Here is a 71,446-nt window from a genome sequence, read left to right on the forward strand (position 1 = left end):
CAAGAACGGGAGCCCTTTTCAACCGGTAGCGGAAGAATCCTTCTTTGGAGATGAGATATTTTTCTGGGGTGGCAAGTGCAGGGCCTCTGTCAGTCCTGGGTTTGTTGGACTAGCGCCAGACATGAGAAGTGCGCCTTTGTGGGACAGGTGAATAGTGCGGATCCTGTTTCAGTCTAAAGACTGAAACAGGATCCGCACTTTTCACCGTTCCTTTCAGAATCATTTGATTCATCAGCTAGGAATGGCGATTGCTTCTCCAGACCAATCAAAGGCTAGGCCAAAGTAACTCGATCTTTCCAAGAGGTGTGTGGCCCAACTTTTGAAAGAACCGCTAAGTGCAGTACTATTTGGTATTTTTCCTAAGCACTTTTCACCGTAATTGTCCTAAGGTTGGTCGATGCATCCTTAAGCATACCAGAGTTTTCACAGACGAAACAGGCTGAGGCCCATTAATCTTGGCATTTCCAATAGTTGGTCCTAGAGACTACCAAGAAAGTGTTTTTTTAAGTATTATTCTGTTGTGGTTTCAGCATTATTTTCAGAACCCGAGCAGGGTTCTCGCATTACCATAAGAATCCTGCCTGGTAGTTGAGATTTCTGGGTGGGGTGTAGGTGCGGGGCTTCTGTCAGCCCTGCCTTTGATTTGTTTACCTCCAGAGTTGGAAAGTGCATATTTGCGTGAGATGGGAAAAGTGTGGATCGTGCTTCAGATTTCATCCAGACACTTTGAAATGACCAGTGTGTTGGTAATTATTTGCCATTTCCATGGCGTTTGGCCCCTTAATAGTCATGAGGTCGGTCTCTGCATCCTGAAGCCTATGATGCTTTTTGCAGAGAAACCTCTGCTGAGGCCCAGGTAACTTGCTATTTCCCATAGCTGGCACAGGAGCCTTGGAAGATAGGATTGTTTTCAGTATTATTTCACCATTTTTTCACCACTGTTTGAAGAACGGGAGCCCTTTTCAACCGGTAGCGGAAGAATCCTTCTTTGGAGATGAGATATTTTTCTGGGGTGGCAAGTGCAGGGCCTCTGTCAGTCCTGGGTTTGTTGGACTAGCGCCAGACATGAGAAGTGCGCCTTTGTGGGACAGGTGAATAGTGCGGATCCTGTTTCAGTCTAAAGACTGAAACAGGATCCGCACTTTTCACCGTTCCTTTCAGAATCATTTGATTCATCAGCTAGGAATGGCGATTGCTTCTCCAGACCAATCAAAGGCTAGGCCAAAGTAACTCGATCTTTCCAAGAGGTGTGTGGCCCAACTTTTGAAAGAACCGCTAAGTGGAGAACTATTTGGTATTTTTCCTAAGCACTTTTCACCGTAATTGTCCTAAGGTTGGTCTCTGCATCCTTAAGCACACCAGAGTTTCCACAGACGAAACAGGCTGAGGCCCATTAATCTTGGCATTTCCAATAGTTGGTCCTAGAGACTACCAAGAAAGTGTTCTTTTAAGTATTATTCTGTTGTGGTTTCAGCATTATTTTCAGAACCGGAGCAGGGTTCTCGCATTAGCATAAGAATCCTGCCTGGTAGTTGAGATTTCTGGGTGGGGTGTAAGTGCAGGGCTTCTGTCAGCCCTGCCTTTGATTTGTTTACCTCCAGAGTTGGAAAGTGCATAGTTGCGTGAGATGGGAAAAGTGTGGATCGTGCTTCAGATTTCATCCTGACACTTTGAAATGACCAGTGTGTTGGTAATTATTTGCCATTTCCATGGCATTTGGCACCGTAATAGTCATGAGGTCGGTCTCTGCATCCTGAAGCCTATGATGCTTTTTGCAGAGAAACCTCTGCTGAGGCCCAGGTAACTTGCTATTTCCCATAGCTGGCACAGGAGCCTTGGAAGATAGGATAGTTTTCAGTATTATTTCACCATTTTTTCACCACTGTTTCAAGAACGGGAGCCCTTTTCAACCGGTAGCGGAAGAATCCTTCTTTGGAGATGAGATATTTTTCTGGGGTGGCAAGTGCAGGGCCTCTGTCAGTCCTGGGTTTGTTGGACTAGCGCCAGACATGAGAAGTGCGCCTTTGTGGGACAGGTGAATAGTGCGGATCCTGTTTCAGTCTAAAGACTGAAACAGGATCCGCACTTTTCACCGTTCCTTTCAGAATCATTTGATTCATCAGCTAGGAATGCCGATTGCTTCTCCAGACCAATCGAAGGCTAGGCCAAAGTAACTCGATCTTTCCAAGAGGTGTGTGGCCCAACTTTTGAAAGAACCGCTAAGTGGAGAACTATTTGGTTTTTTTCCGAAGCACTTTTCACCGTAATTGTCATAAGGTTGGTCTCTGCATCCTTAAGCATACGAGAGTTTTCACAGACAAAACAGGCTGAGGCCCAGTAATCTTGGCATTTCCAATAGTTGGTCCTAGAGACTACCAAGAAAGTGGTCTTTTAAGTATTATTCTGTTGTGGTTTCAGCATTATTTTCAGAACCCGAGCAGGGTTCTCGCATTAGCATAAGAATACTGCCTGGTAGTTGAGATTTCTGGGTGGGGTGTAGGTGCCCGGCTTCTGTCAGCCCTCCCTTTGATTTGTTTACCTCCAGAGTTGGAAAGTGCATATTTGCGTGAGATGGGAAAAGTGTGGATCGTGCTTCAGATTTCATCCAGACACTTTGAAATGACCAGTGTGTTGGTAATTATTTGCCATTTCCATGGCGTTTGGCCCCGTAATAGTCATGAGGTCGGTCTCTGCATCCTGAAGCCTATGATGCTTTTTGCAGAGAAACCTCTGCTGAGGCCCAGGTAACTTGCTATTTCCCATAGCTGGCACAGGAGCCTTGGAAGATAGGATTGTTTTCAGTATTATTTCACCATTTTTTCACCACTGTTTCAAGAACGGGAGCCCTTTTCAACCGGTAGCGGAAGAATCCTTCTTTGGAGATGAGATATTTTTCTGGGGTGGCAAGTGCAGGGCCTCTGTCAGTCCTGGGTTTGTTGGACTAGCGCCAGACATGAGAAGTGCGCCTTTGTGGGACAGGTGAATAGTGCGGATCCTGTTTCAGTCTTTAGACTGAAACAGGATCCGCACTTTTCACCGTTCCTTTCAGAATCATTTGATTCATCAGCTAGGAATGGCGATTGCTTCTCCAGACCAATCGAAGGCTAGGCCAAAGTAACTCGATCTTTCCAAGAGGTGTGTGGCCCAACTTTTGAAAGAACCGCTAAGTGGAGAACTATTTGGTATTTTTCCTAAGCACTTTTCACCGTAATTGTCCTAAGGTTGGTCTCTGCATCCTTAAGCATACCAGAGTTTTCACAGACGAAACAGGCTGAGGCCCATTAATCTTGGCATTTCCAATAGTTGGTCCTAGAGACTACCAAGAAAGTGTTTTTTTAAGTATTATTCTGTTGTGGTTTCAGCATTATTTTCAGAACCCGAGCAGGGTTCTCGCATTAGCATAAGAATCCTGCCTGGTAGTTGAGATTTCTGGGTGGGGTGTAGGTGCGGGGCTTCTGTCAGCCCTGCCTTTGATTTGTTTACCTCCAGAGTTGGAAAGTGCATATTTGCGTGAGATGGGAAAAGTGTGGATCGTGCTTCAGATTTCATCCAGACACTTTGAAATGACCAGTGTGTTGGTAATTATTTGCCATTTCCATGGCGTTTGGCCCCGTAATAGTCATGAGGTCGGTCTCTGCATCCTGAAGCCTATGATGCTTTTTGCAGAGAAACCTCTGCTGAGGCCCAGGTAACTTGCTATTTCCCATAGCTGGCACAGGAGCCTTGGAAGATAGGATTGTTTTCAGTATTATTTCACCATTTTTTCACCACTGTTTCAAGAACGGGAGCCCTTTTCAACCGGTAGCGGAAGAATCCTTCTTTGGAGATGAGATATTTTTCTGGGGTGGCAAGTGCAGGGCCTCTGTCAGTCCTGGGTTTGTTGGACTAGCGCCAGACATGAGAAGTGCGCCTTTGTGGGACAGGTGAATAGTGCGGATCCTGTTTCAGTCTAAAGACTGAAACAGGATCCGCACTTTTCACTGTTCCTTTCAGAATCATTTGATTCATCAGCTAGGAATGCCGATTGCTTCTCCAGACCAATCGAAGGCTAGGCCAAAGTAACTCGATCTTTCCAAGAGGTGTGTGGCCCAACTTTTGAAAGAACCGCTAAGTGGAGAACTATTTGGTATTTTTCCTAAGCACTTTTCACCGTAATTGTCCTAAGGTTGGTCTCTGCATCCTTAAGCATACCAGAGTTTTCACAGACGAAACAGGCTGAGGCCCATTAATCTTGGCATTTCCAATAGTTGGTCCTAGAGACTACCAAGAAAGTGTTCTTTTAAGTATTATTCTGTTGTGGTTTCAGCATTATTTTCAGAACCGGAGCAGGGTTCTCGCATTAGCATAAGAATCCTGCCTGGTAGTTGAGATTTCTGGGTGGGGTGTAGGTGCGGGGCTTCTGTCAGCCCTGCCTTTGATTTGTTTACCTCCAGAGTTGGAAAGTGCATAGTTGCGTGAGATGAGAAAAGTGTGGATCGTGCTTCAGATTTCATCCAGACACTTTGAAATGACCAGTGTGTTGGTAATTATTTGCCATTTCCATGGCGTTTGGCCCCGTAATAGTCATGAGGTCGGTCTCTGCATCCTGAAGCCTATGATGCTTTTTGCAGAGAAACCTCTGCTGAGGCCCAGGTAACTTGCTATTTCCCATAGCTGGCACAGGAGCCTTGGAAGATAGGATTGTTTTCAGTATTATTTCACCATTTTTTCACCACTGTTTCAAGAACGGGAGCCCTTTTCAACCGTTAGCGGAAGAATCCTTCTTTGGAGATGAGATATTTTTCTGGGGTGGCAAGTGCAGGGCCTCTGTCAGTCCTGGGTTTGTTGGACTAGCGCCAGACATGAGAAGTGCGCCTTTGTGGGACAGGTGAATAGTGCGGATCCTGTTTCAGTCTAAAGACTGAAACAGGATCCGCACTTTTCACCGTTCCTTTCAGAATCATTTGATTCATCAGCTAGGAATGCCGATTGCTTCTCCAGACCAATCGAAGGCTAGGCCAAAGTAACTCGATCTTTCCAAGAGGTGTGTGGCCCAACTTTTGAAAGAACCGCTAAGTGGAGAACTATTTGGTATTTTTCCTAAGCACTTTTCACCGTAATTGTCCTAAGGTTGGTCTCTGCATCCTTAAGCATACCAGAGTTTTCACAGACGAAACAGGCTGAGGCCCATTAATCTTGGCATTTCCAATAGTTGGTCCTAGAGACTACCAAGAAAGTGTTCTTTTAAGTATTATTCTGTTGTGGTTTCAGCATTATTTTCAGAACCCGAGCAGGGTTCTCGCATTAGCATAAGAATCCTGCCTGGTAGTTGAGATTTCTGGGTGGGGTGTAAGTGCAGGGCTTCTGTCAGCCCTGCCTTTGATTTGTTTACCTCCAGAGTTGGAAAGTGCATAGTTGCGTGAGATGGGAAAAGTGTGGATCGTGCTTCAGATTTCATCCTGACACTTTGAAATGACCAGTGTGTTGGTAATTATTTGCCATTTCCATGGCATTTGGCACCGTAATAGTGATGAGGTCGGTCTCTGCATCCTGAAGCCTATGATGCTTTTTGCAGAGAAACCTCTGCTGAGGCCCAGGTAACTTGCTATTTCCCATAGCTGGCACAGGAGCCTTGGAAGATAGGATTGTTTTCAGTATTATTTCACCATTTTTTCACGACTGTTTCAAGAACGGGAGCCCTTTTCAACCGGTAGCGGAAGAATCCTTCTTTGGAGATGAGATATTTTTCTGGTGTGGCAAGTGCAGGGCCTCTGTCAGTCCTGGGTTTGTTGGACTAGCGCCAGACATGAGAAGTGCGCCTTTGTGGGACAGGTGAATAGTGCGGATCCTGTTTCAGTCTAAAGACTGAAACAGGATCCGCACTTTTCACTGTTCCTTTCAGAATCATTTGATTCATCAGCTAGGAATGGCGATTGCTTCTCCAGACCAATCAAAGGCTAGGCCAAAGTAACTCGATCTTTCCAAGAGGTGTGTGGCCCAACTTTTGAAAGAACCGCTAAGTGCAGTACTATTTGGTATTTTTCCTAAGCACTTTTCACCGTAATTGTCCTAAGGTTGGTCGATGCATCCTTAAGCATACCAGAGTTTTCACAGACGAAACAGGCTGAGGCCCATTAATCTTGGCATTTCCAATCGTTGGTCCTAGAGACTACCAAGAAAGTGTTTTTTTAAGTATTATTCTGTTGTGGTTTCAGCATTATTTTCAGAACCCGAGCAGGGTTCTCGCATTAGCATAAGAATCCTGCCTGGTAGTTGAGATTTCTGGGTGGGGTGTAGGTGCGGGGCTTCTGTCAGCCCTGCCTTTGATTTGTTTACCTCCAGAGTTGGAAAGTGCATAGTTGCGTGAGATGGGAAAAGTGTGGATCGTGCTTCAGATTTCATCCAGACACTTTGAAATGACCAGTGTGTTGGTAATTATTTGCCATTTCCATGGCGTTTGGCCCCGTAATAGTCATGAGGTCGGTCTCTGCATCCTGAAGCCTATGATGCTTTTTGCAGAGAAACCTCTGCTGAGGCCCAGGTAACTTGCTATTTCCCATAGCTGGCACAGGAGCCTTGGAAGATAGGATTGTTTTCAGTATTATTTCACCATTTTTTCACCACTGTTTCAAGAACGGGAGCCCTTTTCAACCGGTAGCGGAAGAATCCTTCTTTGGAGATGAGATATTTTTCTGGGGTGGCAAGTGCAGGGCCTCTGTCAGTCCTGGGTTTGTTGGACTAGCGCCAGACATGAGAAGTGCGCCTTTGTGGGACAGGTGAATAGTGCGGATCCTGTTTCAGTCTAAAGACTGAAACAGGATCCGCACTTTTCACTGTTCCTTTCAGAATCATTTGATTCATCAGCTAGGAATGCCGATTGCTTCTCCAGACCAATCGAAGGCTAGGCCAAAGTAACTCGATCTTTCCAAGAGGTGTGTGGCCCAACTTTTGAAAGAACCGCTAAGTGGAGAACTATTTGGTATTTTTCCTAAGCACTTTTCACCGTAATTGTCCTAAGGTTGGTCTCTGCATCCTTAAGCATACCAGAGTTTTCACAGACGAAACAGGCTGAGGCCCATTAATCTTGGCATTTCCAATAGTTGGTCCTAGAGACTACCAAGAAAGTGTTCTTTTAAGTATTATTCTGTTGTGGTTTCAGCATTATTTTCAGAACCGGAGCAGGGTTCTCGCATTAGCATAAGAATCCTGCCTGGTAGTTGAGATTTCTGGGTGGGGTGTTGGTGCGGGGCTTCTGTCAGCCCTGCCTTTGATTTGTTTACCTCCAGAGTTGGAAAGTGCATAGTTGCGTGAGATGAGAAAAGTGTGGATCGTGCTTCAGATTTCATCCAGACACTTTGAAATGACCAGTGTGTTGGTAATTATTTGCCATTTCCATGGCGTTTGGCCCCGTAATAGTCATGAGGTCGGTCTCTGCATCCTGAAGCCTATGATGCTTTTTGCAGAGAAACCTCTGCTGAGGCCCAGGTAACTTGCTATTTCCCATAGCTGGCACAGGAGCCTTGGAAGATAGGATTGTTTTCAGTATTATTTCACCATTTTTTCACCACTGTTTCAAGAACGGGAGCCCTTTTCAACCGTTAGCGGAAGAATCCTTCTTTGGAGATGAGATATTTTTCTGGGGTGGCAAGTGCAGGGCCTCTGTCAGTCCTGGGTTTGTTGGACTAGCGCCAGACATGAGAAGTGCGCCTTTGTGGGACAGGTGAATAGTGCGGATCCTGTTTCAGTCTAAAGACTGAAACAGGATCCGCACTTTTCACCGTTCCTTTCAGAATCATTTGATTCATCAGCTAGGAATGCCGATTGCTTCTCCAGACCAATCGAAGGCTAGGCCAAAGTAACTCGATCTTTCCAAGAGGTGTGTGGCCCAACTTTTGAAAGAACCGCTAAGTGGAGAACTATTTGGTATTTTTCCTAAGCACTTTTCACCGTAATTGTCCTAAGGTTGGTCTCTGCATCCTTAAGCATACCAGAGTTTTCACAGACGAAACAGGCTGAGGCCCATTAATCTTGGCATTTCCAATAGTTGGTCCTAGAGACTACCAAGAAAGTGTTCTTTTAAGTATTATTCTGTTGTGGTTTCAGCATTATTTTCAGAACCCGAGCAGGGTTCTCGCATTAGCATAAGAATCCTGCCTGGTAGTTGAGATTTCTGGGTGGGGTGTAAGTGCAGGGCTTCTGTCAGCCCTGCCTTTGATTTGTTTACCTCCAGAGTTGGAAAGTGCATAGTTGCGTGAGATGGGAAAAGTGTGGATCGTGCTTCAGATTTCATCCTGACACTTTGAAATGACCAGTGTGTTGGTAATTATTTGCCATTTCCATGGCATTTGGCACCGTAATAGTGATGAGGTCGGTCTCTGCATCCTGAAGCCTATGATGCTTTTTGCAGAGAAACCTCTGCTGAGGCCCAGGTAACTTGCTATTTCCCATAGCTGGCACAGGAGCCTTGGAAGATAGGATTGTTTTCAGTATTATTTCACCATTTTTTCACGACTGTTTCAAGAACGGGAGCCCTTTTCAACCGGTAGCGGAAGAATCCTTCTTTGGAGATGAGATATTTTTCTGGTGTGGCAAGTGCAGGGCCTCTGTCAGTCCTGGGTTTGTTGGACTAGCGCCAGACATGAGAAGTGCGCCTTTGTGGGACAGGTGAATAGTGCGGATCCTGTTTCAGTCTAAAGACTGAAACAGGATCCGCACTTTTCACTGTTCCTTTCAGAATCATTTGATTCATCAGCTAGGAATGGCGATTGCTTCTCCAGACCAATCAAAGGCTAGGCCAAAGTAACTCGATCTTTCCAAGAGGTGTGTGGCCCAACTTTTGAAAGAACCGCTAAGTGCAGTACTATTTGGTATTTTTCCTAAGCACTTTTCACCGTAATTGTCCTAAGGTTGGTCGATGCATCCTTAAGCATACCAGAGTTTTCACAGACGAAACAGGCTGAGGCCCATTAATCTTGGCATTTCCAATCGTTGGTCCTAGAGACTACCAAGAAAGTGTTTTTTTAAGTATTATTCTGTTGTGGTTTCAGCATTATTTTCAGAACCCGAGCAGGGTTCTCGCATTAGCATAAGAATCCTGCCTGGTAGTTGAGATTTCTGGGTGGGGTGTAGGTGCGGGGCTTCTGTCAGCCCTGCCTTTGATTTGTTTACCTCCAGAGTTGGAAAGTGCATATTTGCGTGAGATGGGAAAAGTGTGGATCGTGCTTCAGATTTCATCCAGACACTTTGAAATGACCAGTGTGTTGGTAATTATTTGCCATTTCCATGGCGTTTGGCCCCTTAATAGTCATGAGGTCGGTCTCTGCATCCTGAAGCCTATGATGCTTTTTGCAGAGAAACCTCTGCTGAGGCCCAGGTAACTTGCTATTTCCCATAGCTGGCACAGGAGCCTTGGAAGATAGGATTGTTTTCAGTATTATTTCACCATTTTTTCACCACTGTTTCAAGAACGGGAGCCCTTTTCAACCGGTAGCGGAAGAATCCTTCTTTGGAGATGAGATATTTTTCTGGGGTGGCAAGTGCAGGGCCTCTGTCAGTCCTGGGTTTGTTGGACTAGCGCCAGACATGAGAAGTGCGCCTTTGTGGGACAGGTGAATAGTGCGGATCCTGTTTCAGTCTAAAGACTGAAACAGGATCCGCACTTTTCACCGTTCCTTTCAGAATCATTTGATTCATCAGCTAGGAATGGCGATTGCTTCTCCAGACCAATCGAAGGCTAGGCCAAAGTAACTCGATCTTTCCAAGAGGTGTGTGGCCCAACTTTTGAAAGAACCGCTAAGTGGAGAACTATTTGGTATTTTTCCTAAGCACTTTTCACCGTAATTGTCCTAAGGTTGGTCTCTGCATCCTTAAGCATACCAGAGTTTTCACAGACGAAACAGGCTGAGGCCCATTAATCTTGGCATTTCCAATAGTTGGTCCTAGAGACTACCAAGAAAGTGTTCTTTTAAGTATTATTCTGTTGTGGTTTCAGCATTATTTTCAGAACCGGAGCAGGGTTCTCGCATTAGCATAAGAATCCTGCCTGGTAGTTGAGATTTCTGGGTGGGGTGTAAGTGCGGGGCTTCTGTCAGCCCTGCCTTTGATTTGTTTACCTCCAGAGTTGGAAAGTGCATAGTTGCGTGAGATGGGAAAAGTGTGGATCGTGCATCAGATTTCATCCTGACACTTTGAAATGACCAGTGTGTTGGTAATTATTTGCCATTTCCATGGCATTTGGCACCGTAATAGTGATGAGGTCGGACTCTGCATCCTGAAGCCTATGATGCTTTTTGCAGAGAAACCTCTGCTGAGGCCCAGGTAACTTGCTATTTCCCATGGCTGGCACAGGAGCCTTGGAAGATAGGATTGTTTTCAGTATTATTTCACCATTTTTTCACCACTGTTTCAAGAACGGGAGCCCTTTTCAACCGTTAGCGGAAGAATCCTTCTTTGGAGATGAGATATTTTTCTGGGGTGGCAAGTGCAGGGCCTCTGTCAGTCCTGGGTTTGTAGGACTAGCGCCAGACATGAGAAGTGCGCCTTTGTGGGACAGGTGAATAGTGCGGATCCTGTTTCAGTCTAAAGACTGAAACAGGATCCGCACTTTTCACCGTTCCTTTCAGAATCATTTGATTCATCAGCTAGGAATGGCGATTGCTTCTCCAGACCAATCGAAGGCTAGGCCAAAGTAACTCGATCTTTCCAAGAGGTGTGTGGCCCAACTTTTGAAAGAACCGCTAAGTGGAGAACTATTTGGTATTTTTCCTAAGCACTTTTCACCGTAATTGTCCTAAGGTTGGTCTCTGCATCCTTAAGCATACCAGAGTTTTCACAGACGAAACAGGCTGAGGCCCATTAATCTTGGCATTTCCAATAGTTGGTCCTAGAGACTACCAAGAAAGTGTTCTTTTAAGTTTTATTCTGTTGGGTTTCAGCATTATTTTCAGAACCCGAGCAGGGTTCTCGCATTAGCATAAGAATCCTGCCTGGTAGTTGAGATTTCTGGGTGGGTATAAGTTGGGGGATTCTGTCAGCCCTGCCTTTGATTTGTTTACCTCCAGAGTTGGAAAGTGCATAATTGCGTGAGATTGGAAAAGTTTTTATCGTGCTTCAGATTTCATACTGACATTTGAAATGATCAGTGTGTTGGTAATTATTTGCCATTTCCATGGCGTTTGGCACAGTAATAGTCATGAGGTCGGTCTCTGCATCCTGAAGCCCATGAAGCATTTTGCAGAGAAACCTCTGCTGAGGCCCAGGTAACTTGCTATTTCCCATAGCTGGCACAGGAGCCTTGGAAGATAGGATTGTTTTCAGTATTATTTCACCATTTTTTCACCACTGTTTCAAGAACGGGAGCGCTTATCAACCGTTAGCGGAAGAATCCTTCTTTGGAGATGAGATATTTTTCTGGGGTGGCAAGTGCAGGGCCTCTGTCAGTCCTGGGTTTGTTGGACTAGCGCCATACATGAGAAGTGCGCCTTTGTGGGACAGGTGAATAGTGCGGATCCTGTTTCAGTCTAAAGACTGAAACAGGATCCGCACTTTTCACCGTTCCTTTCAGAATCATTTGATTCATCAGCTAGGAATGGCGATTGCTTCACCAGACCAATCGAAGGCTAGGCCAAAGTAACTCGATCTTTCCAAGAGGTGTGTGGCCCAACTTTTGAAAGAACCGCTAAGTGGAAAACTATTTGGTATTTTTCCGAAGCACTTTTCACCGTAATTGTCATAAGGTTGGTCTCTGCATCCTTAAGCATAGGAGAGTTTTCACAGACGAAACACGCTGAGGCCAACTAATCTTGGTATTTCCAATAGTTGGTCCTGGAGACTAATAAGAAAGTGTTTTTTTAAGTATTATTCCATTGTGGTTTCAGCATTATTTTCAGAACCCGAGCAGGGTTCTCGCATTAGCATAAGAATCCTGCCTGGTAGTTGAGATTTCATTGTGGGGTGTAAGTGCGGGGCTTCTGTCAGCCCTGCCTTTGATTTCTTTACCTCCAGAGTTGGAAAGTGCATATTTGCGTGAGATAGAAAAAGTGTGGATTGTGCTTCAGATTTCAACCTGACACTTTGAAATGACCAGTGTGTTGGTAATTATTTGCCATTTCCATGGCGTTTGGCCCCGTAATAGTCATGAGGTCGGTCTCTGCATCCTGAAGCCTATGATGCTTTTTGCAGAGAAACCTCTGCTGAGGCCCAGGTAACTTGCTATTTCCCATAGCTGGCACAGGAGCCTTGGAAGCTAGGATTGTTTTCAGTATTATTTCACCATTTTTTCACCACTGTTTCAAGAACGGGAGCCCTTTTCAACCGTTAGCGGAAGAATCCTTCTTTGGAGATGAGATATTTTTCTGGGGTGGCAAGTGCAGGGCCTCTGTCAGTCCTGGGTTTGTTGGACTAGCGCCAGACATGAGAAGTGCGCCTTTGTGGGACAGGTGAATAGTGCGGATCCTGTTTCAGTCTAAAGACTGAAACAGGATCCGCACTTTTCACCGTTCCTTTCAGAATCATTTGATTCATCAGCTAGGAATGCCGATTGCTTCTCCAGACCAATCGAAGGCTAGGCCAAAGTAACTCGATCTTTCCAAGAGGTGTGTGGCCCAACTTTTGAAAGAACCGCTAAGTGGAGAACTATTTGGTATTTTTCCTAAGCACTTTTCACCGTAATTGTCCTAAGGTTGGTCTCTGCATCCTTAAGCATACCAGAGTTTTCACAGACGAAACAGGCTGAGGCCCATTAATCTTGGCATTTCCAATAGTTGGTCCTAGAGACTACCAAGAAAGTGTTCTTTTAAGTATTATTCTGTTGTGGTTTCAGCATTATTTTCAGAACCGGAGCAGGGTTCTCGCATTAGCATAAGAATCCTGCCTGGTAGTTGAGATTTCTGGGTGGGGTGTAAGTGCGGGGCTTCTGTCAGCCCTGCCTTTGATTTGTTTACCTCCAGAGTTGGAAAGTGCATAGTTGCGTGAGATGGGAAAAGTGTGGATCGTGCTTCAGATTTCATCCTGACACTTTGAAATGACCAGTGTGTTGGTAATTATTTGCCATTTCCATGGCATTTGGCACCGTAATAGTGATGAGGTCGGACTCTGCATCCTGAAGCCTATGATGCTTTTTGCAGAGAAACCTCTGCTGAGGCCCAGGTAACTTGCTATTTCCCATAGCTGGCACAGGAGCCTTGGAAGATAGGATTGTTTTCAGTATTATTTCACCATTTTTTCACCACTGTTTCAAGAACGGGAGCCCTTTTCAACCGTTAGCGGAAGAATCCTTCTTTGGAGATGAGATATTTTTCTGGGGTGGCAAGTGCAGGGCCTCTGTCAGTCCTGGGTTTGTAGGACTAGCGCCAGACATGAGAAGTGCGCCTTTGTGGGACAGGTGAATAGTGCGGATCCTGTTTCAGTCTAAAGACTGAAACAGGATCCGCACTTTTCACCGTTCCTTTCAGAATCATTTGATTCATCAGCTAGGAATGGCGATTGCTTCTCCAGACCAATCGAAGGCTAGGCCAAAGTAACTCGATCTTTCCAAGAGGTGTGTGGCCCAACTTTTGAAAGAACCGCTAAGTGGAGAACTATTTGGTATTTTTCCTAAGCACTTTTCACCGTAATTGTCCTAAGGTTGGTCTCTGCATCCTTAAGCATACCAGAGTTTTCACAGACGAAACAGGCTGAGGCCCATTAATCTTGGCATTTCCAATAGTTGGTCCTAGAGACTACCAAGAAAGTGTTCTTTTAAGTATTATTCTGTTGTGGTTTCAGCATTATTTTCAGAACCGGAGCAGGGTTCTCGCATTAGCATAAGAATCCTGCCTGGTAGTTGAGATTTCTGGGTGGGGTGTAAGTGCGGGGCTTCTGTCAGCCCTGCCTTTGATTTGTTTACCTCCAGAGTTGGAAAGTGCATAGTTGCGTGAGATGGGAAAAGTGTGGATCGTGCTTCAGATTTCATCCTGACACTTTGAAATGACCAGTGTGTTGGTAATTATTTGCCATTTCCATGGCGTTTGGCACCGTAATAGTGATGAGGTCGGACTCTGCATCCTGAAGCCTATGATGCTTTTTGCAGAGAAACCTCTGCTGAGGCCCAGGTAACTTGCTATTTCCCATGGCTGGCACAGGAGCCTTGGAAGATAGGATTGTTTTCAGTATTATTTCACCATTTTTTCACCACTGTTTCAAGAACGGGAGCCCTTTTCAACCGTTAGCGGAAGAATCCTTCTTTGGAGATGAGATATTTTTCTGGGGTGGCAAGTGCAGGGCCTCTGTCAGTCCTGGGTTTGTAGGACTAGCGCCAGACATGAGAAGTGCGCCTTTGTGGGACAGGTGAATAGTGCGGATCCTGTTTCAGTCTAAAGACTGAAACAGGATCCGCACTTTTCACCGTTCCTTTCAGAATATTTGATTCATCAGCTAGGAATGGCGATTGCTTCTCCAGACCAATCGAAGGCTAGGCCAAAGTAACTCGATCTTTCCAAGAGGTGTGTGGCCCAACTTTTGAAAGAACCGTTAAGTGGAGAACTATTTGGTATTTTTCCGAAGCACTTTTCACCGTAATTGTCCTAAGGTTGGTCTCTGCATCCTTAAGCATACCAGAGTTTTCACAGACGAAACAGGCTGAGGCCCATTAATCTTGGCATTTCCAATAGTTGGTCCTAGAGACTACCAAGAAAGTGTTCTTTTAAGTTTTATTCTGTTGGGTTTCAGCATTATTTTCAGAACCGGAGCAGGGTTCTCGCATTAGCATAAGAATCCTGCCTGGTAGTTGAGATTTCTGGGTGGGGTGTAAGTGCAGGGCTTCTGTCAGCCCTGCCTTTGATTTGTTTACCTCCAGAGTTGGAAAGTGCATAGTTGCGTGAGATGGGAAAAGTGTGGATCGTGCTTCAGATTTCATCCTGACACTTTGAAATGACCAGTGTGTTGGTAATTATTTGCCATTTCCATGGCATTTTGCACCGTAATAGTGATGAGGTCGGTCTCTGCATCCTGAAGCCTATGATGCTTTTTGCAGAGAAACCTCTGCTGAGGCCCAGGTAACTTGCTATTTCCCATAGCTGGCACAGGAGCCTTGGAAGATAGGATTGTTTTCAGTATTATTTCACCATTTTTTCACCACTGTTTCAAGAACGGGAGCCCTTTTCAACCGGTAGCGGAAGAATCCTTCTTTGGAGATGAGATATTTTTCTGGGGTGGCAAGTGCAGGGCCTCTGTCAGTCCTGGGTTTGTTGGACTAGCGCCAGACATGAGAAGTGCGCCTTTGTGGGACAGGTGAATAGTGCGGATCCTGTTTCAGTCTAAAGACTGAAACAGGATCCGCACTTTTCACCGTTCCTTTCAGAATCATTTGATTCATCAGCTAGGAATGGCGATTGCTTCTCCAGACCAATCAAAGGCTAGGCCAAAGTAACTCGATCTTTCCAAGAGGTGTGTGGCCCAACTTTTGAAAGAACCGCTAAGTGCAGTACTATTTGGTATTTTTCCTAAGCACTTTTCACCGTAATTGTCCTAAGGTTGGTCTCTGCATCCTTAAGCATACCAGAGTTTTCACAGACGAAACAGGCTGAGGCCCATTAATCTTGGCATTTCCAATAGTTGGTCCTAGAGACTACCAAGAAAGTGTTTTTTTAAGTATTATTCTGTTGTGGTTTCAGCATTATTTTCAGAACCCGAGCAGGGTTCTCGCATTAGCATAAGAATCCTGCCTGGTAGTTGAGATTTCTGGGTGGGGTGTAGGTGCGGGGCTTCTGTCAGCCCTGCCTTTGATTTGTTTACCTCCAGAGTTGGAAAGTGCATATTTGCGTGAGATGGGAAAAGTGTGGATCGTGCTTCAGATTTCATCCAGACACTTTGAAATGACCAGTGTGTTGGTAATTATTTGCCATTTCCATGGCGTTTGGCCCCGTAATAGTCATGAGGTCGGTCTCTGCATCCTGAAGCCTATGATGCTTTTTGCAGAGAAACCTCTGCTGAGGCCCAGGTAACTTGCTATTTCCCATAGCTGGCACAGGAGCCTTGGAAGATAGGATTGTTTTCAGTATTATTTCACCGTTTTTTCACCACTGTTTCAAGAACGGGAGCCCTTTTCAACCGGTAGCGGAAGAATCCTTCTTTGGAGATGAGATATTTTTCTGGGGTGGCAAGTGCAGGGCCTCTGTCAGTCCTGGGTTTGTTGGACTAGCGCCAGACATGAGAAGTGCGCCTTTGTGGGACAGGTGAATAGTGCGGATCCTGTTTCAGTCTAAAGACTGAAACAGGATCCGCACTTTTCACCGTTCCTTTCAGAATCATTTGATTCATCAGCTAGGAATGCCGATTGCTTCTCCAGACCAATCGAAGGCTAGGCCAAAGTAACTCGATCTTTCCAAGAGGTGTGTGGCCCAACTTTTGAAAGAACCGCTAAGTGGAGAACTATTTGGTATTTTTCCTAAGCACTTTTCACCGTAATTGTCCTAAGGTTGGTCTCTGCATCCTTAAGCATACCAGAGTTTTCACAGACGAAACAGGCTGAGGCCCATTAATCTTGGCATTTCCAATAGTTGGTCCTAGAGACTACCAAGAAAGTGTTCTTTTAAGTATTATTCTGTTGTGGTTTCAGCATTATTTTCAGAACCGGAGCAGGGTTCTCGCATTAGCATAAGAATCCTGCCTGGTAGTTGAGATTTCTGGGTGGGGTGTACGTGCAGGGCTTCTGTCAGCCCTGCCTTTGATTTGTTTACCTCCAGAGTTGGAAAGTGCATAGTTGCGTGAGATGGGAAAAGTGTGGATCGTGCTTCAGATTTCATCCTGACACTTTGAAATGACCAGTGTGTTGGTAATTATTTGCCATTTCCATGGCGTTTGGCACCGTAATAGTGATGAGGTCGGTCTCTGCATCCTGAAGCCTATGATGCTTTTTGCAGAGAAACCTCTGCTGAGGCCCAGGTAACTTGCTATTTCCCATAGCTGGCACAGGAGCCTTGGAAGATAGGATTGTTTTCAGTATTATTTCACCATTTTTTCACCACTGTTTCAAGAACGGGAGCCCTTTTCAACCGGTAGCGGAAGAATCCTTCTTTGGAGATGAGATATTTTTCTGGGGTGGCAAGTGCAGGGCCTCTGTCAGTCCTGGGTTTGTTGGACTAGGGCCAGACATGAGAAGTGCGCCTTTGTGGGACAGGTGAATAGTGCGGATCCTGTTTCAGTCTAAAGACTGAAACAGGATCCGCACTTTTCACCGTTCCTTTCAGAATCATTTGATTCATCAGCTAGGAATGGCGATTGCTTCTCCAGACCAATCGAAGGCTAGGCCAAAGTAACTCGATCTTTCCAAGAGGTGTGTGGCCCAACTTTTGAAAGAACCGCTAAGTGGAGAACTATTTGGTATTTTTCCTAAGCACTTTTCACCGTAATTGTCCTAAGGTTGGTCTCTGCATCCTTAAGCATACCAGAGTTTTCACAGACGAAACAGGCTGAGGCCCATTAATCTTGGCATTTCCAATAGTTGGTCCTAGAGACTACCAAGAAAGTGTTCTTTTAAGTATTATTCTGTTGTGGTTTCAGCATTATTTTCAGAACCGGAGCAGGGTTCTCGCATTAGCATAAGAATCCTGCCTGGTAGTTGAGATTTCTGGGTGGGGTGTAAGTGCAGGGCTTCTGTCAGCCCTGCCTTTGATTTGTTTACCTCCAGAGTTGGAAAGTGCATAGTTGCGTGAGATGGGAAAAGTGTGGATCGTGCTTCAGATTTCATATAGACACTTTGAAATGACCAGTGTGTTGGTAATTATTTGCCATTTCCATGGCATTTGGCACCGTAATAGTGATGAGGTCGGTCTCTGCATCCTGAAGCCTATGATGCTTTTTGCAGAGAAACCTCTGCTGAGGCCCAGGTAACTTGCTATTTCCCATAGCTGGCACAGGAGCCTTGGAAGATAGGATTGTTTTCAGTATTATTTCACCGTTTTTTCACCACTGTTTCAAGAACGGGAGCCCTTTTCAACCGGTAGCGGAAGAATCCTTCTTTGGAGATGAGATATTTTTCTGGGGTGGCAAGTGCAGGGCCTCTGTCAGTCCTGGGTTTGTTGGACTAGCGCCAGACATGAGAAGTGCGCCTTTGTGGGACAGGTGAATAGTGCGGATCCTGTTTCAGTCTAAAGACTGAAACAGGATCCGCACTTTTCAGCGTTCCTTTCAGAATCATTTGATTCATTAGCTAGGAATGCCGATTGCTTCTCCAGACCAATCGAAGGCTAGGCCAAAGTAACTCGATCTTTCCAAGAGGTGTGTGGCCCAACTTTTGAAAGAACCGCTAAGTGGAGAACTATTTGGTATTTTTCCTAAGCACTTTTCACCGTAATTGTCCTAAGGTTGGTCTCTGCATCCTTAAGCATACCAGAGTTTTCACAGACGAAACAGGCTGAGGCCCATTAAACTTGGCATTTCCAATAGTTGGTCCTAGAGACTACCAAGAAAGTGTTCTTTTAAGTATTATTCTGTTGTGGTTTCAGCATTATTTTCAGAACCGGAGCAGGGTTCTCGCATTAGCATAAGAATCCTGCCTGGTAGTTGAGATTTCTGGGTGGGGTGTACGTGCAGGGCTTCTGTCAGCCCTGCCTTTGATTTGTTTACCTCCAGAGTTGGAAAGTGCATAGTTGCGTGAGATGGGAAAAGTGTGGATCGTGCTTCAGATTTCATCCTGACACTTTGAAATGACCAGTGTGTTGGTAATTATTTGCCATTTCCATGGCGTTTGGCACCGTAATAGTGATGAGGTCGGTCTCTGCATCCTGAAGCCTATGATGCTTTTTGCAGAGAAACCTCTGCTGAGGCCCAGGTAACTTGCTATTTCCCATAGCTGGCACAGGAGCCTTGGAAGATAGGATTGTTTTCAGTATTATTTCACCATTTTTTCACCACTGTTTCAAGAACGGGAGCCCTTTTCAACCGTTAGCGGAAGAATCCTTCTTTGGAGATGAGATATTTTTCTGGGGTGGCAAGTGCAGGGCCTCTGTCAGTCCTGGGTTTGTTGGACTAGCGCCAGACATGAGAAGTGCGCCTTTGTGGGACAGGTGAATAGTGCGGATCCTGTTTCAGTCTAAAGACTGAAACAGGATCCGCACTTTTCACCGTTCCTTTCAGAATCATTTGATTCATCAGCTAGGAATGCCGATTGCTTCTCCAGACCAATCGAAGGCTAGGCCAAAGTAACTCGATCTTTCCAAGAGGTGTGTGGCCCAACTTTTGAAAGAACCGCTAAGTGGAGAACTATTTGGTATTTTTCCTAAGCACTTTTCACCGTAATTGTCCTAAGGTTGGTCTCTGCATCCTTAAGCATACCAGAGTTTTCACAGACGAAACAGGCTGAGGCCCATTAATCTTGGCATTTCCAATAGTTGGTCCTAGAGACTACCAAGAAAGTGTTCTTTTAAGTATTATTCTGTTGTGGTTTCAGCATTATTTTCAGAACCGGAGCAGGGTTCTCGCATTAGCATAAGAATCCTGCCTGGTAGTTGAGATTTCTGGGTGGGGTGTAAGTGCAGGGCTTCTGTCAGCCCTGCCTTTGATTTGTTTACCTCCAGAGTTGGAAAGTGCATAGTTGCGTGAGATGGGAAAAGTGTGGATCGTGCTTCAGATTTCATCCTGACACTTTGAAATGACCAGTGTGTTGGTAATTATTTGCCATTTCCATGGCATTTGGCACCGTAATAGTGATGAGGTCGGTCTCTGCATCCTGAAGCCTATGATGCTTTTTGCAGAGAAACCTCTGCTGAGGCCCAGGTAACTTGCTATTTCCCATAGCTGGCACAGGAGCCTTGGAAGATAGGATTGTTTTCAGTATTATTTCACCATTTTTTCACGACTGTTTCAAGAACGGGAGCCCTTTTCAACCGGTAGCGGAAGAATCCTTCTTTGGAGATGAGATATTTTTCTGGGGTGGCAAGTGCAGGGCCTCTGTCAGTCCTGGGTTTGTTGGACTAGCGCCAGACATGAGAAGTGCGCCTTTGTGGGACAGGTGAATAGTGCGGATCCTGTTTCAGTCTAAAGACTGAAACAGGATCCGCACTTTTCACCGTTCCTTTCAGAATCATTTGATTCATCAGCTAGGAATGGCGATTGCTTCTCCAGACCAATCAAAGGCTAGGCCAAAGTAACTCGATCTTTCCAAGAGGTGTGTGGCCCAACTTTTGAAAGAACCGCTAAGTGCAGTACTATTTGGTATTTTTCCTAAGCACTTTTCACCGTAATTGTCCTAAGGTTGGTCGATGCATCCTTAAGCATACCAGAGTTTTCACAGACGAAACAGGCTGAGGCCCATTAATCTTGGCATTTCCAATAGTTGGTCCTAGAGACTACCAAGAAAGTGTTTTTTTAAGTATTATTCTGTTGTGGTTTCAGCATTATTTTCAGAACCGCAGCAGGGTTCTCGCATTAGCATAAGAATCCTGCCTGGTAGTTGAGATTTCTGGGTGGGGTGTAGGTTCGGGGCTTCTGTCAGCCCTGCCTTTGATTTGTTTACCTCCAGAGTTGGAAAGTGCATATTTGCGTGAGATGGGAAAAGTGTGGATCGTGCTTCAGATTTCATCCAGACACTTTGAAATGACCAGTGTGTTGGTAATTATTTGCCATTTCCATGGCATTTGGCACCGTAATAGTGATGAGGTCGGTCTCTGCATCCTGAAGCCTATGATGCTTTTTGCAGAGAAACCTCTGCTGAGGCCCAGGTAACTTGCTATTTCCCATAGCTGGCACAGGAGCCTTGGAAGATAGGATTGTTTTCAGTATTATTTCACCATTTTTTCACCACTGTTTCAAGAACGGGAGCCCTTTTCAACCGGTAGCGGAAGAATCCTTCTTTGGAGATGAGATATTTTTCTGGGGTGGCAAGTGCAGGGCCTCTGTCAGTCCTGGGTTTGTTGGACTAGCGCCAGACATGAGAAGTGCGCCTTTGTGGGACAGGTGAATAGTGCGGATCCTGTTTCAGTCTAAAGACTGAAACAGGATCCGCACTTTTCACCGTTCCTTTCAGAATCATTTGATTCATCAGCTAGGAATGGCGATTGCTTCTCCAGACCAATCAAAGGCTAGGCCAAAGTAACTCGATCTTTCCAAGAGGTGTGTGGCCCAACTTTTGAAAGAACCGCTAAGTGCAGTACTATTTGGTATTTTTCCTAAGCACTTTTCACCGTAATTGTCCTAAGGTTGGTCGATGCATCCTTAAGCATACCAGAGTTTTCACAGACGAAACAGGCTGAGGCCCATTAATCTTGGCATTTCCAATAGTTGGTCCTAGAGACTACCAAGAAAGTGTTTTTTTAAGTATTATTCTGTTGTGGTTTCAGCATTATTTTCAGAACCCGAGCAGGGTTCTCGCATTACCATAAGAATCCTGCCTGGTAGTTGAGATTTCTGGGTGGGGTGTAGGTGCGGGGCTTCTGTCAGCCCTGCCTTTGATTTGTTTACCTCCAGAGTTGGAAAGTGCATATTTGCGTGAGATGGGAAAAGTGTGGATCGTGCTTCAGATTTCATCCAGACACTTTGAAATGACCAGTGTGTTGGTAATTATTTGCCATTTCCATGGCGTTTGGCCCCTTAATAGTCATGAGGTCGGTCTCTGCATCCTGAAGCCTATGATGCTTTTTGCAGAGAAACCTCTGCTGAGGCCCAGGTAACTTGCTATTTCCCATAGCTGGCACAGGAGCCTTGGAAGATAGGATTGTTTTCAGTATTATTTCACCATTTTTTCACCACTGTTTGAAGAACGGGAGCCCTTTTCAACCGGTAGCGGAAGAATCCTTCTTTGGAGATGAGATATTTTTCTGGGGTGGCAAGTGCAGGGCCTCTGTCAGTCCTGGGTTTGTTGGACTAGCGCCAGACATGAGAAGTGCGCCTTTGTGGGACAGGTGAATAGTGCGGATCCTGTTTCAGTCTAAAGACTGAAACAGGATCCGCACTTTTCACCGTTCCTTTCAGAATCATTTGATTCATCAGCTAGGAATGGCGATTGCTTCTCCAGACCAATCAAAGGCTAGGCCAAAGTAACTCGATCTTTCCAAGAGGTGTGTGGCCCAACTTTTGAAAGAACCGCTAAGTGCAGTACTATTTGGTATTTTTCCTAAGCACTTTTCACCGTAATTGTCCTAAGGTTGGTCTCTGCATCCTTAAGCATACCAGAGTTTTCACAGACGAAACAGGCTGAGGCCCATTAATCTTGGCATTTCCAATAGTTGGTCCTAGAGACTACCAAGAAAGTGTTCTTTTAAGTATTATTCTGTTGTGGTTTCAGCATTATTTTCAGAACCGGAGCAGGGTTCTCGCATTAGCATAAGAATCCTGCCTGGTAGTTGAGATTTCTGGGTGGGGTGTAAGTGCAGGGCTTCTGTCAGCCCTGCCTTTGATTTGTTTACCTCCAGAGTTGGAAAGTGCATAGTTGCGTGAGATGGGAAAAGTGTGGATCGTGCTTCAGATTTCATCCTGACACTTTGAAATGACCAGTGTGTTGGTAATTATTTGCCATTTCCATGGCATTTGGCACCGTAATAGTCATGAGGTCGGTCTCTGCATCCTGAAGCCTATGATGCTTTTTGCAGAGAAACCTCTGCTGAGGCCCAGGTAACTTGCTATTTCCCATAGCTGGCACAGGAGCCTTGGAAGATAGGATTGTTTTCAGTATTATTTCACCATTTTTTCACCACTGTTTCAAGAACGGGAGCCCTTTTCAACCGGTAGCGGAAGAATCCTTCTTTGGAGATGAGATATTTTTCTGGGGTGGCAAGTGCAGGGCCTCTGTCAGTCCTGGGTTTGTTGGACTAGCGCCAGACATGAGAAGTGCGCCTTTGTGGGACAGGTGAATAGTGCGGATCCTGTTTCAGTCTAAAGACTGAAACAGGATCCGCACTTTTCACCGTTCCTTTCAGAATCATTTGATTCATCAGCTAGGAATGCCGATTGCTTCTCCAGACCAATCGAAGGCTAGGCCAAAGTAACTCGATCTTTCCAAGAGGTGTGTGGCCCAACTTTTGAAAGAACCGCTAAGTGGAGAACTATTTGGTTTTTTTCCGAAGCACTTTTCACCGTAATTGTCATAAGGTTGGTCTCTGCATCCTTAAGCATACGAGAGTTTTCACAGACAAAACAGGCTGAGGCCCAGTAATCTTGGCATTTCCAATAGTTGGTCCTAGAGACTACCAAGAAAGTGGTCTTTTAAGTATTATTCTGTTGTGGTTTCAGCATTATTTTCAGAACCCGAGCAGGGTTCTCGCATTAGCATAAGAATACTGCCTGGTAGTTGAGATTTCTGGGTGGGGTGTAGGTGCCGGGCTTCTGTCAGCCCTCCCTTTGATTTGTTTACCTCCAGAGTTGGAAAGTGCATATTTGCGTGAGATGGGAAAAGTGTGGATCGTGCTTCAGATTTCATCCAGACACTTTGAAATGACCAGTGTGTTGGTAATTATTTGCCATTTCCATGGCGTTTGGCCCCGTAATAGTCATGAGGTCGGTCTCTGCATCCTGAAGCCTATGATGCTTTTTGCAGAGAAACCTCTGCTGAGGCCCAGGTAACTTGCTATTTCCCATAGCTGGCACAGGAGCCTTAGAAGATAGGATTGTTTTCAGTATTATTTCACCATTTTTTCACCACTGTTTCAAGAACGGGAGCCCTTTTCAACCGGTAGCGGAAGAATCCTTCTTTGGAGATGAGATATTTTTCTGGGGTGGCAAGTGCAGGGCCTCTGTCAGTCCTGGGTTTGTTGGACTAGCGCCAGACATGAGAAGTGCGCCTTTGTGGGACAGGTGAATAGTGCGGATCCTGTTTCAGTCTTTAGACTGAAACAGGATCCGCACTTTTCACCGTTCCTTTCAGAATCATTTGATTCATCAGCTAGGAATGGCGATTGCTTCTCCAGACCAATCGAAGGCTAGGCCAAAGTAACTCGATCTTTCCAAGAGGTGTGTGGCCCAACTTTTGAAAGAACCGCTAAGTGGAGAACTATTTGGTATTTTTCCTAAGCACTTTTCACCGTAATTGTCCTAAGGTTGGTCTCTGCATCCTTAAGCATACCAGAGTTTTCACAGACGAAACAGGCTGAGGCCCATTAATCTTGGCATTTCCAATAGTTGGTCCTAGAGACTACCAAGAAAGTGTTCTTTTAAGTTTTATTCTGTTGGGTTTCAGCATTATTTTCAGAACCCGAGCAGGGTTCTCGCATTAGCATAAGAATCCTGCCTGGTAGTTGAGATTTCTGGGTGGGTATAAGTTGGGGGATTCTGTCAGCCCTGCCTTTGATTTGTTTACCTCCAGAGTTGGAAAGTGCATAATTGCGTGAGATTGGAAAAGTTTTTATCGTGCTTCAGATTTCATACTGACATTTGAAATGATCAGTGTGTTGGTAATTATTTGCCATTTCCATGGCGTTTGGCACAGTAATAGTCATGAGGTCGGTCTCTGCATCCTGAAGCCCATGAAGCATTTTGCAGAGAAACCTCTGCTGAGGCCCAGGTAACTTGCTATTTCCCATAGCTGGCACAGGAGCCTTGGAAGATAGGATTGTTTTCAGTATTATTTCACCATTTTTTCACCACTGTTTCAAGAACGGGAGCGCTTATCAACCGTTAGCGGAAGAATCCTTCTTTGGAGATGAGATATTTTTCTGGGGTGGCAAGTGCAGGGCCTCTGTCAGTCCTGGGTTTGTTGGACTAGCGCCATACATGAGAAGTGCGCCTTTGTGGGACAGGTGAATAGTGCGGATCCTGTTTCAGTCTAAAGACTGAAACAGGATCCGCACTTTTCACCGTTCCTTTCAGAATCATTTGATTCATCAGCTAGGAATGGCGATTGCTTCACCAGACCAATCGAAGGCTAGGCCAAAGTAACTCGATCTTTCCAAGAGGTGTGTGGCCCAACTTTTGAAAGAACCGCTAAGTGGAAAACTATTTGGTATTTTTCCGAAGCACTTTTCACCGTAATTGTCATAAGGTTGGTCTCTGCATCCTTAAGCATACCAGTGTCTTCACAGACGAAACAGGCTGAGGCCCAGTAATCTTGGCATTTCCAATAGTTGGTCTTAGAGACCACCAAGAAAGTGTTCTTTTAAGTATTATTCCTTTGTGGTTTCAGCATTATTTTCAGTACCCGAGCAGGTTCTCGCATTAGCATAAGAATCCTGCCTGGTAGTTGAGATTTCATGGTGGGGTGTAAGTGCGGGGCTTCTGTCAGCCCTGCCTTTGATTTGTTTACCTCCAGAGTTGTAAGTGCATAGTTGCGTGAGATGGGAAAAGTGTGGATCGTGCTTCCGATTTCATCCTGACACTTTGAAATGACCAGTGTGTTGGTAAATATTTGCCATTTCCATGGCCTTTGGCCCCGTAAGAGTCATGAGGTCGGTCTCTGCATCCTGAAGCCTATGATGCTTTGTGCAGAGAAACCTCTGCTGAGGCCCAGGTAACTTGCTATTTCCCATAGCTGGCACAGGAGCCTTGGAAGATAGGATTGTTTTCAGTATTATTTCACCATTTTTTCACCACTGTTTCAAGAACGGGAGTCCTTTTCAACCGTTAGCGGAAGAATCCTTCTTTGGAGATGAGATATTTTTCTGGGGTGGCAAGTGCAGGGCCTCTGTCAGTCCTGGGTTTGTTGGACTAGCGCCAGACATGAGAAGTGCGCCTTTGTGGGACAGGTGAATAGTGTGGATCCTGTTTCAGTCTAAAGACTGAAACAGGATCCGCACTATTCACCGTTCCTTTCTGAATCATTTGATTCATCAGCTAGGAATGGCGATTGCTTCTCCAGACCAATCGAAGGCTAGGCCAAAGTAACTCGATCTTTCCAAGAGGTGTGCGGCCCAACTTTTGAAAGAACCGCTAAGTGGAGAACTATTTGGTATTTTTCCTAAGCACTTTTCACCGTAATTGTCCTAAGGTTGGTCTCTGCATCCTTAAGCATACCAGAGTTTTCACAGACGAAACAGGCTGAGGCCCATTAATCTTGGCATTTCCAAAAGTTGGTCCTAGAGACTACCAAGAAAGTGTTCTTTTAAGTATTATTCCGTTGTGGTTTCAGCATTATTTTCAGAACTCGAGCAGGGTTCTCGCATTAGCATAAGAATGCTGCCTGGTAGTTGAGATTTCATGGTGGGGTGTAAGTGCGGGGCTTCTGTCAGCCCTGCCTTTGATTTGTTTACCTCCAGAGTTGGAAAGTGCATAGTTGCGTGATATGGGAAAAGTGTGGATCGTGCTTCAGATTTCATCCTGACACTTTGAAATGACCAGTGTGTTGGTAATTATTTGCCATTTCCATGGCGTTTGGCCCCGTAATAGTCATGAGGTCGGTCTCTGCATCCTGAAGCCTATGATGCTTTTTGCAGAGAAACCTCTGCTGAGGCCCAGGTCACTTGCTATTTCCCATAGCTGGCACAGGAGCCTTGGAAGCCAGGATTGTTTTCAGTATTATTTCACCATTTTTTCACCACTGTTTCAAGAACGGGAGCCCTTTTCAACCGTTAGCGGAAGAATCCTTCTTTGGAGACGAGATATTTTTCTGGGGTGGCAAGTGCAGGGCCTCTGTCAGTCCTGGGTTTGTTGGACTAGCGCCAGACATGAGAAGTGCGCCTTTGTGGGACAGGTTAATAGTGCGGATCCTGTTTCAGTCTAAAGACTGAAACAGGATCCGCACTTTTCACCGTTCCTTTCAGAATCATTTGATTCATCAGCTAGGAATGGCGATTGCTTCACCAGACCAATCGAAGGCTAGGCCAAAGTAACTCGATCTTTCCAAGAGGTGTGTGGCCCAACTTTTGAAAGAACCGCTAAGAGGAGAACTATTTGGTATATTTCCGAAGCACTTTTCACCGTAATTGTCATAAGGTTGGTCTCTGCATCCTTAAGCATACGAGAGTTTTCACAGACGAAACAGGCTGAGGGCCAGTAATCTTGGCATTTCCAATAGTTGGTCCTAGAGACTACCAAGAAAGTGTTTTTTGAAGTATTATTCCGTTGTGGTTTCAGCATTATTTTCAGAACCCGAGCAGGGTTCTCGCATTAGCATAAGAATCCTGCCTGGTAGTTGAGATTTCATGGTGGGGTGTAAGTGCGGGGCTTCTGTCAGCCCTGCCTTTGATTTGTTTACCTCCAGAGTTGGAAAGTGCATATTTGAGTGAGATGGGAAAAGTGTGGATCGTGCTTCAGATTTCATCCAGACACTTTGAAATGACCAGTGTGTTGGTAATTATTTGCCATTTCCATGGCGTTTGGCACCGTAATAGTCATGAGGTCGGTCTCTGCATCCTGAAGCCTATGGTGCTTTTTGTAGAGAAACCTCTGCTGAGGCCCAGGTAACTTGCTATTTCCCATAGCTGGCACAGGAGCCTTGGAAGCTAGGATTGTTTTCAGTATTATTTCACCATTTTTTCACCACTGTTTCAAGAACGGGAGCCCTTTTCAACCGTTAGCGGAAGAATCCTTCTTTGGAGATGAGATGTTTTTCTGGGGTGGCAAGTGCAGGGCCTCTGTCAGTCCTGGGTTTGTTGGACTAGCGCCAGACATTAGAAGTGCGCCTTTGTGGGACAGGTGAATAGTGCGGATCCTGTTTCAGTCTAAAGACTGAAACAGGATCCGCACTTTTCACCGTTCCTTTCAGAATCATTTGATTCATCAGCTAGGAATGGCGATTGCTTCACCAGACCAATCGAAGGCTAGGCCAAAGTAACTCGATCTTTCCAAGAGGTGTGTGGCCCAACTTTTGAAAGAACCGCTAAGTGGAGAACTATTTGGTATTTTTCCGAAGCACTTTTCTCCGTAATTGTCATAACGTTGGTCTCTCCATCCTTAAGCATACCAGAGTTTTCACAAACGAGACAGGCTGAGGCCCATTAATTTTGGCATTTCCAATAGTTGGTGTTAGAGAGTACCAAGAAAGTGTTCTTTTAAGTATTATTCTGTTGTGGTTTCAGCATTATTTTCAGAACACGAGCAGGGTTCTCGCATTAGCATAAGAATCCTGCCTGGTAGTTGAGATTTCATGGTAGGGTGTAAGTGCGGGGCTTCTGTCAGCCCTGCCTTTGATTTGTTTACCTCCAGAGTTGGAAAGTGCATATTTGCGTGAGATGGGAAAAGTGTGGTCGTGCTTCAGACTTCATCCTGACACTTTGAAATGACCAGTGTGTTGGTAATTATTTGCCATTTCCATGGCGTTTGGCCCCGTAATAGTCATGAGGTCGGTCTCTGCATCCTGAAGCCTATGATGCTTTTTGCAGAGAATCCTCTGCTGAGGCCCAGGTAACTTGCTATTTCCCATAGCTGGCACAGGAGCCTTGGAAGCTAGGATTGTTTTCAGTATTATTTCACCATTTTTTCACCACTGTTTCAAGAACGGGAGCCCTTTTCAACCGTTAGCGGAAGAATCCTTCTTTGGAGATGAGATATTTTTCTGGGGTGGCAAGTGCAGGGCCTCTGTCAGTCCTGGGTTTGTTGGACTAGCGCCAGACATGAGAAGTGCGCCTTTGTGGGACAGGTGAATAGTGCGGATCCTGTTTCAGTCTAAAGACTGAAACAGGATCCGCACTTTTCACCGTTCCTTTCAGAATCATTTGATTCTTCAGCTAGGAATGGCGATTGCTTCTCCAGACCAATCGAAGGCTAGGCCAAAGTACCTCAATCTTTCCAAGACGTGTGTGGCCCAACTTTTGAAAGAATCGCTAAGTGGAGAACTATTTGGTATTTTTCCTGAGCACTTTTCACCGTTATTGTCCTAAGGTTGGTCTCTGCATCCTTAAGCATACCAGTGTCTTCACAGACGAAAGAGGCTGAGGCCCAGTAATCTTGGCATTTCCAATAGTTGGTCCTAGAGACTACCAAGAAAGTGTTTTTTGAAGTATTATTCCGTTGTGGTTTCAGCATTATTTTCAGAACCCGAGCAGGGTTCTCGCATTAGCATAAGAATCCTGCCTGGTAGTTGAGATTTCTGGGTGGGGTGTAGGTGTGGGGCTCCTGTCAGCCCTGCCTTTGATTTGTTTACCTCCAGAGTTGGAAAGTGCATATTTGCGTGAGATGGGAAAAGTTAGGATCGTGCTTCAGATTTCATCCTGACACTTTGAAATGACCAGTGTGTTGGTAATTATTTGCCATTTCCATGGCGTTTGGCACCGTAATAGTCATGAGGTCGGTCTCTGCATCCTGAAGCCTATGATGCTTTTTGCAGAGAAACCTCTGCTGAGGCCCAGGTAACTTGCTATTTCCCATAGCTGGCACAGGAGCCTTGGAAGATAGGATTGTTTGCAGTATTATTTCATCATTTTTTCACCACTGTTTCAAGAACGGGAGCCCTTTTCAACCGGTAGAGGAAGAATCCTTCTTTGGAGATGAGATATTTTTCTGGGGTGGCAAGTGCAGGGCCTCTGTCAGTCCTGGGTTTGTTGGACTAGCTCCAGACATGAGAAGTGCGTCTTTGTGGGACCGGTGAATAGTGCGGATCCTGTTTCAGTCTAAAGACTGAGACAGGATCCGCACTTTTCACCGTTCCTTTCAGAATCATTTGATTCATCAGCTAGGAATGGCGATTGCTTCTCCAGACCAATCGAAGGCTAGGCCAAAGTAACTCGATCTTTCCAAGAGGTGTGTGGCCCAACTTTTGAAAGAACCGCTAAGTGGAGAACTATTTGGTATTTTTCCGAAGCACTTTTCACCGTAATTGTCATAAGGTTGGTCTCTGCATCCTTAAGCCTACCAGAGTTTTCACAGACGAAACAGGCTGAGGCCCAGTAATCTTGGCATTTCCAATAGTTGGTCCTAGAGACTACCAAGAAAGTGTTTTTTTAAGTATTATTCCGTTGTGGCTTCAGCATTATTTTCAGAACCCGAGCAGGGTTCTCGCATTAGCATAAGAATCCTGCCTGGTAGTTGAGATTTCATGGTGGGGTGTAGGTGCGGGGCTTCTGTCAGCCCTGCCTTTGATTTGTTTACCTCCAGAGTTGGAAAGTGCATATTTGCGTGAGATGGGAAAAGTGTGGATCGTGCTTCAGATTTCATCCAGACACTTTGAAATGACCAGTGTGTTGGTAATTCTTTGCCATTTCCATGGCGTTTGGCACCGTAATAGTCATGAGGTCGGTCTCTGCATCCTGAAGCCTATGATGCTTTTTGCAGAGAAACCTCTGCTGAGGCCCAGGTAACTTGCTATTTCCCATAGCTGGCACAGGAGCCTTGGAAGATAGGATTGTTTGCAGTATTATTTCACCATTTTTTCACCACTGTTTCAAGAACGGGAGCCCTTTTCTACTGGTAACGGAAGAATCCTTCTTTGGAGATGAGATATTTTTCTGGGGTGGCAAGTGCAGGGCCTCTGTCAGTCCTGGGTTTGTTGGAGTAGCGCCAGACATGAGAAGTGCGCCTTTGTTTGACAGGGGAATAGTGCGGATGCTGTTTCAGTCTAAAGACTGAAACAGGATCCGCACTTTTCACCGTTCCTTTCAGAATCATTTGATTCATCAGCTAGGAATGCCGATTGCTTCTCCAGACCAATCGAAGGCTAGGCCAAAGTACCTCGATCTTTCCAAGACGTGTGTGGCCCAACTTTTGAAAGAACCGCTAAGTGGAGAACTATTTGGTATTTTTCCTGAGCACTTTTCACCGTAATTGTCCTAAGGTTGGTCTCTGCATCCTTAAGCATACCAGTGTCTTCACAGACGAAAGAGGCTGAGGCCCAGTAATCTTGGCATTTCCAATAGTTGGTCCTAGAGACTACCAAGAACGTGTTTTTTTAAGTATTATTCCGTTGTGGTTTCAGCATTATTTTCAGAACCCGAGCAGATTTCTCGCACTAGCATAAGAATTCTGCCTGGTAGTTGAGATTTCTGGGTGGGGTGTAGGTGTGGGGCTTCTGTCAGCCCTGCCTTTGATTTGTTTACCTCCAGAGTTGGAAAGTGCATATTTGCGTGAGATGGGAAAAGTGAGGATCGTGCTTCAGATTTCATCCTGACACTTTGAAATGACCAGTGTGTTGGTAATTATTTGCCATTTCCATGGCGTTTGGGACCGTAATAGTCATGAGGTCGGTCTCTGCATCCTGAAGCCTATGATGCTTTTTGCAGAGAAACCTCTGCTGAGGCCCAGGTAACTTGCTATTTCCCATAGCTGGCACAGGAGCCTTGGAAGATAGGATTGTTTTCAGTATTATTTCACCATTTTTTCACCACTGTTTCAAGACCGGGGGCCCTTTTCAACCGTTAGGGGAAGAATCCTGCTTTGGAGATGAGATATTTTTCTGGGGTGGCAAGTGCAGGGCCTCTGTCTGTCCTGGGTTTGTTGGACTAGCGCCAGACATGAGAAGTGCGCCTTTGTGGGACAGGTGAATAGTGCGGATCCTGTTTCAGTCTAAAGACTGAAACGGGATCCGCACTTTTCACCGTTCCTTTCAGAATCATTTGATTCATCAGCTAGGAATGGCGATTGCTTGTCCAGACCAATCGAAGGCTAGGCCAAAGTACCTCGTTCTTTCCAAGAGGTGTGTGGCCCAACTTTTGAACGAACCGCTAAGTGGAGAACTATTTGGTATTTTTCCTAAGCACTTTTCACCGTAATTGTCCTAAGGTTGGTCTCTGCATCCTTAAGCATACCAGTGTCTTCACAGACGAAACAGGCTGAGGCCCAGTAATCTTGGCATTTCCAATAGTTGGTCTTAGAGACTAGCAAGAAAGTGTTCTTTTAAGTATTATACCTTTGTGGTTTCAGCATTATTTTCAGAACCGGAGCAGGGTTCTCGCATTAGCATAAGAATCCTGCCTGGTAGTTGAGATTTCTGGGTGGGGTATAAGTTGGGGGATTCTGTCAGCCCTGCCTTTGATTTGTTTACCTCCAGAGTTGGAAAGTGCATATTTGCGTGAGATGGGAAAAGTGTGGATCGTGCTTCAGATTTCATCCAGACACTTTGAAATGACCAGTGTGTTGGTAATTATTTGCCATTTCCATGGCGTTTGGCCCCGTAATAGTCATGAGGTCGGTCTCTGCATCCTGAAGCCTATGATGCTTTTTGCAGAGAAACCTCTGCTGAGGCCCAGGTAACTTCCTATTTCCCATAGCTGGCACAGGAGCCTTGGAAGATAGGATTGTTTTCAGTATTATTTCACCATTTTTTCACCACTGTTTGAAGAACGGGAGCCCTTTTCAACCGTTAGCGGAAGAATCCTTCTTTGGAGATGAGATATTTTTCTGGGTTGGCAAGTGCAGGGCCTCTGTCAGTCCTGGGTTTGTTGGACTAGCGCCAGACATGAGAAGTGCGCCTTTGTGGGACAGGTGAATAGTGCGGATCCTGTTTCAGTCTAAAGACTGAAACAGGATCCGCACTTTTCACCGTTCCTTTCAGAATCATTTGATTCATCAGCTAGGAATGGCGATTGCTTCACCAGACCAATCGAAGGCTAGGCCAAAGTACCTCGATCTTTCCAAGAGGTGTGTGGCCCAACTTTTGTAAGAACCGCTAAGTGGAGAACTATTTGTTATTTTTCCGAAGCACTTTTCACCGTAATTGTCATAAGGTTGGTCTCTGCATCCTTAAGCATACCAGTGTCTTCACAGACGAAACAGGCTGAGGCCCATTAATCTTGGCATTTCCAATAGTTGGTCTTAGAGACTACAAGAAAGTGTTCCTTTAAGTATTATTCCTTTGTGGTTTCAGCATTATTTTCAGTACCGGAGCAGGGTTCTCGCATTAGCATAAAAATCCTGCCTGGTAGTTGAGATTTCATGGTGGGGTGTAAGTGCGGGGCTTCTGTCAGCCCTGCCTTTGATTTGTTTACCTCCAGAGTTGGAAAGTGCATAGTTGCGTGAGATGGGAAAAGTGTGGATCGTGCTTCAGATTTCATCCACACACTTTGAAATGACCAGTGTGTTGGTAATTATTTGCCATTTCCATGGCGATTGGCCCCGTAATAGTCATGAGGTCGGTCTCTGCATCCGGAAGCCTATGATGCCTTTTGCAGAGAAACCTCTGCTGAGGCCCAGGTAACTTGCTATTTCCCATAGCTGGCACAGGAGCCTTGGAAGATAGGATAGTTTTCAGTATTATTTCACCATTTTTTCACCACTGTTTCAAGAACGGGAGCCCTTTTCAATCGTTAGCGGAAGAATCCTTCTTTGGAGATGAGATATTTTTCTGGGGTGGCAAGTGCAGGGCCTCTGTCAGTCCTGGGTTTGTTGGACTAGCGCCAGACATGAGAAGTGTGCCTTTGTGGGACAGGTGAATAGTGCGGACCCTGTTTCAGTCTAAAGAGTTAAACAGGATCCGGACTTTTCACCGTTCCTTTCAGAATCATTTGATTCATCAGCTAGGAATGGTGATTGCTTCTGCAGACCAATCGAAGGATAGGCCAAAGTAACTCGATCTTTCCAAGAGGTGTGTGTCCCAACTTTTGAAAGAACTGCTAAGTGGAGAACTATTTGTTATTTTTCCGAAGCACTTTTCACCGTAATTGTCATAAGGTTAGTCTCTGCATCCTTAAGCATACGAGAGTTTTCACAGACGAAACAGGCTGAGGCCCAGTAATCTTGGCATTTCCAATAGTTGGTGTTAGAGACTACCAAGAAAGTGTTCTTTTAAGTATTATTCGTTTGTGGTTTCACCATAATTTTCAGAACCCGAGCAGGGTTCTCGCATTAGCATAAGAATCCTGCCTGGTAGTTGAGATTTCATGGTGGGGTGTAAGTGCGGGGCTTCTGTCAGCCCTGCCTTTGATTTGTTTACCTCCAGAGTTGGAAAGTGCACATTTGCGTGAGATGGGAAAAGTGTGGATCGTGCTTCAGATTTCATCCTGACACTTTGAAATGACCAGTGTGTTGGTAGATATTTGCCATTTCCATGGCGTTTGGCACCGTAATAGTCATGAGGTCGGTCTCTGCATCTTGAAGCCTATGATGCTTTTTGCAGAGAAACCTCTGCTGAGGCCCAGGTAACTTGCTATTTCCCATAGCTGGCACAGGAGCCTTGGAAGATAGGATTGTTTTCAGTATTATTTCACCATTTTTTCACCACTGTTTCAAGAACGGGAGCCCTTTTCAACCGTTATCGGAAAAATCCTTCTTTGGAAATGAGATATTTTTCTGGGGTGGCAAGTGCAGAGCCTCTGTCAGTCCTGGGTTTGTTGCACTAGCGCCAGACATGAGAAGTGCGCCTTTGTGGGACACGTGAATAGTGCGGATCCTGTTTCAGTCTAAAGACTATAACAGGATCCGCACTTTTCACCGTTTCTTTCAGAATCATTTGATTCATCAGCTAGGAATGGCGATTGCTTCCCCAGACCAATCGAAGGCTAGACCAAAGTAACTCGATCTTTCCAAGAGGTGTGTGGCCGAACTTTTGAAAGAACCACTAAGTGGAGTACTATTTGGTATTTTTCCGAAGCACTTTTCACCGTAATTGTCCTAAGGTTGGTCTCTGCATCCTTAAGCCTACCAGAGTTTTCACAGACGAAACAGGCTGAGGCCCATTAATCTTGTCATTTCCAATAGTTGGTCCTAGAGACTACCAAGAAAGTGTTCTTTTAAGTATTATTCTGTTGTGGTTTCAGCATTATTTTCAGAACCCGAGCAGGGTTGTCGCATTAGCATAAGAATCCTGCCTGGTAGTTGAGATTTCAGGGTGGGGTGTAAGTGCGGGGCTTCTGTCAGCCCTGCCTTTGATTTGTTTACCTCCAGAGTTGGAAAGTGCATATTTGCGTGAGATGGGAAAAGTGTGGATCGTGCTTCAGATTTCATCCTGACACTTTGAAATGACCAGTGTGTTGGTAATTATTTGCCATTTCCATGGCGTTTGGCACCGTAATATTCATGAGGCCGGTCTCTGCATCCCGAAGCCTATGATGCTTTTTGCAGAGAAACCTCTGCTGAGGCCCAGGTAACTTGCTATTTCCCATAGCTGGCACAGGAGCCTTGGAAGATAGGATTGTTTTCAGTATTATTTCACCATTTTTTCACCACTGTTTCAAGAACGGGAGACCTTTTCAACCATTAGCGGAAGAATCCTTCTTTGGAGATGAGATATTTTTCTGGGGTGGCAAGTGCAGGGCCTCTGTCAGTCCTGGGTTTGTTGAACTAGCGCCAGACATGAGAAGTGCGCCTTTGTGTGACAGGTGAATAGTGCGCATCCTGTTTCAGTAAGACTGAAACAGGATCCGCACTTTTCACCGTTCCTTTCAGAATCATGTGATTCATCAGCTAGGAATGGCGATTGCTTCACCAGACCAATCGAAGGCTACACCAAAGTAACTCGATCTTTCCAAGAGGTGTGTGGCCCAACTTTTGAAAGAACCGCTAGGTGGAGAACTATTTGGTTTTTTTCCTAAGCACTTTTCACCGAAATTGTCCTAAGGTTGGTCTCTGCATCCTTAAGCATACCAGAGTTTTCACAGACGAAACAGGCTGAGGCCCATTAATCTTGGCATTTCCAATAGTTGGTCCTAGAGACTACCAAGAAAGTGTTCTTTTAAGTATTATTCTGTTGTGGTTTCAGCATTATTTTCAGAACCCGAGCAGGGTTCTCGCATTAGCATAAGAATCCTGCCTGGTAGTTGAGATTTCTGGGTGGGGTGTAAGTGTGGGGCTTCTGTCAGCCCTGCCTTTGATTTGTTTACCGCCAGAGTTGGAAAGTGCATATTGGCGTGAGATGGGAAAAGTGTGGATCGTGCTTCAGATTTCATCCTGACACTTTGAAATCACAAGTGTGTTGGTAATTATTTGCCATTTCCATGGCGTTTGGCCCCGTAATAGTCATGAGGTCGGTCTCTGCATCCTGAAGCCTATGATGCTTTTTGCAGAGAAACCTCTGCTGAGGCCCAGGTAACTTGCTATTTCCCATAGCTGGCACAGGAGCCTTGGAAGATAGGATTGTTTTCACTATTATTTCATCATTTTTTCACCACTGTTTCAAGAACGGGAGCCCTTTTCAACCGTTATCGGAAGAATCCTTCTTTGGAGATGAGATATTTTTCTGGGGTGGCAAGTGCAGGGCCTCTGTCAGTCCTGGGTTTGTTGGACTAGCGCCAGACATGAGAAGTGCGCCTTTGTGGGACAGGTGAATAGTGCGGATCCTGTTTCAGTCTAAAGACTGAAACAGGATCCGCACTTTGCACCGTTCCTTTCAGAATCATTTGATTCATCAGCTAGGAATGCCGATTGCTTCACCAGACCAATCGAAGGCTAGGCCAAAGTAACTCGATCTTTCCAAGAGGTGTGTGGCCCAACTTTTGAAAGAACCGCTAAGTGGAGAACTATTTGGTATTTTTCCAAAGCACTTTTCACCGTAATTGTCATAAGGTTGGTCTCTACATCCTTAAGCATACGAGAGTTTTCACAGATGAAACAAGCTGAGGCCCAGTAATCTTGGCATTTCCAATAGTTGGTCCTAGAGACTACCAAGAAAGTGTTCTTTTAGGTATTATTCCATTGTGGTTTCAGCATTATTTTCAGAACCCGAGCAGGGTTCTCGCATTAGCATAAGAATCCTGCCTGGTAGTTGAGATTTGTGGGTGGGGTGTAAGTGCGGGGCTTCTGTCAGCCCTGCCTTTGATTTGTTTACCTCCAGAGTTGGAAAGTGCATACTTGCGTGAGATGGGAAAAGTGTGGATCGTGCTTCAGATTTCATCCTGACACTTTGAAATGACCAGTGTGTTGGTAATTATTTGCCATTTCCATGGCGTTTGGCACCGTAATAGTCATGAGGTCGGTCTCTGCATCCTGAAGCCCATGATGCTTTTTCAGAGAAACCTCTGCTGAGGCCCAGGTAACTTGCAATTTCCCATAGCTGGCACAGGAGCCTTGGAAGATAGGATTGTTTTCAGTATTATTTCACCATTTTTTCACCACTCTTTCAAGAACGGGAGCCCTTTTCAACCGTTAGCGGAAGAATCCTTCTTTGGAGATGAGATATTATTCTGGGGTGGCAAGTGCAGGGCCTCTGTCAGTCCTGGGTGTGTTGGACTAGCGCCAGACATGAGTAGTGGGCCTTTTTGGGACAGGTGAATAGTGCGGATCCTGTTTCAGTCTAAAGACTGAAACAGGATCCGCACTTTTCACCGTTCCTTTCAGAATCATTTGATTCATCAGCTAGGAATGCCGATTGCTTCTCCAGACCAATCGAAGGCTAGGCCAAAGTAACTCGATCTTTCCAAGAGGTGTGTGGCCCAACTTTTGAAAGAACCGCTAAGTGGAGAACTATTTGGTATTTTTCCTAAGCACTTTTCACCGTAATTGTCCTAAGGTTGGTCTCTGCATCCTTAAGTATACCAGAGTTTTCACAGACGAAACAGGCTGAGGCCCAGTAATCTTGGCATTTCCAATAGTTGGTCTTAGAGACTACCAAGAAAGTGTTCCTTTAAGTATTATTCCTTTGTGGTTTCAGCATTATTTTCAGTATCGAGCAGGGTTCTCGCATTAGCATAAGAATCCTGCCTGGTAGTTGAGATTTCATGGTGGGGTGTAAGTGCGGAGCTTCTGTCAGCCCTGCCTTTGATTTGTTTACCTCCAGAGTTGGAAAGTGCATATTTGCGTGAGATGGGAAAAGTGTGGATCTTGCTTCAGATTTCATCGTGACACTTTGAAATGACCAGTGTGTTGGTAATTTTTTTCCATTTCCATGATGTTTGGCACCATAATACTCATGAGGTCGGTCTCTGCATCCTGAATCCTATGATGCTTTTTGCAGAGAAACCTCTGCTGAGGCCCAGGTAACTTGCTATTTCCCATAGCTGGCACAGGAGCCTTGGAAGATAGGATTGTTTTCAGTATTATTTCACCATTTTTTCACCACTGTTTCAAGAACCGGAGACCTTTTCAACCGTTAGCGGAAGAATCCTTCTTTGGAGATGAGATATTTTTCTGGGGTGGCAAGTGCAGGGCCTCTGTCAGTCCTGGGTTTGTTGGACTAGCGCCAGACATGAGAAGTGCACCTTTGTGGGACAGGTGAATAGTGTGGATCCTGTTTCAGTCTAAAGACTGAAACAGGATCCGCACTTTTCACCGTTCCTTTCAGAATCATTTGATTCATCAGCTAGGAATGGCGATTGCTTCTCCAGACCAATCGAAGGCTAGGCCTAAGTAACTCGATCTTTCCAAGAGGTGTGTGGCCCAACTTTTGAAAGAACCGCTAAGTGGAGAACTATTTGTTATTTTTCCGAAGCACTTTTCACCGTAATTGTCATAAGGTTGGTCTCTGCATCCTTAAGCATACGATAGTTTTCACAGATGAAACAGGCTGAGGCCCAGTAATCTTGGCATTTCCAATAGTTGGTCCTAGAGACTACCAAGAAAGTGTTTTTTCAAGTATTATTCCATTGTGGTTTCAGCATTATTTTCAGAACCCCAGCAGGGTCCTCGCATTAGCATAAGAATCCTGCCTGGTAGTTGAGATTTCTGGGTGGGGTGTAAGTGCGGGGCTTCTGTCAGCCCTGCCTTTGATTTGTTTACCTCTAGAGTTGGAAAGTGCATAGTTGCGTGAGATGGGAAAAGTGTGGATCGTGCTTCAGATTTCATCCTGACACTTTGAAATGACCAGTGTGTTGGTAATTATTTGCCATTTCCATGGCGTTTGGCACCGTAATAGTCATGAGGTCGGTCTCTGCATCCTGAAGCCTATGATGCTTTTTGCAGGGAAACCTCTGCTGAGGCCCAGGTAACTTGCTATTTCCCATAGCTGGCACAGGAGCCTTGGAAGATAGGATTGTTTTCAGTATTATTTCACCATTTTTTCACCACTGTTTCAAGAACGGGAGCCCTTTCTACCGTTAGCGGAAGAATCCTTCTTTGGAGATGAGATATTTTTCTGGGGTGGCAAGTGCAGGGCCTCTGTCAGTCCTGGGTTTGTTGGACTAGCGCCAGACATGAGAAGTGCGCCTTTGTGGGACAGGTGAATAGTGCGGATCCTGTTTCAGTCTAAAGACTGAAACAGGATCCGCACTTTTCACCGTTTCTTTCAGAATCATTTGATTCATCAGCTAGGAATGGCGATTGCTTCACCAGACCAAACGAAGGCTAGGCCAAAGTAACTCGATCTTTCCAAGAGGTGTGCGGCCCAACTTTTGAAAGAACCGCTAAGTGGAGAACTATTTGGTATTTTTCCTAAGCACTTTTCACCGTAATTGTCCTAAGGTTGGTCTCTGCATCCTTAAGCATACCAGAGTTTTCACAGACGAAACAGGCTGAGGCCCATCAATCTTGGCATTTCCAATAGTTGGTCCTAGAGACTACCAAGAAAGTGTTCTTTTAAGTATTATTCTGTTGTGGTTTCAGCATTATTTTCAGAACCCGAGCAGGGTTCTCGCATTAGCATAAGAATCCTGCCTGGTAGTTGAGATTTCATGGTGGGGTGTAAGTGCGGGGCTTCTGTCAGCCCTGCCTTTGATTTGTTTACCTCCAGAGTTGGAAAGTGCATATTTGCGTGAGATGGGAAAAGTGTGGATCGTGCTTCAGATTTCATCCTGACACTTTGAAATGACCAGTGTGTTGGTAATTATTTGCCATTTCCATGGCGTTTGGCACCGTAATAGTCATGAGGTCGGTCTCTGCATCCTGAAGCCTATGATGCTTTTTGCAGAGAAACCTCTGCTGAGGCCCAGGTAACTTGCTATTTCCCATAGCTGGCACAGGAGCCTTGGAAGATAGGATTGTTTTCAGTATTATTTCACCATTTTTTCACCACTGTTTCAAGAACCGGAGCCCTTTTCAACCGTTAGCGGAAGAATCCTTCTTTGGAGATGAGATATTTTTCTGGGGTGGCAAGGGCAGGGCCTCTGTCAGTCCTGGGTTTGTTGGACTAGCGCCAGACATGAGAAGTGCGCCTTTGTGGGACAGGTGAATAGTGCGGATCCTGTTTCAGTCTAAAGACTGAAACAGGATCCGCACTTTTCACCGTTCCTTTCAGAATCATTTGATTCATCAGCTAGGAATGGCGATTGCTTCTCCAGACCAATCGAAGGCTAGGCCAAAGTAACTCGATCTTTCCAAGAGGTGTGTGGCCCAACTTTTGAAAGAACCGCTAAGTGGAGAACTATTTGTTATTTTTCCGAAGCACTTTTCACCGTAATTGTCCTAAGGTTGGTCTCTGCATCCTTAAGCATACCAGAGTTTTCACAGACGAAACAGGCTGAGGCCCAGTAATCTTGGCATTTCCAATAGTTGGTCCTAGAGACTACCAAGAAAGTGTTTTTTTAAGTATTATTCTGTTGTGGTTTCAGCATTATTTTCAGAACCCGAGCAGGGTTCTCGCATTAGCATAAGAATCCTGCCTGGTAGTTGAGATTTCTGGGTGGGGTGTAGGTGTGGGGCTTCTGTCAGCCCTGCCTTTGATTTGTTTACCTCCAGAGTTGGAAAGTGCATATTTGCGTGAGATGGGAAAAGTGTGGATCGTGCTTCAGATTTCATCCAGACACTTTGAAATGACCAGTGTGTTGGTAATTATTTGCCATTTCCATGGCGTTTGGCCCCGTAATAGTCATGAGGTCGGTCTCTCCATCCTGAAACCTATGATGCTTTTTGCAGAGAAACCTCTGCTGAGGCCCAGGTAACTTGCTATTTCCCATAGCTGGCACAGGAGCCTTGGAAGATAGGATCGTTTTCAGTATTATTTCACCATTTTTTCACCACTGTTTCAAGAACGGGAGCCCTTTTCAACCGTTAGCGGAAGAATCCTTCTTTGGAGATGAGATATTTTTCTGGGGTGGCAAGTGCAGGGCCTCTGTCAGTCCTGGGTTTGTTGGACTAGCGCCAGACATGAGAAGTGCGCCTTTGTGGGACAGGTGAATAGTGCAGATCCTGTTTCAGTCTAAAGACTGAAACAGGATCCGCACTTTTCACCGTTCCTTTCAGAATCATTTGATTCATCAGCTAGGAATGCCGATTGCTTCTCCAGACTAATCCAAGGCTAGGCCAAAGTAACTCGATCTTTCCAAGAGGTGTGTGGCCCAACTTTTGAAAGAACCGCTAAGTGGAGAACTATTTGGTTTTTTTCCGAAGCCCTTTTCACCGTAATTGTGATAAGGTTGGTCTCTGCATCCTTAAGCATACGAGAGTTTTCACAGACGAAACAGGCTGAGGCCCAGTAATCTTGGCATTGCCAATAGTTGGTCCTAGAGACTACCAAGAAAGTGTTTTTTTAAGTATTATTCTGTTGTGGTTTCAGCATTATTTTCAGAACCCGAGCAGGGTTCTCGCATTAGCATAAGAATCCTGCCTGGTAGGTGAGATTTCTGGGTGGGGTGTAGGTGCGGGGCTTCTGTCAGCCCTGCCTTTGATTTGTTTACCTCCAGAGTTGGAAAGTGCATATTTGCGTGAGATGGGAAAAGTGTGGATCGTGCTTCAGATTTCATCCAGACACTTTGAAATGACCAGTGTGTTGGTAATTATTTGCCATTTCCATGGCGTTTGGCCCCGTAATAGTCATGAGGTCGGTCTCTGCATCCTGAAGCCTATGATGCTTTTTGCAGAGAAACCTCTTCTGAGGCCCAGGTAACTTGCTATTTCCCATAGCTGGCACAGGAGCCTTGGAAGATAGGATTGTTTTCAGTATTATTTCACCATTTTTTCACCGCTGTTTCAAGAACGGGAGCCCTTTTCAACCGGTAGCGGAAGAATCCTTCTTTGGAGATGAGATATTTTTCTGGGGTGGCAAGTGCAGGGCCTCTGTCAGTCCTGGGTTTGTTGGACTAGCGCCAGACATGAGAAGTGCGCCTTTGTGGGACAGGTGAATAGTGCGGATCCTGTTTCAGTCTAAAGACTGAAACAGGATCCGCACTTTTCACCGTTCCTTTCAGAATCATTTGGTTCATCAGCTAGGAATGCCGATTGCTTCTCCAGACCAATCGAAGGCTAGGCCAAAGTAACTCGATCTTTCCAAGAGGTGTGTGGCCCAACTTTTGAAAGAACCGCTAAGTGCAGTACTATTTGGTATTTTTCCTAAGCACTTTTCACCGTAATTGTCCTAAGGTTGGTCGATGCATCCTTAAGCATACCAGAGTTTTCACAGACGAAACAGGCTGAGGCCCATTAATCTTGGCATTTCCAATAGTTGGTCCTAGAGACTACCAAGAAAGTGTTCTTTTAAGTATTATTCTGTTGTGGTTTCAGCACTATTTTCATAACCGGAGCAGGGTTCTCGGATTAGCATAAGAATCCTGCCTGGTAGTTGAGATTTCTGGGTGGGGTGTAAGTGCGGGGCTTCTGTCAGCCCTGCCTTTGATTTGTTTACCTCCAGAGTTGGAAAGTGCATATTTGCCTGAGATGGGAAAAGTGTGGATCGTGCTTCAGATTTCATCCAGACACTTTGAAATGACCAGTGTGTTGGTAATTATTTGCCATTTCCATGGCGTTTGGCCCCGTAATAGTCATGAGGTCGGTCTGTGCATCCTGAAGCCTATGATGCTTTTTGCAGAGAAACCTCTGCTGAGGCCCAGGTAACTTGCTATTTCCCATAGCTGGCACAGGAGCCTTGGAAGATAGGATTGTTTTCAGTATTATTTCACCATTTTTTCACCACTGTTTCAAGAACGGGAGCCCTTTTCAACCGGTAGCGGAAGAATCCTTCTTTGGAGATGAGATATTTTTCTGGGGTGGCAAGTGCAGGGCCTCTGTCAGTCCTGGGTTTGTTGGACTAGCGCCATACATGAGAAGTGCGCCTTTGTGGGACAGGTGAATAGTGCGGATCCTGTTTCAGTCTAAAGACTGAAACAGGATCCGCACTTTTCACCGTTCCTTTCAGAATCATTTGATTCATCAGCTAGGAATGCCGATTGCTTCTCCAGACCAATCAAAGGCTAGGCCAAAGTAACTCGATCTTTCCAAGAGGTGTGTGGCCCAACTTTTGAAAGAACTGCTAAGTGGAGAACTATTTGGTATTTTTCCTAAGCACTTTTCACCGTAATTGTCCTAAGGTTGGTCTCTGCATCCTTAAGCATACCAGAGTTTTCACAGACGAAACAGGCTGAGGCCCATTAATCTTGGCATTTCCAATAGTTGGTCCTAGAGACTACCAAGAAAGTGTTCTTTTAAGTATTATTCTGTTGTGGTTTCAGCATTATTTTCAGAACCCGAGCAGGGTTCTCGCATTAGCATAAGAATCCTGCCTGGTAGTTGAGATTTCTGGGTGGGTTGTAAGTGCAGGGCTTCTGTCAGCCCTGCCTTTGATTTGTTTACCTCCAGAGTTGGAAAGTGCATAGTTGCGTGAGATGGGAAAAGTGTGGATCGTGCTTCAGATTTCATCCTGACACTTTGAAATGACCAGTGTGTTGGTAATTATTTGCCATTTCCATGGCATTTGGCACCGTAATAGTGATGAGGTCGGTCTCTGCATCCTGAAGCCTATGATGCTTTTTGCAGAGAAACCTCTGCTGAGGCCCAGGTAACTTGCTATTTCCCATAGCTGGCACAGGAGCCTTGGAAGATAGGATTGTTTTCAGTATTATTTCACCAATTTTTCACCACTGTTTCAAGAACGGGAGCCCTTTTCAACCGTTAGCGGAAGAATCCTTCTTTGGAGATGAGATATTTTTCTGGGGTGGCAAGTGCAGGGCCTCTGTCAGTCCTGGGTTTGTTGGACTAGCGCCAGACATGAGAAGTGCGCCTTTGTGGGACAGGTGAATAGTGCTGATCCTGTTTCAGTCTAAAGACTGAAACAGGATCCGCACTTTTCACCGTTCCTTTCAGAATAATTTGATTCATCAGCTAGGAATGCCAATTCCTTCTCCAGACCAATCGAAGGCTAGGCCAAAGTAACTCGATCTTTCCAAGAGGTGTGTGGCCCAACTTTTGAAAGAACCGCTAAGTGGAGAACTATTTGGTTTTTTTCCGAAGCACTTTTCACCGTAATTGTCATCAGGTTGGTCTCTGCATCCTTAAGCATACGAGAGTTTTCACAGACGAAACAGGCTGAGGCCCAGTAATCTTGGCATTTCCAATAGTTGGTCCTAGAGACTGCCAAGAAAGTGTTTTTTTAAGTATTATTCTGTTGTGGTTTCAGCATTATTTTCAGAACCCGAGCAGGGTTCTCGCATTAGCATAAGAATCCTGCCTGGTAGGTGAGATTTCTGGGTGGGGTGTAGGTGCGGGGCTTCTGTCAGCCCTGCCTTTGATTTGTTTACCTCCAGAGTTGGAAAGTGCATATTTGCGTGAGATGGGAAAAGTGTGGATCGTGCTTCAGATTTCATCCAGACACTTTGAAATGACCAGTGTGTTGGTAATTATTTGCCATTTCCATGGCGTTTGGCCCCGTAATAGTCATGAGGTCGGTCTCTGCATCCTGAAGCCTATGATGCTTTTTGCAGAGAAACCTCTGCTGAGGCCCAGGTAACTTGCTATTTCCCATAGCTGGCACAGGAGCCTTGGAAGATAGGATTGTTTTCAGTATTATTTCACCATTTTTTCACCACTGTTTCAAGAACGGGAGCCCTTTTCAACCGGTAGCGGAAGAATCCTTCTTTGGAGATGAGATATTTTTCTGGGGTGGCAAGTGCAGGGCCTCTGTCAGTCCTGGGTTTGTTGGACTAGCGCCAGACATGAGAAGTGCGCCTTTGTGGGACAGGTGAATAGTGCGGATCCTGTTTCAGTCTAAAGACTGAAACAGGATCCGCACTTTTCACCGTTCCTTTCAGAATCATTTGATTCATCAGCTAGGAATGCCGATTGCTTCTCCAGACCAATCGAAGGCTAGGCCAAAGTAAGTCGATCTTTCCAAGAGGTGTGTGGCCCAACTTTTGAAAGAACCGCTAAGTGGAGAACTATTTGGTATTTTTCCTAAGCACTTTTCACCGTAATTGTCCTAAGGTTGGTCTCTGCATCCTTAAGCATACCAGAGTTTTCACAGACGAAACAGGCTGAGGCCCATTAATCTTGGCATTTCCAATAGTTGGTCCTAGAGACTACCAAGAAAGTGGTCTTTTAAGTATTATTCTGTTGTGGTTTCAGCATTATTTTCAGAACCGGAGCAGGGTTCTCGCATTAGCATAAGAATCCTGCCTGGTAGTTGAGATTTCTGGGTGGGGTGTAAGTGCGGGGCTTCTGTCAGCCCTGCCTTTGATTTGTTTACCTCCAGAGTTGGAAAGTGCATAGTTGCGTGAGATGGGAAAAGTGTGGATCGTGCTTCAGATTTCATCCTGACACTTTGAAATGACCAGTGTGTTGGTAATTATTTGCCATTTCCATGGCATTTGGCACCGTAATAGTGATGAGGTCGGTCTCTGCATCCTGAAGCCTATGATGCTTTTTGCAGAGAAACCTCTGCTGAGGCCCAGGTAACTTGCTATTTCCCATAGCTGGCACAGGAGCCTTGGAAGATAGGATTGTTTTCAGTATTATTTCACCATTTTTTCACCACTGTTTCAAGAACGGGAGCCCTTTTCAACCGTTAGCGGAAGAATCCTTCTTTGGAGATGAGATATTTTTCTGGGGTGGCAAGTGCAGGGCCTCTGTCAGTCCTGGGTTTGTTGGACTAGCGCCAGACATGAGAAGTGCGGCTTTGTGGGACAGGTGAATAGTGCGGATCCTGTTTCAGTCTAAAGACTGAAACAGGATCCGCACTTTTCACCGTTCCTTTCAGAATCATTTGATTCATCAGCTAGGAATGGCGATTGCTTCTCCAGACCAATCGAAGGCTAGGCCAAAGTAACTCGATCTTTCCAAGAGGTGTGTGGCCCAACTTTTGAAAGAACCGCTAAGTGGAGAACTATTTGGTTTTTTTCCGAAGCACTTTTCACCGTAATTGTCATCAGGTTGGTCTCTGCATCCTTAAGCATACGAGAGTTTTCACAGACGAAACAGGCTGAGGCCCAGTAATCTTGGCATTTCCAATAGTTGGTCCTAGAGACTACCAAGAAAGTGTTTTTTTAAGTATTATTCTGTTGTGGTTTCAGCATTATTTTCAGAACCCAAGCAGGGTTCTCGCATTAGCATAAGAATCCTGCCTGGTAGGTGAGATTTCTGGGTGGGGTGTAGGTGCAGGGCTTCTGTCAGCCCTGCCTTTGATTTGTTTACCTCCAGAGTTGGAAAGTGCATATTTGCCTGAGATGGGAAAAGTGTGGATCGTGCTTCAGATTTCATCCAGACACTTTGAAATGACCAGTGTGTTGGTAATTATTTGCCATTTCCATGGCGTTTGGCCCCGTAATAGTCATGAGGTCGGTCTCTGCATCCTGAAGCCTATGATGCTTTTTGCAGAGAAACCTCTGCTGAGGCCCAGGTAACTTGCTATTTCCCATAGCTGGCACAGGAGCCTTGGAAGATAGGATTGTTTTCAGTATTATTTCACCATTTTTTCACCACTGTTTCAAGAAAGGGAGCCCTTTTCAACGGTTAGCGGAAGAATCCTTCTTTGGAGATGAGATATTTTTCTGGGGTGGCAAGTGCAGGGCCTCTGTCAGTCCTGGGTTTGCAGGACTAGCGCCAGACATGAGAAGTGCGCCTTTGTGGGACAGGTGAATAGTGCGGATCCTGTTTCAGTCTAAAGACTGAAACAGGATCCGCACTTTTCACCGTTCCTTTCAGAATCATTTGATTCATCAGCTAGGAATGGCGATTGCTTCTCCAGACCAATCAAAGGCTAGGCCAAAGTAACTCGATCTTTCCAAGAGGTGTGTGGCCCAACTTTTGAAAGAACCGCTAAGTGGAGAACTATTTGGTATTTTTCCTAAGCACTTTTCACCGTAATTGTCCTAAGGTTGGTCTCTGCATCCTTAAGCATACCAGAGTTTTCACAGACGAAACAGGCTGAGGCCCATTAATCTTGGCATTTCCAATAGTTGGTCCTAGAGACTACCAAGAAAGTGTTCTTTTAAGTATTATTCTGTTGTGGTTTCAGCATTATTTTCAGAACCGGAGCAGGGTTCTCGCATTAGCATAAGAATCCTGCCTTGTAGTTGAGATTTCTGGGTGGGGTGTAAGTGCGGGGCTTCTGTCAGCCCTTCCTTTGATTTGTTTACCTCCAGAGTTGGAAAGTGCATAGTTGCGTGAGATGGGAAAAGTGTGGATCGTGCTTCAGATTTCATCCTGACACTTTGAAATGACCAGTGTGTTGGTAATTATTTGCCATTTCCATGGCATTTGGCACCGTAATAGTGATGAGGTCGGTCTCTGCATCCTGAAGCCTATGATGCTTTTTGCAGAGAAACCTCTGCTGAGGCCCAGGTAACTTGCTATTTCCCATAGCTGGCACAGGAGCCTTGGAAGATAGGATTGTTTTCAGTATTATTTCACCATTTTTTCACCACTGTTTCAAGAACGGGAGCCCTTTTCAACCGGTAGCGGAAGAATCCTTCTTTGGAGATGAGATATTTTTCTGGGGTGGCAAGTGCAGGGCCTCTGTCAGTCCTGGGTTTGTTGGACTAGCGCCAGACATGAGAAGTGCGCCTTTGTGGGACAGGTGAATAGTGCGGATCCTGTTTCAGTCTAAAGACTGAAACAGGATCCGCACTTTTCACCGTTCCTTTCAGAATCATTTGATTCATCAGCTAGGAATGCCGATTGCTTCTCCAGACCAATCGAAGGCTAGGCCAAAGTACCTCGATCTTTCCAAGAGGTGTGTGGCCCAACTTTTGAAAGAACCGCTAAGTGGAGAACTATTTGGTATTTTTCCTAAGCACTTTTCACCGTAATTGTCCTAAGGTTGGTCTCTGCATCCTTAAGCATACGAGAGTTTTCACAGACGAAACAGGCTGAGGCCCGGTAATCTTGTCATTTCCAATAGTTGGTCCTAGAGACTACCAAGAAAGTGTTTTTTTAAGTATTTTTCTGTTGTGGTTTCAGCATTATTTTCAGAACCCGAGCAGGGTTCTCGCATTAGCATAAGAATCCTGCCTGGTAGTTGAGATTTCTGGGTGGGGTGTAGGTGCGGGGCTTCTGTCAGCCCTGCCTTTGATTTGTTTACCTCCAGAGTTGGAAAGTGCATATTTGCGTGAGATGGGAAAAGTGTGGATCGTGCTTCAGATTTCATCCAGACACTTTGAAATGACCAGTGTGTTGGTAATTATTTGCCATTTCCATGGCGTTTGGCCCCGTAATAGTCATGAGGTCGGTCTCTGCATCCTGAAGCCTATGATGCTTTTTGCAGAGAAACCTCTGCTGAGGCCCAGGTAACTTGCTATTTCCCATAGCTGGCACAGGAGCCTTGGAAGATAGGATTGTTTTCAGTATTATTTCACCATTTTTTCACCACTGTTTCAAGAACGGGAGCCCTTTTCAACCGGTAGCGGAAGAATCCTTCATTGGAGATGAGATATTTTTCTGGGGTGGCAAGTGCAGGGCCTCTGTCAGTCCTGGGTTTGTTGGACTAGCGCCAGACATGAGAAGTGCGCCTTTGTGGGACAGGTGAATAGTGCGGATCCTGTTTCAGTCTAAAGACTGAAACAGGATCCGCACTTTTCACCGTTCCTTTCAGAATCATTTGATTCATCAGCTAGGAATGGCGATTGCTTCTCCAGACCAATCGAAGGCTAGGCCAAAGTAACTCGATCTTTCCAAGAGGTGTGTGGCCCAACTTTTGAAAGAACTGCTAAGTGGAGAACTATTTGGTATTTTTCCTAAGCACTTTTCACCGTAATTGTCCTAAGGTTGGTCTCTGCATCCTTAAGCATACCAGAGTTTTCACAGACGAAACAGGCTGAGGCCCATTAACCTTGGCATTTCCAATAGTTGGTCCTAGAGACTACAAAGAAAGTGTTCTTTTAAGTATTATTCTGTTGTGGTTTCAGCATTATTTTCAGAACCGGAGCAGGGTTCTCGCATTAGCATAAGAATACTGCCTGGTAGTTGAGATTTCTGGGTGGGGTGTAGGTGCGGGGCTTCTGTCAGCCCTGCCTTTGATTTGTTTACCTCCAGAGTTGGAAAGTGCATATTTGCGTGAGATGGGAAAAGTGTGGATCGTGCTTCAGATTTCATCCAGACACTTTGAAATGACCAGTGTGTTGGTAATTATTTGCCATTTCCATGGCGTTTGGCCCCGTAATAGTCATGAGGTCGGTCTCTGCATCCTGAAGCCTATGATGCTTTTTGCAGAGAAACCTCTGCTGAGGCCCAGGTAACTTGCTATTTCCCATAGCTGGCACAGGAGCCTTGGAAGATAGGATTGTTTTCAGTATTATTTCACCATTTTTTCACCACTGTTTCAAGAAAGGGAGCCCTCTTCAACGGTTAGCGGAAGAATCCTTCTTTGGAGATGAGATATTTTTCTGGGGTGGCAAGTGCAGGGACTCTGTCAGTCCTGGGTTTGCAGGACTAGCGCCAGACATGAGAAGTGCGCCTTTGTGGGACAGGTGAATAGTGCGGATCCTGTTTCAGTCTAAAGACTGAAACAGGATCCGCACTTTTCACCGTTCCTTTCAGAATCATTTGATTCATCAGCTAGGAATGCCGATTGCTTCTCCAGACCAATCGAAGGCTAGGCCAAAGTAACTCGATCTTTCCAAGAGGTGTGTGGCCCAACTTTTGAAAGAACCGCTAAGTGGAGAACTATTTGGTTTTTTCCGAAGCACTTTTCACCGTAATTGTCATAAGGTTGGTCTCTGCATCCTTAAGCATACGAGAGTTTTCACAGACGAAACAGGCTGAGGCCCAGTAATCTTGGCATTTCCAATAGTTGGTCCTAGAGACTACCAAGAAAGTGTTCTTTTAAGTATTATTCTGTTGTGGTTTCAGCATTATTTTCAGAACCCGAGCAGGGTTCTCGCATTAGCATAAGAATCCTGCCTGGTAGTTGAGATTTCTGGGTGGGGTGTAGGTGCGGGGCTTCTGTCAGCCCTGCCTTTGATTTGTTTACCTCCAGAGTTGGAAAGTGCATATTTGCGTGAGATGGGAAAAGTGTGGATCGTGCTTCAGATTTCATCCAGACACTTTGAAATGACCAGTGTGTTGGTAATTATTTGCCATTTCCATGGCGTTTGGCCCCGTAATAGTCATGAGGTCGGTCTCTGCATCCTGAAGCCTATGATGCTTTTTGCAGAGAAACCTCTGCTGAGGCCCAGGTAACTTGCTATTTCCCATAGCTGGCACAGGAGCCTTGGAAGATAGGATTGTTTTCAGTATTATTTCACCATTTTTTCACCACTGTTTCAAGAACGGGAGCCCTTTTCAACCGGTAGCGGAAGAATCCTTCTTTGGAGATGAGATATTTTTCTGGGGTGGCAAGTGCAGGGCCTCTGTCACTCCTGGGTTTGTTGGACTAGCGCCAGACATGAGAAGTGCGCCTTTGTGGGACAGGTGAATAGTGCGGATCCTGTTTCAGTCTAAAGACTGAAACAGGATCCGCACTTTTCACCGTTCCTTTCAGAATCATTTGATTCATCAGCTAGGAATGGCGATTGCTTCTCCAGACCAATCGAAGGCTAGGCCAAAGTAACTCGATCTTTCCAAGAGGTGTGTGGCCCAACTTTTGAAAGAACCGCTAAGTGGAGAACTATTTGGTATTTTTCCTAAGCACTTTTCACCGTAATTGTCCTAAGGTTGGTCTCTGCATCCTTAAGCATACCAGAGTTTTCACAGACGAAACAGGCTGAGGCCCATTAATCTTGGCATTTCCAATAGTTGGTCCTAGAGACTACCAAGAAAGTGGTCTTTTAAGTATTATTCTGTTGTGGTTTCAGCATTATTTTCAGAACCGGAGCAGGGTTCTCGCATTAGCATAAGAATCCTGCCTGGTAGTTGAGATTTCTGGGTGGGGTGTAAGTGCGGGGCTTCTGTCAGCCCTGCCTTTGATTTGTTTACCTCCAGAGTTGGAAAGTGCATAGTTGCGTCAGATGGGAAAAGTGTGGATCGTGCTTCAGATTTCATCCTGACACTTTGAAATGACCAGTGTGTTGGTAATTATTTGCCATTTCCATGGCATTTGGCACCGTAATAGTGATGAGGTCGGTCTCTGCATCCTGAAGCCTATGATTCTTTTTGCAGAGAAACCTCTGCTGAGGCCCAGGTAACTTGCTATTTCCCATAGCTGGCACAGGAGCCTTGGAAGATAGGATTGTTTTCAGTATTATTTCACCATTTTTTCACCACTGTTTCAAGAACGGGAGCCCTTTTCAACCGTTAGCGGAAGAATCCTTCTTTGGAGATGAGATATTTTTCTGGGGTGGCAAATGCAGGGCCTCTGTTAGTCGTGGTTTTGTAGGACTAGCGCCAGACATGAGAAGTGCGCCTTTGTGGGACAGGTGAATAGTGCGGATCCTGTTTCAGTCTAAAGACTGAAACAGGATCCGCACTTTTCACCGTTCCTTTCAGAATCATTTGATTCATCAGCTAGGAATGCCGATTGCTTCTCCAGACCAATCGAAGGCTAGGCCAAAGTAACTCGATCTTTCCAAGAGGTGTGTGGCCCAACTTTTGAAAGAACCGCTAAGTGGAGAACTATTTGGTTTTTTTCCGAAGCACTTTTCACCGTAATTGTCATAAGGTTGGTCTCTGCATCCTTAAGCATACGAGAGTTTTCACAGACGAAACAGGCTGAGGCCCAGTAATCTTGGCATTTCCAATAGTTGGTCCTAGAGACTACCAAGAAAGTCGTTTTTTATGTATTATTCTGTTGTGGTTTCAGCATTATTTTCAGAACCCGAGCAGGGTTCTCGCATTAGCATAAGAATCCTGCCTGGTAGTTGAGATTTCTGGGTGGGGTGTAGGTGCGGGGCTTCTGTCAGCCCTGCCTCTGATTTGTTTACCTCCAGAGTTGGAAAGTGCATAGTTGCGTCAGATGGGAAAAGTGTGGATCGTGCTTCAGATTTCATCCTGACACTTTGAAATGACCAGTGTGTTGGTAATTATTTGCCATTTCCATGGCATTTGGCACCGTAATAGTGATGAGGTCGGTCTCTGCATCCTGAAGCCTATGATTCTTTTTGCAGAGAAACCTCTGCTGAGGCCCAGGTAACTTGCTATTTCCCATAGCTGGCACAGGAGCCTTGGAAGATAGGATTGTTTTCAGTATTATTTCACCATTTTTTCACCACTGTTTCAAGAACGGGAGCCCTTTTCAACCGGTAGCGGAAGAATCCTTCTTTGGAGATGAGATATTTTTCTGGGGTGGCAAGTGCAGGGCCTCTGTCAGTCCTGGGTTTGTTGGACTAGCGCCAGACATGAGAAGTGCGCCTTTGTGGGACAGGTGAATAGTGCGGATCCTGTTTCAGTCTAAAGACTGAAACAGGATCCGCACTTTTCACCGTTCCTTTCAGAATCATTTGATTCATCAGCTAGGAATGCCGATTGCTTCTCCAGACCAATCGAAGGCTAGGCCAAAGTAACTCGATCTTTCCAAGAGGTGTGTGGCCCAACTTTTGAAAGAACCGCTAAGTGGAGAACTATTTGGTATTTTTCCTAAGCACTTTTCACCGTAATTGTCCTAAGGTTGGTCTCTGCATCCTTAAGCATACCAGAGTTTTCACAGACGAAACAGGCTGAGGCCCATTAATCTTGGCATTTCCAATAGTTGGTCCTAGAGACTACCAAGAAAGTGTTCTTTTAAGTATTATTCTGTTGTGGTTTCAGCATTATTTTCAGAACCGGAGCAGGGTTCTCGCATTAGCATAAGAATCCTGCCTGGTAGTTGAGATTTCTGGGTGGGGTGTAAGTGCGGGGCTTCTGTCAGCCCTGCCTTTGATTTGTTTACCTCCAGAGTTGGAAAGTGCATAGTTGCGTGAGATGGGAAAAGTGTGGATCGTGCTTCAGATTTCATCCAGACACTTTGAAATGACCAGTGTGTTGGTAATTATTTGCCATTTCCATGGCGTTTGGCACCGTAATAGTGATGAGGTCGGTCTCTGCATCCTGAAGCCTATGATGCTTTTTGCAGAGAAACCTCTGCTGAGGCCCAGGTACCTTGCTATTTCCCATAGCTGGCACAGGAGCCTTGGAAGATAGGATTGTTTTCAGTATTATTTCACCATTTTTTCACCACTGTTTCAAGAACGGGAGCCCTTTTCAACCGTTAGCGGAAGAATCCTTATTTGGAGATGAGATATTTTTCTGGGGTGGCAAGTGCAGGGCCTCTGTCAGTCCTGGGTTTGTAGGACTAGCGCCAGACATGAGAAGTGCGCCTTTGTGGGACAGGTGAATAGTGCGGATCCTGTTTCAGTCTAAAGACTGAAACAGGATCCGCACTTTTCACCGTTCCTTTCAGAATCATTTGATTCATCAGCTAGGAATGGCGATTGCTTCTCCAGACCAATCGAATGCTAGGCCAAAGTAACTCGATCTTTCCAAGAGGTGTGTGGTCCAACTTTTGAAAGAACCGCTAAGTGGAGAACTATTTGGTTTTTTTCCGAAGCACTTTTCACCGTAATTGTCATAAGGTTGGTCTCTGCATCCTTAAGCATACGAGAGTTTTCACAGACGAAACAGGCTGAGGCCCAGTAATCTTGGCATTTCCAATAGTTGGTCCTAGAGACTACCAAGAAAGTGTTTTTTTAAGTATTATTCTGTTGTGGTTTCAGCATTATTTTCAGAACCCGAGCAGGGTTCTCGCATTAGCATAAGAATCCTGCCTGGTAGTTGAGATTTCTGGGTGGGGTGTAGGTGCGGGGCTTCTGTCAGCCCTGCCTTTGATTTGTTTACCTCCAGAGTTGGAAAGTGCATATTTGCGTGAGATGGGAAAAGTGTGGATCGTGCTTCAGATTTCATCCAGACACTTTGAAATGACCAGTGTGTTGGTAATTATTTGCCATTTCCATGGCGTTTGGCCCCGTAATAGTCATGAGGTCGGTCTCTGCATCCTGAAGCCTATGATGCTTTTTGCAGAGAAACCTCTGCTGAGGCCCAGGTAACTTGCTATTTCCCATAGCTGGCACAGGAGCCTTGGAAGATAGGATTGTTTTCAGTATTATTTCACCATTTTTTCACCACTGTTTCAAGAACGGGAGCCCTTTTCAACCGGTAGCGGAAGAATCCTTCATTGGAGATGAGATATTTTTCTGGGGTGGCAAGTGCAGGGCCTCTGTCAGTCCTGGGTTTGTTGGACTGGCGCCAGACATGAGAAGTGCGCCTTTGTGGGACAGGTAAATAGTGCGGATCCTGTTTCAGTCTAAAGACTGAAACAGGATCCGCACTTTTCACCGTTCCTTTCAGAATCATTTGATTCATCAGCTAGGAATGGCGATTGCTTCTCCAGACCAATCGAAGGCTAGGCCAAAGTAACTCGATCTATCCAAGAGGTGTGTGGCCCAACTTTTGAAAGAACCGCTAAGTGGAGAACTATTTGGTATTTTTCCTAAGCACTTTTCACCGTAATTGTCCTAAGGTTGGTCTCTGCATCCTTAGGCATACCAGAGTTTTCACAGACGAAACAGGCTGAGGCCCATTAATCTTGGCATTTCCAATAGTTGGTCCTAGAGACTACCAAGAAAGTGTTCTTTTAAGTATTATTCTGTTGTGGTTTCAGCATTATTTTCAGAACCGCAGCAGGGTTCTCGCATTAGCATTAGAATCCTGCCTGGTAGTTGAGATTTCTGGGTGGGGTGTAAGTGCGGGGCTTCTGTCAGCCCTGCCTTTGATTTGTTTACCTCCAGAGTTGGAAAGTGCATATTTGCGTGAGAAGGGAAAAGTGTGGATCGTGCTTCAGATTTCATCCAGACACTTTGAAATGACCAGTGTGTTGGTAATTATTTGCCATTTCCATGGCGTTTGGCCCCGTAATAGTCATGAGGTCGGTCTCTGCATCCTGAAGGCTATGATGATTTTTGCAGAGAAACCTCTGCTGAGGCCCAGGTAACTTGCTATTTCCCATAGCTGGCACAGGAGCCTTGGAAGATAGGATTGTTTTCAGTATTATTTCACCATTTTTTCACCACTGTTTCAAGAACGGGAGCCCTTTTCAACCGTTAGCGGAAGAATCCTTCTTTGGAGATGAGATATTTTTCTGGGGTGGCAAGTGCAGGGCCTCTGTCAGTCCTGGGTTTGTTGGACTAGCGCCAGACATGAGAAGTGCGCCTTTGTGGGACAGGTGAATAGTGCGGATCCTGTTTCAGTCTAAAGACTGAAACAGGATCCGCACTTTTCACCGTTCCTTTCAGAATCATTTGATTCATCAGCTAGGAATGGCGATTGCTTCTCCAGACCAATGGAAGGCTAGGCCAAAGTAACTCGATCTTTCCAAGAGAGTGTGGCCCAACTTTTGAAAGAACCGCTAAGTGGAGAACTATTTGGTATTTTTCCGAAGCACTTTTCACCGTAATTGTCCTAAGGTTGGTCTCTGCATCCTTAAGCATACCAGAGTTTTCACAGACGAAACAGGCTGAGGCCCATTAATCTTGGCATTTCCAATAGTTGGTCCTAGAGACTACCAAGAAAGTGTTCTTTTAAGTATTATTCTGTTGTGGTTTCAGCATTATTTTCAGAACCCGAGCAGGGTTCTCGCATTAGCATAAGAATCCTGCCTGGTAGTTGAGATTTCTGGGTGGGGTGTAAGTGTGGGGCTTCTGTCAGCCCTGCCTTTGATTTGTTTACCTCCAGAGTTGGAAAGTGCATATTTGCGTGAGATGGGAAACGTGTGGATCGTGCTTCAGATTTCATCCAGACACTTTGAAATGACCAGTGTGTTGGTAATTATTTGCCATTTCCATGGCGTTTGGCCCCGTAATAGTCATGAGGTCGGTCTCTGCATCCTGAAGCCTATGATGCTTTTTGCAGAGAAACCTCTGCTGAGGCCCAGGTAACTTGCTATTTCCCATAGCTGGCACAGGAGCCTTGGAAGATAGGATTGTTTTCAGTATTATTTCACCATTTTTTCACCACTGTTTCAAGAACGGGAGCCCTTTTCAACCGGTAGCGGAAGAATCCTTCTTTGGAGATGAGATATTTTTCTGGGGTGGCAAGTGCAGGGACTCTGTCAGTCCTGGGTTTGTTGGACTAGCGCCAGACATGAGAAGTGCGCCTTTGTGGGACAGGTGAATAGTGCGGATCCTGTTTCAGTCTAAAGACTGAAACAGGATCCGCACTTTTCACCGTTCCTTTCAGAATCATTTGATTCATCAGCTAGGAATGCCGATTGCTTCTCCAGACCAATCGAAGGCTAGTCCAAAGTAACTCGATCCTTCCAAGAGGTGTGTGGCCCAACTTTTGAAAGAATCGCTAAGTGGAGAACTATTTGGTATTTTTCCGAAGCACTTTTCACCGTAATTGTCATAAGGTTGGTCTCTGCATCCTTAAGCATACGAGAGTTTTCACAGACGAAACAGGCTGAGGCCCAGTAATCTTGGCATTTCCAATAGTTGGTCCTAGAGACTACCAAGAAAGTGTTTTTTTAAGTATTATTCTGTTGTGGTTTCAGCATTATTTTCAGAACCCGAGCAGGGTTCTCGCATTAGCATAAGAATCCTGCCTGGTAGTTGAGATTTCTGGGTGGGGTGTAGGTGCGGGGCTTCTGTCAGCCCTGCCTTTGATTTGTTTACCTCCAGAGTTGGAAAGTGCATATTTGCGTGAGATGGGAAACGTGTGGATCGTGCTTCAGATTTCATCCAGGCACTTTGAAATGACCAGTGTGTTGGTAATTATTTGCCATTTCCATGGCGTTTGGCCCCGTAATAGTCATGAGGTCGGTCTCTGCATCCTGAAGCCTATGATGCTTTTTGCAGAGAAACCTCTGCTGAGGCCCAGGTAACTTGCTATTTCCCATAGCTGGCACAGGAGCCTTGGAAGATAGGATTGTTTTCAGTATTATTTCACCATTTTTTCACCACTGTTTCAAGAACGGGAGCCCTTTTCAACCGGTAGCGGAAGAATCCTTCTTTGGAGATGAGATATTTTTCTGGGGTGGCAAGTGCAGGGCCTCTGTCAGTCCTGGGTTTGTTGGACTAGCGCCAGACATGAGAAGTGCGCCTTTGTGGGACAGGTGAATAGTGCGGATCCTGTTTCAGTCTAAAGACTGAAACAGGATCCGCACTTTTCACCGTTCCTTTCAGAATCATTTGATTCATCAGCTAGGAATGGCGATTGCTTCTCCAGACCAATCGAAGGCTAGGCCAAAGTAACTCGATCTTTCCAAGAGGTGTGTGGCCCAACTTTTGAAAGAACCGCTAAGTGGAGAACTATTTGGTATTTTTCCTAAGCACTTTTCACCGTAATTGTCCTAAGGTTGGTCTCTGCATCCTTAAGCATACCAGAGTTTTCACAGACGAAACAGGCTGAGGCCCATTAATCTTGGCATTTCCAATAGTTGGTCCTAGAGACTACCAAGAAAGTGTTCTTTTAAGTATTATTCTGTTGTGGTTTCAGCATTATTTTCAGAACCCGAGCAGGGTTCTCGCATTAGCATAAGAATCCTGCCTGGTAGTTGAGATTTCTGGGTGGGGTGTAGGTGCGGGGCTTCTGTCAGCCCTGCCTTTGATTTGTTTACCTCCAGAGTTGGAAAGTGCATATTTGCGTGAGATGGGAAAAGTGTGGATCGTGCTTCAGATTTCATCCAGACACTTTGAAATGACCAGTGTGTTGGTAATTATTTGCCATTTCCATGGCGTTTGGCCCCGTAATAGTCATGAGGTCGGTCTCTGCATCCTGAAGCCTATGATGCTTTTTGCAGAGAAACCTCTGCTGAGGCCCAGGTAACTTGCTATTTCCCATAGCTGGCACAGGAGCCTTGGAAGATAGGATTGTTTTCAGTATTATTTCACCATTTTTTCACCACTGTTTCAAGAACGGGAGCCCTTTTCAACCGGTAGCGGAAGAATCCTTCTTTGGAGATGAGATATTTTTCTGGGGTGGCAAGTGCAGGGCCTCTGTCAGTCCTGGGTTTGTTGGACTAGCGCCAGACATGAGAAGTGCGCCTTTGTGGGACAGGTGAATAGTGCGGATCCTGTTTCAGTCTAAAGACTGAAACAGGATCCGCACTTTTCACCGTTCCTTTCAGAATCATTTGATTCATCAGCTAGGAATGCCGTTTGCTTCTCCAGACCAATGGAAGGCTAGGCCAAAGTAACTCGATCTTTCCAAGAGGTGTGTGGCCCAACTTTTGAAAGAACCGCTAAGTGGAGAACTATTTGGTATTTTTCCGAAGCACTTTTCACCGTAATTGTCCTAAGGTTGGTGTCTGCATCCTTAAGCATACCAGAGTTTTCACAGACGAAACAGGCTGAGGCCCATTAATCTTGGCATTTCCAATAGTTGGTCCTAGAGACTACCAAGAAAGTGTTCTTTTAAGTATTATTCTGTTGTGGTTTCAGCATTATTTTCAGTACCCGAGCAGGGTTCTCGCATTAGCATAAGAATCCTGCCTGGTAGTTGAGATTTCATGGTGGGGTGTAAGTGCGTGGCTTCTGTCAGCCCTGCCTTTGATTTGTTTACCTCCACAGTTGGAAAGTGCATAGTTGCGTGAGATGGGAAAAGTGTGTATCGTGCTTCAGATTTCATCCTGACACTTTGAAATGACCAGTGTGTTGGTAATTATTTGCCATTTCCATGGCGTTTGGCCCCGTAATAGTCATGAGGTCGGTCTCTGCATCCTGAAGCCTATGATGCTTTTTGCAGAGAAACCTCTGCTGAGGCCCAGGTAACTTGCTATTTCCCATAGCTGGCACAGGAGCCTTGGAAGATAGGATTGTTTTCAGTATTATTTCACCAATTTTTCACCACTGTTTGAAGAACGGGAGCCCTTTTCAACTGGTATCGGAAGAATCCATCTTTCGAGATGAGATATTTTTCTGGGGTGGCAAGTGCAGGGCCTCTGTCAGTCCTGGGTTTGTTGGACTAGCGCCAGACATGAGAAGTGCGCCTTTGTTTGACAGGGGAATAGTGCGGATGCTGTTTCAGTCTAAAGACTGAAACAGGATCCGCACTTTTCACCGTTCCTTTCAGAATCATTTGATTCATCAGCTAGGAATGCCGATTGCTTCTCCAGACCAATCGAAGGATAGGCCAAAGTAACTCGATCTTTCCAAGAGGTGTGTGGCCCAACTTTTGAAAGAACCGCTAAGTGGAGAACTATTTGGTATTTTTCCTAAGCACTTTTCACCGTAATTGTCCTAAGGTTGGTCTCTGCATCCTTAAGCATACCAGAGTTTTCACAGACGAAACAGGCTGAGGCCCAGTAATCTTGGCATTTCCAATAGTTGGTCCTAGAGACTAGCAAGAAAGTGTTCTTTTAAGTATTATTCCGTTGTGGTTTCAGCATTATTTTCAGAACCCGAGCAGGGTTCTCGCATTAGCATAAGAATCCTGCCTGGTAGTTGAGATTTCTGGGTGGGGTGTAAGTGCGGGGCTTCTGTCAGCCCTGCCTTTGATTTGTTTACCTCCAGAGTTGGAAAGTGCATAGTTGCGTCTGATGGGAAAAGTGTGGATCGTGCTTCAGATTTCATCCAGACACTTTGAAATGACCAGTGTGTTGGTAATTATTTGCCATTTCCATGGCATTTGGCCCCGTAATAGTCATGAGGTCGGTCTCTGCATCCTGAAGCCTATGATGCTTTTTGCAGAGAAACCTCTGCTGAGGCCCAGGTAACTTGCTATTTCCCATAGCTGGCACAGGAGCCTTGGAAGATAGGATTGTTTTCAGTATTATTTCACCATTTTTTCACCACTGTTTCAAGAACGGGAGCCCTTTTCAACCGGTAGCGGAAGAATCCTTCTTTGGAGATGAGATATTTTTCTGGGGTGGCAAGTGCAGGGCCTCTGTCAGTCCTGGGTTTGTTGGACTAGCGCCAGACATGAGAAGTGCGCCTTTGTGGGACAGGTGAATAGTGCGGATCCTGTTTCAGTCTAAAGACTGAAACAGGATCCGCACTTTTCACCGTTCCTTTCAGAATCATTTGATTCATCAGCTAGGAATGGCGATTGCTTCTCCAGACCAATCGAAGGCTAGGCCAAAGTAACTCGATCTTTCCAAGAGGTGTGTGGCCCAACTTTTGAAAGAACCGCTAAGTGGAGAACTATTTGGTATTTTTCCGAAGCACTTTTCACCGTAATTGTCCTAAGGTTGGTGTCTGCATCCTTAAGCATACCAGAGTTTTCACAGACGAAACAGGCTGAGGCCCATTAATCTTGGCATTTCCAATAGTTGGTCCAAGAGACTACCAAGAAAGTGTTCTTTTAAGTATTATTCTATTGTGGTTTCAGCATTATTTTCAGAACCCGAGCAGGGTTCTCGCATTAGCATAAGAATCCTGCCTGGTAGTTGAGATTTCTGGGTGGGGTGTAGGTGCGGGGCTTCTGTCAGCCCTGCCTTTGATTTGTTTACCTCCAGAGTTGGAAAGTGCATATTTGCGTGAGATGGGAAAAGTGTGGATCGTGCTTCAGATTTCATCCAGACACTTTGAAATGACCAGTGTGTTGGTAATTATTTGCCATTTCCATGGCGTTTGGCCCCGTAATAGTCATGAGTTCGGTCTCTGCATCCTGAAGCCTATGATGCTTTTTGCAGAGAAACCTCTGCTGAGGCCCAGGTCACTTGCTATTTCCCATAGCTGGCACAGGAGCCTTGGAAGATAGGATTGTTTTCAGTATTATTTCACCATTTTTTCACCACTGTTTCAAGAACGGGAGCCCTTTTCAACCGTTAGCGGAAGAATCCTTCTTTGGAGATGAGATATTTTTCTGGGGTGGCAAGTGCAGGGCCTCTGTCAGTCCTGGTTTTGTTGGACTAGCGCCAGACATGAGAAGTGCGCCTTTGTGGGACAGGTGAATAGTGCGGATCCTGTTTCAGTCTAAAGACTGAAACAGGATCCGCACTTTTCACCGTTCCTTTCAGAATCATTTGATTCATCAGCTAGGAATGCCGTTTGCTTCTCCAGACCAATGGAAGGCTAGGCCAAAGTAACTCGATCTTTCCAAGAGTTGTGTGGCCCAACTTTTGAAAGAACCGCTAAGTGGAGAACTATTTGGTATTTTTCCGAAGCACTTTTCACCGTAATTGTCCTAAGGTTGGTGTCTGCATCCTTAAGCATACCAGAGTTTTCACAGACGAAACAGGCTGAGGCCCATTAATCTTGGCATTTCCAATAGTTGGTCCTAGAGACTACCAAGAAAGTGTTCTTTTAAGTATTATTCTATTGTGGTTTCAGCATTATTTTCAGAACCCGAGCAGGGTTCTCGCATTAGCATAAGAATCCTGCCTGGTAGTTGAGATTTCTGGGTGGGGTGTAGGTGCGGGGCTTCTGTCAGCCCTGCCTTTGATTTGTTTACCTCCAGAGTTGGAAAGTGCATAGTTGCCTTAGATGGGAAAAGTGTGGATCGTGCTTCAGATTTCATCCAGACACTTTGAAATGACCAGTGTGTTGGTAATTATTTGCCATTTCCATGGCGTTTGGCCCCGTAATAGTCATGAGGTCGGTCTCTGCATCCTGAAGCCTATGATGCTTTTTGCAGAGAAACCTCTGCTGAGGCCCAGGTAACTTGCTATTTCCCATAGCTGGCACAGGAGCCTTGGAAGATAGGATTGTTTTCAGTATTATTTCACCATTTTTTCACCACTGTTTCAAGAACGGGAGCCCTTTTTCAACCGTTAGCGGAAGAATCCTTCTTTGGAGATGAGATATTTTTCTGGGGTGGCAAGTGCAGGGCCTCTGTCAGTCCTGGGTTTGTTGGACTAGCGCCAGACATGAGAAGTGCGCCTTTGTGGGACAGGTGAATAGTGCGGATCCTGTTTCAGTCTAAAGACTGAAACAGGATCCGCACTTTTCACCGTTCCTTTCAGAATCATTTGATTCATCAGCTAGGAATGCCGTTTGCTTCTCCAGACCAATGGAAGGCTAGGCCAAAGTAACTCGATCTTTCCAAGAGGTGTGTGGCCCAACTTTTGAAAGAACCGCTAAGTGGAGAACTATTTGGTATTTTTCCGAAGCACTTTTCACCGTAATTGTCCTAAGGTTGGTGTCTGCATCCTTAAGCATACCAGAGTTTTCACAGACGAAACAGGCTGAGGCCCATTAATCTTGGCATTTCCAATAGTTGGTCCTAGAGACTACCAAGAAAGTGTTCTTTTAAGTATTATTCTGTTGTGGTTTCAGCATTATTTTCAGTACCCGAGCAGGGTTCTCGCATTAGCATAAGAATCCTGCCTGGTAGTTGAGATTTCATGGTGGGGTGTAAGTGCGCGGCTTCTGTCAGCCCTGCCTTTGATTTGTTTACCTCCACAGTTGGAAAGTGCATATTTGCGTGAGATGGGAAAAGTGTGGATCGTGCTTCAGATTTCATCCAGACACTTTGAAATGACCAGTGTGTTGGTAATTATTTGCCATTTCCATGGCGTTTGGCCCCGTAATAGTCATGAGGTCGGTCTCTGCATCCTGAAGCCTATGATGCTTTTTGCAGAGAAACCTCTGCTGAGGCCCAGGTAACTTGCTATTTCCCATAGCTGGCACAGGAGCCTTGGAAGATAGGATTGTTTTCAGTATTATTTCACCATTTTTTCACCACTGTTTCAAGAACGGGAGCCCTTTTCAACCGTTAGCGGAAGAATCCTTCTTTGGAGATGAGATGTTTTTCTGGGGTGGCAAGTGCAGGGCCTCTGTCAGTCCTGGGTTTGTTGGACTAGCGCCAGACATGAGAAGTGCGCCTTTGTGGGACAGGTGAATAGTGCGGATCCTGTTTCAGTCTAAAGACTGAAACAGGATCCGCACTTTTCACCGTTCCTTTCAGAATCATTTGATTCATCAGCTAGGAATGGCGATTGCTTCTCCAGACCAATCGAAGGCTAGGCCAAAGTAACTCGATCTTTCCAAGAGGTGTGTGGCCCAACTTTTGAAAGAACCGCTAATTGGAGAACTATTTGGTTTTTTTCCGAAGCACTTTTCACCGTAATTGTCATAAGGTTGGTCTCTGCATCCTTAAGCATACCAGAGTTTTCACAGACGAAACAGCCTGAGGCCCATTAATCTTGGCATTTCCAATAGTTGGTCCTAGAGACTACCAAGAAAATGTTCTTTTAAGTATTATTCTGTTGTGGTTTCAGCATTATTTTCAGAACCCGAGCAGGGTTCTCGCATTAGCATAAGAATCCTGCCTGGTAGTTGAGATTTCTGGGTGGGGTGTAAGTGTGGGGCTTCTGTCAGCCCTGCCTTTGATTTGTTTACCTCCAGAGTTGGAAAGTGCATATTTGCGTGAGATGGGAAAAGTGTGGATCGTGCTTTAGATTTCATCCAGACACTTTGAAATGACCAGTGTGTTGGTAATTATTTGCCATTTCCATGGCGTTTGGCCCCGTAATAGTCATGAGGTCGGTCTCTGCATCCTGAAGCCTATGATGCTTTTTGCAGAGAAACCTCTGCTGAGGCCCAGGTAACTTGCTATTTCCCATAGCTGGCACAGGAGCCTTGGAAGATAGGATTGTTTTCAGTATTATTTCACCATTTTTTCACCACTGTTTCAAGAACGGGAGCCCTTTTCAACCGGTAGCGGAAGAATCCTTCTTTGGAGATGAGATATTTTTCTGGGGTGGCAAGTGCAGGGCCTCTGTCAGTCCTGGGTTTGTTGGACTAGCGCCAGACATGAGAAGTGCGCCTTTGTGGGACAGGTGAATAGTGCGGATCCTGTTTCAGTCTAAAGACTGAAACAGGATCCGCACTTTTCACCGTTCCTTTCAGAATAATTTGATTCATCAGCTAGGAATGCCGATTGCTTCTCCAGACCAATCGAATGCTAGGCCAAAGTAACTCGATCTTTCCAAGAGGTGTGAGGCCCAACTTTTGAAAGAACCGCTAATTGGAGAACTATTTGGTTTTTTTCCGAAGCACTTTTCAACGTAATTGTCATAAGGTTGGTCTCTGCATCCTTAAGCATACGAGAGTTTTCACAGACGAAACAGGCTGAGGCCCAGTAATCTTGGCATTTCCAATAGTTGGTCCTAGAGATTACCAAGAAAGTGTTTTTTAAAGTATTATTCTGTTGTGGTTTCAGCATTATTTTCAGAACCCTAGCAGGGTTCTCGCATTAGCATAAGAATCCTGCCTGGTAGTTGAGATTTCTGGGTGGGGTGTAGGTGCGGGGCTTCTGTCAGCCCTGCCTTTGATTTGTTTACCTCCAGAGTTGGAAAGTGCATAGTTGCCTTAGATGGGAAAAGTGTGGATCGTGCTTCAGATTTCATCCAGACACTTTGAAATGACCAGTGTGTTGGTAATTATTTGCCATTTCCATGGCGTTTGGCCCCGTAATAGTCATGAGGTCGGTCTCTGCATCCTGAAGCCTATGATGCTTTTTGCAGAGAAACCTCTGCTGAGGCCCAGGTAACTTGCTATTTCCCATAGCTGGCACAGGAGCCTTGGAAGATAGGATTGTTTTCAGTATTATTTCACCAATTTTTCACCACTGTTTGAAGAACGGGAGCCCTTTTCAACTGGTATCGGAAGAATCCATCTTTCGAGATGAGATATTTTTCTGGGGTGGCAAGTGCAGGGCCTCTGTCAGTCCTGGGTTTGTTGGACTAGCGCCAGACATGAGAAGTGCGCCTTTGTTTGACAGGGGAATAGTGCGGATGCTGTTTCAGTCTAAAGACTGAAACAGGATCCGCACTTTTCTCCGTTCCTTTCAGAATCATTTGATTCATCAGCTAGGAATGCCGATTGCTTCTCCAGACCAATCGAAGGCTAGGCCAAAGTAACTCGATCTTTCCAAGAGGTGTGTGGCCCAACTTTTGAAAGAACCGCTAAGTGGAGAACTATTTGGTATTTTTCCTAAGCACTTTTCACCGTAATTGTCCTAAGGTTGGTCTCTGCATCCTTAAGCATACCAGAGTTTTCACAGACGAAACAGGCTGAGGCCCAGTAATCTTGGCATTTCCAATAGTTGGTCCTAGAGACTACCAAGAAAGTGTTCTTTTAAGTATTATTCCGTTGTGGTTTCAGCATTATTTTCAGAACCCGAGCAGGGTTCTCGCATTAGCATAAGAATCCTGCCTGGTAGTTGAGATTTCATGGTGGGGTGTAAGTGCGCGGCTTCTGTCAGCCCTGCCTTTGATTTGTTTACCTCCAGAGTTGGAAAGTGCATATTTGCGTGAGATGGGAATAGTGTGGATCGTGCTTCAGATTTCATCCAGACACTTTGAAATGACCAGTGTGTTGGTAATTATTTGCCATTTCCATGGCGTTTGGCCCCGTAATAGTCATGAGGTCGGTCTCTGCATCCTGAAGCCTATGATGCTTTTTGCAGAGAAACCTCTGCTGAGGCCCAGGTAACTTGCTATTTCCCATAGCTGGCACAGGAGCCTTGGAAGATAGGATTGTTTTCAGTATTATTTCACCATTTTTTCACCACTGTTTCAAGAACGGGAGCCCTTTTCAACCGGTAGCGGAAGAATCCTTCTTTGGAGATGAGATATTTTTCTGGGGTGGCAAGTGCAGGGCCTCTGTCAGTCCTGGGTTTGTTGGACTAGCGCCAGACATGAGAAGTGCGCCTTTGTGGGACAGGTGAATAGTGCGGATCCTGTTTCAGTCTAAAGACTGAAACAGGATCCGCACTTTTCACCGTTCCTTTCAGAATCATTTGATTCATCAGCTAGGAATGCCGTTTGCTTCTCCAGACCAATGGAAGGCTAGGCCAAAGTAACTCGATCTTTCCAAGAGGTGTGTGGCCCAACTTTTGAAAGAACCACTAAGTGGAGAACTATTTGGTATTTTTCCGAAGCACTTTTCACCGTAATTGTCCTAAGGTTGGTGTCTGCATCCTTAAGCATACCAGAGATTTCACAGACGAAACAGGCTGAGGCCCATTAATCTTGGCATTTCTAATAGTTGGTCCTAGAGACTACCAAGAAAGTGTTCTTTTAAGTATTATTCTGTTGTGGTTTCAGCATTATTTTCAGTACCCGAGCAGGGTTCTCGCATTAGCATAAGAATCCTGCCTGGTAGTTGAGATTTCATGGTGGGGTGTAAGTGGGCGGCTTCTGTCAGCCCTGCCTTTGATTTGTTTACCTCCACAGTTGGAAAGTGCATAGTTGCGTGATATGGGAAAAGTGTGTATCGTGCTTCAGATTTCATCCTGACACTTTGAAATGACCAGTGTGTTGGTAATTATTTGCCATTTCCATGGCGTTTGGCCCCGTAATAGTCATGAGGTCGGTCTCTGCATCCTGAAGCCTATGATGCTTTTTGCAGAGAAACCTCTGCTGAGGCCCAGGTAACTTGCTATTTCCCATAGCTGGCACAGGAGCCTTGGAAGATAGGATTGTTTTCAGTATTATTTCACCATTTTTTCACCACTGTTTGAAGAACGGGAGCCCTTTTCAACTGGTAGCGGAAGAATCCTTCTTTCGAGATGAGATATTTTTCTGGGGTGGCAAGTGCAGGGCCTCTGTCAGTCCTGGGTTTGTTGGACTAGCGCCAGACATGAGAAGTGCGCCTTTGTTTGACAGGGGAATAGTGCGGATGCTGTTTCAGTCTAAAGACTGAAACAGGATCCGCACTTTTCACCGTTCCTTTCAGAATCATTTGATTCATCAGCTAGGAATGGCGATTGCTTCTCCAGACCAATCGAAGGCTAGGCCAAAGTAACTCGATCTTTCCAAGAGGTGTGTGGCCCAACTTTTGAAAGAACCGCTAAGTGGAGAACTATTTGGTATTTTTCCGAAGCACTTTTCACCGTAATTGTCCTAAGGTTGGTCTCTGCATCCTTAAGCATACCAGAGTTTTCACAGACGAAACAGGCTGAGGCCCATTAATCTTGGCATTTCCAGTAGATGGTCCTAGAGACTACCAAGAAAGTGTTCTTTTAAGTATTATTCTGTTGTGGTTTCAGCATTATTTTCAGAACCGGAGCAGGGTTCTCGCATTAGCATAAGAATCCTGCCTGGTAGTTGAGATTTCATGGTGGGGTGTAAGTGCGCGGCTTCTGTCAGCCCTGCCTTTGATTTGTTTACCTCCACAGTTGGAAAGTGCATAGTTGCGTGAGATGGGAAAAGTGTGTATCGTGCTTCAGATTTCATCCTGACACTTTGAAATGACCAGTGTGTTGGTAATTATTTGCCATTTCCATGGCGTTTGGCCCCGTAATAGTCATGAGGTCGGTCTCTGCATCCTGAAGCCTATGATGCTTTTTGCAGAGAAACCTCTGCTGAGGCCCAGGTAACTTGCTATTTCCCATAGCTGGCACAGGAGCCTTGGAAGATAGGATTGTTTTCAGTATTATTTCACCATTTTTTCACCACTGTTTGAAGAACGGGAGCCCTTTTCAACTGGTAGCGGAAGAATCCTTCTTTCGAGATGAGATATTTTTCTGGGGTGGCAAGTGCAGGGCCTCTGTCAGTCCTGGGTTTGTTGGACTAGCGCCAGACATGAGAAGTGCGCCTTTGTTTGACAGGGGAATAGTGCGGATGCTGTTTCAGTCTAAAGACTGAAACAGGATCCGCACTTTTCACCGTTCCTTTCAGAATCATTTGATTCATCAGCTAGGAATGGCGATTGCTTCTCCAGACCAATCGAAGGCTAGGCCAAAGTAACTCGATCTTTCCAAGAGGTGTGTGGCCCAACTTTTGAAAGAACCGCTAAGTGGAGAACTATTTGGTTTTTTTCCGAAGCACTTTTCACCGTAATTGTCCTAAGGTTGGTCTCTGCATCCTTAAGCATACCAGTGTCTTCACAGACGAAACTGGCTGAGGCCCAGTAATCTTGGCATTTCCAATAGTTGGTCCTAGAGACTACCAAGAAAGTGTTCTTTTAAGTATTATTCTATTGTGGTTTCAGCATTATTTTCAGAACCCGAGCAGGGTTCTCGCATTAGCATAAGAATCCTGCCTGGTAGTTGAGATTTCTGGGTGGGGTGTAGGTGCGGGGCTTCTGTCAGCCCTGCCTTTGATTTGTTTACCTCCAGAGTTGGAAAGTGCATAGTTGCCTGAGATGGGAAAAGTGTGGATCGTGCTTCAGATTTCATCCTGACACTTTGAAATGACCAGTGTGTTGGTAATTATTTGCCATTTCCATGGCGTTTGGCACCGTAATAGTCATGAGGTCGGTCTCTGCATCCTGAAGCCTATGATGCTTTTTGCAGAGAAACCTCTGCTGAGGCCCAGGTAACTTGCTATTTCCCATAGCTGGCACAGGAGCCTTGGAAGATAGGATTGTTTTCAGTATTATTTCACCATTTTTTCACCACTGTTTCAAGAACGGGAGCCCTTTTCAACCGTTAGCGGAAGAATCCTTCTTTGGAGATGAGATATTTTTCTGGGGTGGCAAGTGCAGGGCCTCTGTCAGTCCTGGGTTTGTAGGACTAGCGCCAGACATGAGAAGTGCGCCTTTGTGGGACAGGTGAATAGTGCGGATCCTGTTTCAGTCTAAAGACTGAAACAGGATCCGCACTTTTCACCGTTCCTTTCAGAATCATTTGATTCAACAGCAAGGAATGGCGATTGCTTCTCCAGACCAATCGAAGGCTAGGCCAAAGTAACTCGATCTTTCCAAGAGGTGTGTGGCCCAACTTTTGAAAGAACCGCTAAGTGGAGAACTATTTGGTATTTTTCCGAAGCACTTTTCACCGTAATTGTCCTAAGGTTGGTCTCTGCATCCTTAAGCATACCAGAGTTTTCACAGACGAAACAGGCTGAGGCCCATTAATCTTGGCATTTCCAATAGTTGGTCCTAGAGACTACCAAGAAAGTGTTCTTTTAAGTATTATTCCGTTGTGGTTTCAGCATTATTTTCAGAACCCGAGCAGGGTTCTCGCATTAGCATAAGAATCCTGCCTGGTAGTTGAGATTTCATGGTGGGGTGTAAGTGCGCGGCTTCTGTCAGCCCTGCCTTTGATTTGTTTACCTCCAGAGTTGGAAAGTGCATAGTTGCCTTAGATGGGAAAAGTGTGGATCGTGCTTCAGATTTCATCCAGACACTTTGAAATGACCAGTGTGTTGGTAATTATTTGCCATTTCCATGGCGTTTGGCCCCGTAATAGTCATGAGGTCGGTCTCTGCATCCTGAAGCCTATGATGCTTTTTGCAGAGAAACCTCTGCTGAGGCCCAGGTAACTTGCTATTTCCCATAGCTGGCACAGGAGCCTTGGAAGATAGGATTGTTTTCAGTATTATTTCACCATTTTTTCACCACTGTTTCAAGAACGGGAGCCCTTTTCAACCGTTAGCGGAAGAATCCTTCTTTGGAGATTAGATATTTTTCTGGGGTGGCAAGTGCAGGGCCTCTGTCAGTCCTGGGTTTGTTGGACTAGCGCCAGACATGAGAAGTGCGCCTTTGTGGGACAGGTGAATAGTGCGGATCCTGTTTCAGTCTAAAGACTGAAACAGGATCCGCACTTTTCACCGTTCCTTTCAGAATCATTTGATTCATCAGCTAGGAATGCCGTTTGCTTCTACAGACCAATGGAAGGCAAGGCCAAAGTAACTCGATCTTTCCAAGAGGTGTGTGGCCCAACTTTTGAAAGAACCGCTAAGTGGAGAACTATTTGGTATTTTTCCGAAGCACTTTTCACCGTAATTGTCCTAAGGTTGGTGTCTGCATCCTTAAGCATACCAGAGTTTTCACAGACGAAACAGGCTGAGGCCCATTAATCTTGGCATTTCCAATAGTTGGTCCTAGAGACTACCAAGAAAGTGTTCTTTTAAGTATTATTCTGTTGTGGTTTCAGCATTATTTTCAGTACCCGAGCAGGGTTCTCGCATTAGCATAAGAATCCTGCCTGGTAGTTGAGATTTCATGGTGGGGTGTAAGTGCGCGGCTTCTGTCAGCCCTGCCTTTGATTTGTTTACCTCCACATTTGGAAAGTGCATAGTTGCGTGAGATGGGAAAAGTGTGGATCGTGCTTCAGATTTCATCCTGACACTTTGAAATGACCAGTGTGTTGGTAATTATTTGCCATTTCCATGGCGTTTGGCCCCGTAATAGTCATGAGGTCGGTCTCTGCATCCTGAAGCCTATGATGCTTTTTGCAGAGAAACCTCTGCTGAGGCCCAGGTAACTTGCTATTTCGCATAGCTGGCACAGGAGCCTTGGAAGATAGGATTGTTTTCAGTATTATTTCACCAATTTTTCTCCACTGTTTGAAGAACGGGAGCCCTTTTCAACTGGTAGCGGAAGAATCCTTCTTTCGAGATGAGATATTTTTCTGGGGTGGCAAGTGCAGGGCCTCTGTCAGTCCTGGGTTTGTTGGACTAGCGCCAGACATGAGAAGTGCGCCTTTGTTTGACAGGGGAATAGTGCGGATGCTGTTTCAGTCTAAAGACTGAAACAGGATCCGCACTTTTCACCGTTCCTTTCAGAATCATTTGATTCATCAGCTAGGAATGGCGATTGCTTCTCCAGACCAATCGAAGGCTAGGCCAAAGTAACTCGATCTTTCCAAGAGGTGTGTGGCCCAACTTTTGAAAGAACCGCTAAGTGGAGAACTATTTGGTTTTTTTCCGAAGCACTTTTCACCGTAATTGTCCTAAGGTTGGTCTCTGCATCCTTAAGCATACCAGTGTCTTCACAGACGAAACAGGCTGAGGCCCATTAATCTTGGCATTTCCAATAGTTGGTCCTAGAGACTACCAAGAAAGTGTTCCTTTAAGTATTATTCCGTTGTGGTTTCAGCATTATTTTCAGAACCCGAGCAGGGTTCTCGCATTAGCATAAGAATCCTGCCTGGTAGTTGAGATTTCTGGGTGGGGTGTAGGTGCGGGGCTTCTGTCAGCCCTGCCTTTGATTTGTTTACCTCCAGAGGTGGAAAGTGCATAGTTGCGTGAGATGGGAAAAGTGTGGATCGTGCTTCAGATTTCATCCAGACACTTTGAAATGACCAGTGTGTTGGTAATTATTTGCCATTTCCATGGCGTTTGGCCCCGTAATAGTCATGAGGTCGGTCTCTGCATCCTGAAGCCTATGATGCTTTTTGCAGAGAAACCTCTGCTGAGGCCCAGGTAACTTGCTATTTCCCATAGCTGGCACAGGAGCCTTGGAAGATAGGATTGTTTTCAGTATTATTTCACCATTTTTTCACCACTGTTTCAAGAACGGGAGCCCTTTTCAACCGTTAGCGGAAGAATCCTTCTTTGGAGATGAGATATTTTTCTGGGGTGGCAAGTGCAGGGCCTCTGTCAGTCCTGGGTTTGTTGGACTAGCGCCAGACATGAGAAGTGGGCCTTTGTGGGACAGGTGAATAGTGCGGATCCTGTTTCAGTCTAAAGACTGAAACAGGATCCGCACTTTTCACCGTTCCTTTCAGAATCATTTGATTCATCAGCTAGGAATGCCGTTTGCTTCTCCAGACCAATGGAAGGCTAGGCCAAAGTAACTCGATCTTTCCAAGAGGTGTGTGGCCCAACTTTTGAAAGAACCGCTAAGTGGAGAACTATTTGGTATTTTTCCGAAGCACTTTTCACTGTAATTGTCCTAAGGTTGGTGTCTGCATCCTTAAGCATACCAGAGTTTTCACAGACGAAACAGGCTGAGGCCCATTAATCTTGGCATTTCCAATAGTTGGTCCTAGAGACTACCAAGAAAGTGTTCTTTTAAGTATTATTCTGTTGTGGTTTCAGCATTATTTTCAGTACCCGAGCAGGGTTCTCGCATTAGCATAAGAATCCTGCCTGGTAGTTGAGATTTCATGGTGGGGTGTAAGTGCGCGGCTTCTGTCAGCCCTGCCTTTGATTTGTTTACCTCCACATTTGGAA

The sequence above is a fragment of the Lemur catta genome, chromosome 3, assembly GCF_020740605.2.
Source record: "Lemur catta isolate mLemCat1 chromosome 3, mLemCat1.pri, whole genome shotgun sequence".
NCBI lineage: Eukaryota > Metazoa > Chordata > Mammalia > Primates > Lemuridae > Lemur > Lemur catta.